General features: G+C 42.6%; 1 protein-coding gene across 1 annotated transcript; it reads left to right on the plus strand.

The window, feature by feature from the left end:
* Positions 1–33,276: 33,276 nt before the first annotated feature.
* On the plus strand, positions 33,277–51,835 carry LOC143414271 (uncharacterized). The gene is made up of 3 exons (XM_076878376.1): positions 33,277–33,535; positions 49,206–49,315; positions 49,987–51,835. The coding sequence occupies exons 2-3, from the start codon at positions 49,298–49,300 to the stop codon at positions 50,983–50,985; spliced, it is 1,017 nt and encodes a 338-aa protein (XP_076734491.1). The 5' UTR covers positions 33,277–33,535; positions 49,206–49,297; the 3' UTR covers positions 50,986–51,835.
* The last annotated feature ends 20,254 nt before the right edge of the window (positions 51,836–72,089 follow it).

Consider the following 72,089-nt stretch of genomic DNA (forward strand, 5'->3'; position numbering starts at 1 on the left):
ACCTTTTGATAAACAAAATTCTAATGAAAGTGAGAACATGTATACTGTTACATCTTTCGGAAAATGTTTTGAAATTGTGGTGCACAGTTCAGAATAAATGTTTTTCAAAAACCATTGTGTCTTTTTAGTAAATGTTTATTTCCAAGAGAAATTTCTAGAAGTTCAGAACAGTAAAATTCCCGCTTTTTAGAATGAATTAGAAGATAACTCTTACGTAGTTAAACTAAAATACTCTTTGAGAGTTAATATACAGGGCTCTAGAGTGCGACCAATTTGGTCGCAAATGCGACCAAATTTCTCCATGGTGCGACTAATAAAAAATACTTGGTTGCACCGGTGCGACCAAGTAAAAAAAATACTTGGTCGCACCGGTGCAACCAAGTATTTTCTCGGAAAAAAAGTTTCAGCAACCCTGAAAGTCTCCGTGTGTTCAACAACAGGCACACATTATGCCCATGTCGTGTTCTAAACCAATCAGAGATACTCAGAGGCGGGGACCTCTGTGATTGGCCGTGGTCCAGATATTCCTGCAGACCTACTTGTGTTTACGTTTGAAAGTGCGGGCAGATAGAGAAGGGTGAGTAGCCCAGGTCAGAAGTGTATGAAGTTGGTATTGAGAAAATATGAAAAGAACAATTGATAACTTTTTCGTTAAGTTAAGGCCTGATCAGTCCAAAATTCTGAGCCAGCGCTCTGACACGGAGCCATCAACCTCTCCGTTTTTGTCAAACACTGGTCCGGAGACGGCATCAGAAAATGAGCCACATACGATCGACTCCCAGCCGGAGTCCACTGAAAGTAAAAGTCAGAAAATGTATAGATTTCGAATCGAGTGGCTTGACCAGTTTCCCTGGCTAAGATACAGCCAAGCTGACAATATGATGCACTGCATTTATTGTCGCGAGTGTGGAAAGACCATGGCCGGCAACACAGCATTTGTCACTGGTGCTAATACGTTTCGAATTGAAACGCTGAAAAAGCATACAGCATCGAGAAGACACATTATATGCCGCGATAAATGCTCTGCCAAAATGTCCCCGCTCCCCACTGCCTTTCAGCGGCAGGCAGGAGTAAACGGGTCATCGGAGGAGGCCGAGATGATCATTAAGTTTAACATCGCCTACAATATTGCAAAAGAAGAAGTTCCGTTTACTAAGTTCAAGTCAGAAATAACTCTTCACAGGAAAAATGGCTTGGACATAAACCCCACATACAGCAATGATGTTGCGTGCGCCCAGTTTATAGGCGTAATCGCTGACACACTGAAAAAAAAGACGTCAGTGGAAATTGCGAACAGTACATACATGGCCTTCCTGATCGATGGAGACACAGACATCGCCACAAAAGAATGTGTCATTGTGTACACTCGTCTCTTGCAAAAAGGAAGACCAGCGAATATACTGATTGGACACATTGAGGTCCAGCATGCCCATGCCCAAGGTAAGCCATGTCATGTCACGTAGCCTATGTATATGATTAATAATATTACGTCGTGTTACTGAATTAACCATATCTAGCATGTTCTTATCATTGAAAATTAAACATAGCAATAATACATGAATATAGAAACTCAAACTGAAAAAGACTGCATTGTAAACTCTTGATCTGATAAGTAAATGGTATTTTTTTTTAAATTTGTTTAGGAATTTATGCTGCCTCAAAGAAAGCATTTGCTGCTCTTGGGGACCAGTGCAGTAACTGGTTGGATAAAATCATTGCTATGGGGGCTGATGGAGCTGCTGTTAATTTGGGCAGCAAAGGGGGTGTCAAGTTAATCATTTTGAAAGGTTGTTAGTTAATCATTTACAAATCAAAAAAAACGTGAACATGTAAAACTGCGGTGTTAAGTAATGCAGTTTAAAAATTTGGGTACGCCTAACTTTTGTGCTTGTACGCCTAAATTTTGTGCTGGTGCGCCTAAATTTTATTTTTAGGCGCACCAGTGCAACCATGGCAAAAAGTTAGTCTAGAGCCCTGATATATAAACTCTTAACACCAAGTGTTAAATTATCAACGCCAGACAGATTTGGTGTTTAACACTAAATCAAAGTTAACGTACCAACTCTCCAAAAAGAGTTAAATTAACACTCTCTGGTGTGGACCCATATAGACACTTTAATAGTGTTGAAATCAAATCCGACAGTGTTAATTTGGACATGCTGGATTTGCTGTGTAGTTTGCCTCCACCAGTGTGTGAATGGGTGGATGACTGGGTGTGTAAAGCGCTTTGGGGTCCCTAGGGGGGACTACTAAAAAGCGTTATACAAATACAGGCCATTTACCATTTATGGCAGAAACATATTTAATAACAGTCATGACCAGAGATGGGCAGCAACGCGTTACAAGTAACGTGTTACTGTAATCCATTTACTTTTTTTCAAGTAATGAGTAAAGTAAGGGATTAATATAGCAAAAAGGGTAATTAGATTACTGTTACTGTCCCGTAAACACGCTGCGTTACCGCGTTACTAAAACCGTGATTTTTTTTGTGAGAGTGTCTCATGACAGTGACGTAAGCGAGTGCGACGTTTGTGGCAACAACTGTGTGCAGATCAACAATGGATAATATATCGAGTGCAGGAGAGAGTATGAGCGTGCAGCATTTAAAGCATGGAAGTACTGACCTTATTTTGAGGTTGTTTCCGTAAAAAGTGACAATTAGGGCTGGGTATCGTCACTGATTTCTAGAATCGATTCAATTCCGATTCACAAGGTCCCGAATCGATTCGATCCACGATTCGATTTAATTCGATTCGATTCGATTTAAATCTGGGAAATTTTGACAGTCAGAAATATTATAATTCAGATAAGTACATTTACATATTTTTGTATCAATAAAAAGGAAGCTGAGACATGCAAGACTTTATCAAAGGTGTGAGCATCACAGCAGATGCCTTTGTGTCAAAGTAGCTGAAGATAAAACACAGAAAAACATGTAGGTGATTTTCCTGGCCTGGGATTTTATAAAAATATTCTGCAGTACATCAAAAACGAAAGAAAACCATTAATTAATAAACATTACCTCTGACGTTACAGCGGTTTTATTAGAGACACAGCTAAGCATTTTGCATTTTGAATAATTTTAAAAAGTTTAAATTTGTTCAGTATTGAACAGCAGAAATGAGGTTTTCTTTTCGGAAGAATGTAAAAGGGAAAAAAACAGCGGCCGACAGCGCTGTAAACAACAGTAGACTTGTGCGTAACAAGCAAGCGAATAATGAAGAAAGGGAAACTGTTCGAGAGAGACAGAGAGGGGGGGGGGGGGGGGGGGGGGGAGAGAGAGAGCTGCGCATTGCAATGGATGCAAAACAGTAAAAGAGTGAATTCATGACGATGTTTATGTGAAGCGTTTGGATCTTCTTTTGCTGCTGGTTCGGTCAATATTGTTTGGAGAGACATTAAACTAACAGCTTTAGAATCAGCGCATAAAGGGCGTGAACACAAAGCGCGGACCCGCCGACAGATCAGAATCAGCGAGCTGTCGGCTTTCAGCCCCGACTGTGAGAAAGGCGACATCTCACTGATTCTGATCCGCAAGTCGCGCTGTGTGTTTAAGTCTATGTGCAGAATCCGTGTTCCTGCTCTCATTTACTGTCTTAACTGTTTGGTGGTTCTTGAAATTTTGTGAGATGTCACCAGAGATTCTGGCATTTCGGGCAAAATAAATTTATATTAAAAAATCGATTCAGGATTTTAATGAATCGATTTTACGTCATCCAAGCCAGAATCGATTTTAATCGATGAATCGATTATAAAAACCCACCCCTAGTGACAATAACATTAGTGGCCGGTGTTCACTGCGTGTAGGGTAAAAACATAGTAGCAGTAGTGTAAAGACGCAAAGTGCAAATTCAAATTCAAATTCCTTGGTAACAGTTTAATCAAAAGGCATTTCTGTAAGGTTTATAGTGTTGGATTGTCATTTATGCTTAGAAGTCTATAATTGTTTGTACACAGCAAAATCTCCAGTGTTAAATTAACAATAGAGAGTGTCTATATGGGTCCACACCTCTGAGTGTTAAATACAACACTGTTGAGTGTTAAATGAACACTTTTGACAGTGTTATATGCTTAAAAGTAACCTAGTCAGTTTTGAAGATTAACAAAGACTAACACTGAGCAGTGCTGATTTTCTAACACTGGAATATTTCTAACATTTTGAGTTATTTTCCAGTGTTAGAAAATCAGCTCACCCATATGTAGCCAGATGGGCTACTCGCCTCCCTTTTTTTTCTTCTCTCTCACTCTCTCTCCTGCGCTCGTTCTTTTCGCCACACAACTTGGTTAATTGGAAACCCACCTGCACATTGATTGCAGGGTGGCGCTAGCCCGTATAAAGCTAAGCCGGTGTTTTGTTGGACTATTTCCTCCCTTGCATTTAGCTCAAAACAGCAGTAAATGCTGGCATACTGCGACGGACTGATCAGCAAGAGCCGATTATATGACAGCTACAGCGCTGTCATGTTCATAACCCCGCCGACCACTTGGTCACACATACAACAAACATCAACAACTAGGAAGCAGCTTCACCTCTGATCACACACACACTCAACTCTACTCACTCACCTGGAGGAACAACATGAAGGTAGATGATGCTGATTGGTTCCGTGCTGATGTCTCTCCTCCTGCGCTTTGTTCCACTAACAAGACGACACTCGTATGTTCCACTATCAGCAGTGTTCACATCCTTCAGAATCAAAGACACGTCTCCATCCTTCATCTGCCTGTCCTGCAGATCCACCCGGTTCTTAAAAGATGGATGCTGGTACTCTGGAACAAACTGTGCTTTTTGGTAAAAAAGCACATATTCATCTTTCAGGTCTTCTCTGCTCCAAACTATAACTATGATCTTCTTGTTTGGAGCTCGACATGTCAGAGTGACGTCCTCTCCAGACTCAGCTGTGATGGTTTTGTCTGAAAGAGGAAATCGACAACACAGAGCAGAGAGGTTAAAGGTCAAAGTACAATTATGATCAGAATGATTGACTTTAAATATTTTGTTTATTTGCTTTGACATTTGAGTTTTTAGTCATGTTGGATTTAATTAATGAACTTCTGAACATCCAGCAGCTATTTAAATGTTTTAAAGTCGAGTTTTCATAGTTGAACATGTTCTGTTGTCCAGCTTTCTACAGCGTCTGCTGGATGTTCACCATCATTTATTTGTCTTTCTTTGTGTTTGTTCATCTGACTCACATTCATGCTGAAGATGCTCTGCTACATGTGGATCAGCAGGATTCAGATTACAGCCTCTGTAGATCAGGATACCAACAGCAGCTGCTACAAGAAGAAGAAGTACTGCAGAAACTGTCAGACCAACTATTAGTCCAACATATCCGTCCTCCTTCCCTCCATCCTCTGTGTCTCCTCCTGTGTGACCTGCAGGTGAGAAACAGGTGTGAGGTGTCAGCTGTCAGGTAGGTGATGATGAAGAACAGAACAGAATCCATTTGCTCTTCAAACTGCTGTCAGACATTATCTACTGCACTCTGATCACATCACTCAGACCAGCTGCTTTCTACAAAGTCTCATCAACAACATCTTTAGAAAAAAACATCAACAACCAGGAAGCAGCTTCACCTCTGATCACACACACACTCAACTCTACTCACTCACCTGGAGGAACAACATGAAGGTAGATGATGCTGATGCGCTTCAAATACTTTGTTCCTATCTGGACGATACCACACTCGTATGTTCCAGCATCATTAATCGTCACATTGTTCAGAATCAAAGACACGTCTCCATCCTTCATCTGTCTGTCCTGCAGATCCACCCGGTTCTGAAAAGATGGATGCTGGCTTGTTTGATCAAACTGCTCATCTCGGTACAAAAGCACATATTTATCTCCCAGGTCAGCTCTGCTCCACTTCACAGCTCTGATGGGTTTGCCTTGTGGAGCTCGACATGTCAGAGTGACGTTCTGTCCAGACTCAGCTGTGATGTTTTTCTGGTCTGAAAGAGGAAACAACACAGAGCAGAGAGGTTAAAGGTCAAAGTACAACTGTTCATTTCTAAGGCAGCCAATCAGAGCGCATAGGAGAGACTAAACTACATTTATTTATCATGTAACTACTCAATCATTTGCTTCATTCACCCATGCACTTTTTTCTATGCCAGTCATAAGCCAACACAGGAGAATGAAAGTGCTCGTACATGTAAGGTTGCAGAAGAGTATGTCAATTTCTTCTCTTATCACTCCACCCCAAAAGCCATGACACTTCGCGAGATAAAAACAGAGACTCTGAAAGACCAGGTTCTGCAGAAAGTCATCGGTCACATCAGGAACAACACGTGGCATCTAACAGATAAATCCCAGCATGCTGACATTTTGAAATCATTCAAACATGTTCAAAGTGAACTAACAATAGCCGACTCATCTGACTTCATCCTCAGAGGCACGAGGATAGTCATTCCAACTGTCCTACAAGAAAGAGCAATACAACTGGCACACGAAGGGCACCAGGGTATCGTCAAGACCAAAGCGCTGCTACGTACCAAAGTATGGTTTCCAGAGATCGATCAGAAAGCAGAATCTGCAGTTCAAAACTGTCTGCCATGCCAAGCTAGCACACCTGTCACACACACTGACCCTCTGCAGATGTCACCATTACCCGAAACGCCCTGGCACAGTGTCAGTGCAGACTTTTATGGACCACTCCCTACAGGGGAATATCTGCTCGTCATCACAGACGAGTATTCTTGCTATCCAGTCGTTGAAAGTGTACGCTCAACATCAGCATCTTCTGTTATCCCAGTCATTGACAAAGTGTTCTCCATGTTTGGAATCCCAAGGACAGTAAAAACTGACAATGGTCCTCCTTTTAACAGTGAGGCTTTCTCACAGTTTGCAGACTACCTAGGATTTCATCATCGCAAAATCACACCTTTTTGGCCTCAGGCGAATGCCATTGCTGAGAGATTTATGAGAACCCTAGGCAAAGCACTGAGAGATGCCGAGACGCAAGGCACACCATGGAAACAGCAACTAAACATCTTTCTTCGTGAGTACAGATCTACACCTCATAGCACAACAGCGAGCTCACCAGCTGAAATACTGTTTCAACGCCAGCTATACACCAAGCTCCCTTTCGTTAACACCACTCCACGCAAGTGTTCAAATGCTGAAGTGAGAGCAAGGGATGATAGTGCAAAGATCAAGATGAAGGTGATCGCAGATGCAAATTATCCACACCATACAATGCAAAACCCTACAAAGTGACTAAGGTTAAGGGTTCTGAAATTACAGCTACAAGGGATGGACACTCGATTGTCAGGAATGCCTCATTCTTCAAGAAAATCAGACATGGTCTTGAAGCTGCCCCACCTGGACGGCATGTCGACCCCGCCTTAACAGACAAGCCCAGATACCCCGTCAGATCAAACAGACGCGTACCTATGCATCTGTCTGATTACATCAGATCTAAGACTTGAATATCTGAGTGACCAGTTAAAGGTTATGCTGCGTGTAACATGTTTGTTGTTCCTGAATCTAACACTGTAACCAGTATTATAGTGTTGAATGTTGATAGTGTTTAGTCAGAGATCTGCGCAAATGCAGTGCTGTTTAAGTGATGTTTAGGTGTGGAGAAACTCAAGTAATAAGAATGTTCAGTAATTTTATTAGGTGTCGTTGTCATAGGTTCAGATTAATAATTCACCTCGCTGAATACCTAAGTTTGTTAAAAGAAAAAAAAAGGAGGTGATTGTGATGTTTACAGAACTTTTATTTTGAAAGGTCGAATGTAAGGCGGAAGGAGGATATAAAAAAAGGAGACAACAGAAAACGGTAGATGAACAAGTTAGTGCTGCAGACTGTGTTGCCACTGCAAGCCTGAGAATTAAAGAATGGAACTGAGAAATACGGAAGGTGTCATCATTGATGTTTGAGGCATGCAAACATCACAGTACTCAATTACTCTATGTTATCATCAGAATCAGAATCAGAATACTTTATTGATCCCTGGGGGAAATTATTTTTTGTTACAGTGCTCCATTTTAAACCAACATTAAGACAAGACAGACAATACGCTAACTAAGAATAGTACAATATATACATATATATACATACATACATACATAAGTCACTTATAAATAAATATTTGGAAAAGAAACATGTGTAGTTGTAGCAGCAAACAGTGTGTTAAGTGGATGCGTTGTACAGGGAGATGGCCACAGGCAGGAATGATTTCCTGTGTCGTTCAGTGGTGCTTTTCGGTAATCTCAGTCTCTCACTGAACGAGCTCCTGTGACTGACCAACATGTCATGGAGTGGGTGGGAGGTGTTATCCAACATTGTCTTTATCTTGGACAGCATCCGCCTCTCCGACACCACCTTGAGGGAGTCCAGCTCCATCCCCACAACATTGCTGGCCTTACGGATCAGTTTATTAAGTCTGTTGGCATCTGCGACCCTCAGCCTGTTACCGTGTTTTACTTACACTTTTCAGTTGTAGCTGCTGACAATAAATAATATTGTTTGAATAATTAATGATTTTAGTACAAGATACTGGTCAGTATAGATACCTATTTCTCAAATATTTTAATTCAATTTTAAATAAAAATATTAAGTATATTTAAAGAAGGTATTCTGTGAACCACATACTGAATTTTTTGTCTGAGATAAATGTAAATAAATACCTTAATATAACACAAAAACATACGTTAATATTTTAGATATTTATTTCAACTTATCAAATTCAATAATTACTAAAATGATATTCATAGTTTTTATCATGCTTATCTAACTTATATTTATAGTGATATCTACTAAGCCTCTGAATTACTTTTTAGAGTGTAGCTACCAGCAATAAAGCTGAGTTTTTTCTGTTCATTTTTGCCTCCACGAGTCTGCATTTGGGGTCCTTTCTACCAGCTGCATACAGCAAACATGACGAAAGAACATGACCATAACGTGACACAGACTCTCCCTCCTTGGAGTACAACGCCATTGTTGCTGTTGTTTCTCTGCTGTGTCTTTCCCCCCCTTCTTTTCTTCTGTCCTTCCATTTTTCAACTTTCTCCCCAACGTCTCTTTCTTTCTTCTTTTTCTGCTTCGTCCCCCCCGGTTATGCCCGTTGCGATTGTATTGACTCAAAATAAAAAATCCTAACACACACACATTACACTTCTTTGTCTCTGTCACAGCTGGATTAAAATCCACACAGACTCATGCAGCCTGATGTCTCCTTTACACGCACACTGGACCAATATGAAAAGAGTTGTTTGGCTTTAAACATATAAACCAGCTGAATTTTATTCGCCTTTATCACAAAGACAAACTGTTTAAATCCAAGTTAAGCCTCACCTGCCGAAACAAACAGAGACACAGACAAGCATCAAAGTGCAGCAGGGTGACAGTTACAGCAGACATTTCCGTGTGCTGTAGTTCTGCTGATCTGGCTCTTAGTTTCTTCTAAATGCCTCAGTCTGTTGGTTTTGTGAAGTGTGGTTTACAGCACAGCGATCACGTGATCATGGAGTGCCGACAGATAGCCCACCTGCTGCTTGTGCAGGCAGGTGAACCGCGAGGATTCCCACCTGAATTAATCTTTTACTATCAAGGCTCCTATGACTCATTGGTCAGAGGGCGAGAGATCGGCACACTGCAGACTAAATTCATTCAAGTTCAAGTTTTCCCAACATAAAACGTCCATGTCCTTAAGCACAAAAACAAAAACAGGCTGAAGAAGTAATAACTCTGATCTCATTTTTTTTATACTTTTGACATAAAATATTGTTAGTTGGTCTGTTTGACTCCATCCACACTCTGACCCGCACGCAGGCAGAAGCTGAAGGCCGTGGACTCAGGCTGATGTCCTCCACAGCAGAACAGAGAGTTTCTTCATCCTCTGAACCATTGCATGTCTGCTCCTGGTTTATGATATAAATTGGGTTAATTCTGCTTCATAAAAAAACAAACTTACAGAAAGTGCAGTTAAATGTATATCATCAGTTTCTGTGTGAAAGCAGCACAGCCCTTAAGACTCACAGGCTGAGTGTGAAGACTTCTCCCACCTTGGAACTGAGCCAGATGAGCTTTCTTATGAAAACCTGACAACTTTCCAGGTAACTTGTAAGGAATTTAGCATTCGGGAGTTATTAGTTCGCAGCCATTGGAGGACTCTGGTCAAGCCCACCAACCGTCTCTCTCTCTCTGACTGTTAAGTGTGGAGTTACAGACCTGCGCTCTCATTCGGGGACTTTCAGCTTCATCTGAAATTCAAAGCTCATCTCATATAGTCTCGTCTGAAGCTCCAATTTGATTTAATACAGAAGCACAGACATGTCTGCTGGACCTGGATCACTCTACTCCACCTTGCTGTTTTTCAGCATCCTTGTGTTTGTCTCTGCAGGTGAGATTTACTGTTAGAAACTGAAGATGAATGAAGAGTATCAGCCTGTTTACATGTTAATAATATTTCTATAAGAGTTATCTTCAGATTGATTCAGTTTGTCTGTGCGGACTGAACATCTGGGGCTGTGATCCAGATGTGACAGAGACAAAGGAGTATGTGTGTGTCCAGGGGTGCTGTCAGGGATTTCTTTCTATCACTCTGGGCCTCATCACTTTAATATTACATGGATCCAGGTTTATTCAGATGTGGATCAATGTTCTGCTTCAAGAAATAGATTTTTTTTTTATTTCATGGAAGATTGCTACTGCTTCTACATATTTATTTAAAATATTAGTATTAGCAAGTTACAAAATCCTTTGGACATGCATTTTCAAACAGAGTATATTCTGTCTGTCCTGAGACTGAGTGGATCTCAAATTTCAATGTGCTTTAGCTCAATAAAAGCTCTCCTCATGTTTAGCATGAGGCTAAAATTCCCTCTCAGTGGGTCACTGGTGACCTGCTGGATGTTCAGAGGTTCATTAAATCCAACATGACTAAAAACTCAAATGTCAAAGGAAATAAACAAAAATATTTAAAGTCAATCATTCTGATCATAATTGTACTTTGACCTTTAACCTCTCTGCTCTTTATGATTGCTTCTTTCAGATCAAAAGACTGTCTTAGCTGTGCCTGGACAGGACGTCCCTCTGACATGTCAAGCTCCAGATAACAAACCTGTTACAGGTGTAAAGTGGAGCAGAGAAGACATCAGAGATAAAAATGTATTTTTGTACCACAAGGAGCGTTTTGATACCACCAATCAGCATCCATTTTTTAAGAACCGTGTGGATCTGAAGGACATACAGATGAAGAATGGAGACGTGTCTTTGATTCTGAAGAATGTGATAGATGCTTGTAATGGAAAATACGAGTGTCACGTCTTCATCGAAAAAACACACTCATGGAAATCCATTAGAACCATCAGACTGGGTGTTGTTCCTCCAGGTGAGTGAGTTGAGTTGAGTGTGTGTGTGATCAGAGGTGAAGCTGCTTCCTGGTTGTTGATGTTTGTTTGTTGTATGGATGAGCTGGTGGATGTCAGAGGCAGACAGATGTTTCTCCAGCTGTTGTCTTTGTGGCTGGTAGTCTAGAGTTTTAATTCAATTGAATTGAATTCAATTTTCTTTATATAGCACCAAATCACAACAACAGTCACCTCATGGCCCTTTATATTGTACAGTAGATCGTACAATAAGAGATACAGAGAAAAACCCAACAATCATATGGCTCCCTATGAGCAGCACTTTGGCGACAGTGGGAAGGAAAAACTCCCTTTTAACAGGAAGAAACCTCCGGCAGAACCAGGCTCAGGGAGGAGCAGATAGCTGCCCCTCCCTAAGCTCTAACCTTACCTAGCAACATTGTTTGGGTAAGGTTAGAGCATAAACTAATTATTACAAATGTCACTAATATCAGAGATGAGTATAAAACATCTCTGCAGTTCCAGTCAGATCATGTTTCCTGCTTTTTAAGCGAACAAGAACAGAAAAATTCACCAGCATTCAAACTGCCACACGTTATTCCCACTTTTAACTTTTTCTGTTACACCTGTTTCTCTCCTGCAGGAAAACTGGGGAAAATTATCGGCGGGGTAGTTGGTTTGGTAGTTGCTGTTGCGGTTGCTGGTTGTGGTTATCTGATGTGCAAAAAAGATAAAACACAAGAAACCCCGAATCCAGAGTAACCTCTTGCAGGCCAGCAGCAGACTGAAATGGCTCAGAGCTCCTGACAGCTCGACTCCAAGTCTCCTGCTGCTGCTCCATAATCCTGCGTTGATGCCAACCATGGAGAAAGACACGCTGATCATCATCTTTAGACTTCAGACCAACAGTGTGTGTCTGTGCTGTCTGTCAGTGACTCTGAGCCTGAGTCTGTCAATACACAAATCTTTACTTTAATTACTGTAATTAAACTGTAACAGCTGATCTCTACATGAGGACGTTTGTATGGTTCAAAAATTAAAAAAAAAAAACACACTCATAAGATCATGTTTATTTGTAACACAGTTTGACTTTATGTCAGATATCTCTCTGGTGTGAACCGTGAAGCATGTTTCTCATTTATCAGTTTCTGGCAGGTAATTCAAATAATGTAAAGTTCTTTATCATCGTCTCTATTAATAAAGATTTGCATTCATGAATTTTGACATTTTCAGTGTTTTTGTCGTGTACAGAGTGTTTGATTTATTTATTCATTTATTTTTTGTAACAAACTTGCTGTGATCGAACCATTTCTGCATCTGTACCTGTAATAACCAGTGCTAGCATTATTACACAACAAATGCAATGTGTTACACATTACTCGTTACTTTTCTTACAAGTGATGTGGTACCTTAGTTAATTAAATGCTGACGAAAGTAATTTGTTACAGTACATTACATTACTTTTTCATTAGTCTGTGAAAGAACCTGAAACACTACTAACAACACAAGCTTTAGGCTAATGCGTCACATAGGGTTGCCAACTCCCTGAAAAATAAATAAGGGACACCTCGTGGCCAGGGCCGGGCAACCCAGTTCACCCTTCCCAGTGTGGTGAATTTTGTAGCTCTTTTTTTGTGTGTGAAATTATTTTTTAACCATTTGACTTGAATTTGATTTAAGCAGATGCATATTCTTTGTGATATGACCATATGGGAAACAAATGATCATTTAGCCATTTATTTTTAGCTCAAAATGACAACATTAACACAGTAAAACAGGTCTCTTTCTTAAACAGAAGCCTGTCATGCTTAACTTTTGAGAATATAAGTAAATCTTTCTTTAAAAAGAACTCTGTCCTGCTTAACTTAAAATTATATAAATTAATAGAAAACAATAGAACGAAAAATATTCTTGTAACAGTGCACATATAGTGCATTTAGTACAACTGGCTTCAGTTGAGGTATTATTTCAGCTTTTCTAATGCTAATCAGCTGCTCCTGTTTGTAAACCCGCTTGTTCCCATGATTACACATCATAACTCATCATCATTATTCATCTATGTATTACGTTTATGTATTAGTGATCTATTTGTTGTAATCATCTATCCTTGCAGTTGTTTATTACACAAAATAAATTATATTATCACACTTCTGGCCAGATAGCGCTGATATTAACTGCACATGCCCATATTAACCTTAACCAGAGGGTTTAAAAAAAAACAAACCAGTGTTTACATACCATATCTGCTTCTGCCGGCCTAGTGGACAAAAAATTGGTTAAGGGTTCCCCGAGCTTTCACGCCCCTCATGTTCTTCATGTGCCCACCACTAGAAGCATGCCTATGGAAAAAGTGCGCCGGCACACAGTGCAGTGCGCGTTATAGGTGTTATCGTGCATTTTCCCAGCCAGGTGTTTCCCTTTTCCCATTCCTCCCTGTACTTTTGCAGCCTTTTTTTCTTTCTCTGAGCGAACAAACATTGCTGCTCTAATGCTGGGCTTACACTGTGTGATTTTTGGTCCATTTTGAGCCGATTTTTGAGTTGTGCGACCGATTTGGTGATTGGCCCGATTTTGGCCTTCATCGTGCATCGTGTAGTATACGTGGGGTAACGAGAAGCGATTAACACCTCACGACCAGCTCCCGGTCATCAATCGCTCGTGAGGGTCTCACCACAGCCGCTCACACTGCTCACGCGCAAACACGTAAACGTTGGTGAAAAAGATGGAGCAGCACGGCTGTGCAGCGTGTGATCTGGACACAAGCGATGGAGGCACAACTTGTAGAACTTTGGAAAGCTCATCCGAGCCTTTTCGATGTGGCATCACAAAATTATCACGACCACAACAACCGTGAAAATAGTTGGATCGACACTGCTGCTCAATCACAGCTGCCTGATCAATGTTTTTCATTAGCAATTTAGCAAAGTTGATGGTGGCGGTGTGTCTGTGTGAGTGAAAGACAGAGAGAGCGAGCGACAGATTTTCTGTTATAACCTTAATTTTATGGAGGCACAGTGGGAGCACTCAGGTCGCATCAGAGCATCGGGCCGTATAGTGTGAGACCTGCATCGTGACCTACCAACTTCTAACCCCTGCGAGTCAATCGTGCAGTTTGAGCAGGAGCTGAATAACGTGACTGAAAAAATCGCACAGTGTCTGCCCAGCTTTAGGTGTACTGTCATCCGAGACTTGCACCGCAGTGTCGGCGTTTGTTTCCCTGTTGGCCATGCTTCTTGTTGTGGTCATCTGTTGTCTTCCGGTATTTTCTCCGTAAGCGACCTTTCCTCGACCAATGAGATGAGCGGTAATCTGAATTGTCATACTTGAATTGTCATAAGTGTGCTGTCAGCTCATTGGTCACAAAGCAGGAGAGGGGCTGGGAATTATGTTTTCAAACAAAGCGTTAATTCCATAAACATTTATAGACTACTTTTGATTCTCACTGTATTACGGGACAAAGTGCATCCCTTATTAGCTCAATACAGGACGTGTACTTTTGTTTCTATATACGGGACGATTCCGTTTTTTAAGGGACGGTTGGCAACCCTAGCGCCACACACCAAAACAAATCAACACCAACAGACACGATCTCTCTTTTAGTGTTTAGGTATGAACACAAAGCCAATGGCACAAAGAAAAGATGAAAACCAGCACAGCGATTTCAAACTGATTGCTCATCACTGCTGTAGTCAGCTGTTAAATTTCCGACCTGGCTGCTGGTCACATTCGCTCAGTTTTAACATAACTCTGGGTTCTTGGCTAGCTTAGCGTTAGCTGTCTGTGCCTGTGATTGCAAAGAGCCAAAGTTGCATTAGCAGCATAATCCAGCTGTTTCTGTCCTGGATGCAGTTTACACTTTACCGTTACACTCATTTTCGAGCGAAAGAAACCCCAAAACCAAGTAACTGATACTGCAATGCATTATATTAATGTGATTACTGTCAACTATGTGGCTGTCTGTAAAAAAAAATATTGCCCCTGTTGTTAAATCATGAGTCTTCCACCGTTAAACACATTTTTGGAAATTGTTTCAGTTTCACTCAGAAGTGTAGATTAAAGAAATCACTAAAATATAACCAGTTTGATGTAGTGCCAGGTAAGACTGAATCATCCCCCCCTCAAAGGAGCCCAGAGGGATTGATCAAATGTGATGGAAGAGGCTGTATCAAGACTAATGAGATCTATTAGATGGTTTTTAAATGGACTTTTATATTGGTTAGAATTAAGATTATTTTTATTTTTCCAGTTAATGAGGACCGTTTTCTTGGCAATGCATACGGCCGTAAAAACAATGTGGGCTGTGTTTATTTCTGTAGTGACCTCATCCAAGTTGCCCAGCAAGCATACTAAAAGGGATTAAATGTTACATTTCAGGCACTTTGATAATTCTTTACATATCTCGCCCCAAAACTTCTGATTTGGTGGACAGAACCAAAGAGCATGGATATAATTGTCCGGTGTATTTGCTTGACAGTGTGAGCAGTTGTTGGAAGACGTATAGCCCATTTTATAGATCCTATGACCAGTATCATGCACGCTATGTAATATTTTATATTGAATTAATTGAAGACTGGGATTTCTGATTAGATGAAAGGTTTTTAAGCAAATCTGAGACCAGAAGTTTTGGTCTAAGCTGATCGATAAATCCGCTTCCCATTTTGCAATAGGAAGTGATATTGATTCATCTATTTTAGAGAGTGTTCTGTATATTTTAGACAATAATTGGGGGGTTTGGGGTTAAAAAATTGGTGGTGTTTGTAATTCAGCTTCACTGGGATTGAATTTCTTTTTTTACTGTGGATTTGATTTGATCTGACAGGACTCTTTAAAGCATTCCTGACTCACGCTGTTGCACATCCAGTCGAAATGTCACAGCCGTCTTGAGTGGGTGTAATGTGCTCCGGGCTGTTCGAATACAATACAGACATACCCACAGATAGCCTTATATATAATTACATATAATTACATTTCAGATCCTGACTTGAGATTTCTACATAAGCCAGAGACTTCCTTGGAAATCCTAAGTGTGACATTTACCATAAGAATGTTTCCATGATCGAGCCAATAACGTATTCTTGACAGAACATTGTATTCACGTATTTTATATTGTAGGATTTACATGTGAATTGAGGGTGAAATTGAATTAATTGAAAGTGGTGTCAGTGGAAAATTTTGATTTCATTTCTTTTTTCTTTTTGTAAAAACGACAACCATAAAGGGCAGCACGGTGGCATGGTGGTTAGCACTGTTGCCGCACAGCAAGAAGGTCCTGACTTCAATTCCACCATCAGGCCGGGGTCTTTCTGTGTGGAGTTTGCATGTTCTCCCCGTGTTTGCGTGGGTTCTCTCCGGGTACTCCGGCTTCCTCCCACCGTCCAAAGACATGCAGCTTGTGGGGATAGGTTAATTGGATAATCCAAATTGCCACTAGGTGTGAATGTGAGTGTGAATGGTTGTCTGTCCTTGTGTGTTGGCCCTGCGACAGACTGGCGAACTGTCCAGGGTGTACCCTGCCTCTCGCCCTATGACAGCTGGGATAGGCTCCAGCACCCCCCGCGACCCAGAAAAGGATAAGCGGAAGCGAATGGATGGATGGACAACCATAAAGAGGTTAAATCAGTGTTTGTGTTAAATCAGATTGTTTGTGTAATGATCTTAGATCAGATAAGAGTTGCATCAACTGTGTCTAAAAGATCAACAGAGCATTTTGTCTTTATCTACACATGTATATACTTGATGTACCATGGTCTGCCTGAAGTATTTATGTCATGAATCACAGTCATTGTGTAAGATTCTGGATCAGAAATAAACTGATAGAATTGTTTCAAGTTGTGGCCTCACCAGAGCCATTACAAAACATATACCAAACAACATATTATATCCTCCCCGTTACCTGTATACAGAGTGTCAGTCAAGGAAGCTGCACAGGACTGGAAACCTGAGACGAGGGAACACTAAGCAGACGTGTTCCGTTTGCTTTCATTCAATATATTGAATTAAATCTATCCCAAAAAAGTCAATGTGAATTGTTACCTCAGATTTATTGGGTAAATTCTATAGATTACTTCTCTACAGTGTACTTAGACCTTCAGTTATGTTTTCTTTTCTCATTATTCATCACAATTTAACATTTAAAAAGTTTTAACAGATCTAATTTCATTTTCTTCTTCTCTATTATAAAAAATGTGTACGTATTTAAGAATGTTACCTGTATGAGAGGCAGTGTGAGTAAAGATCCAACAGGTGGCAGCAGAGAAGTTAACTCATCCTCCACCAAAACAATGTTTCCACATATTTTTTTATGTGTAATGTGTTTACCTATGTGGTATAAGTACTTATAGACTGTAGTATAGTACTGTAGAACTAATATTTTTATAAAAGACAAATATTACCAGTGTTCTAAGTATATTTATGACTTTGGTTGTACCTGCATTAACTCAGTCCTTTTTGGCCACTTAAAAATGTCTTTATGGTTACATTTATGTCATTTCTATGCCATTGGGCAGATCACTCTTTAAAAATGCAGTTTTGATGCCAATAAGACTTTTTTAAAAACTATATAAGTAAAGGAATCCGAGCTTTAGGCGGGGACGCTCTATACTGACTGCTCGACATCGGCGGACAGATGGACTGTAATTGAACAACAACAATTGAACCCGTGTGTATGTTCACATCTTCAGTTTGTTTATGTTACTTTACAGTAAACATATCAATTTACAGTCTATTTAGTTTAGATTTCACGTATTTCCAAATATCAAGGAATGTATCGAATTTTTCCTTTGATGGTTTATGATATAAGTTCTCTTAGGCAACTTCAGCAGAAAGGGTTAGGGTTTTTAAATTGATTTAAAGATTTAAATTGATGAAATCCCAGTCTGCAATTAATACAATACAAAATACTGCATAGAGTGCACTATACAGGTCATCGGATGTTCAAGATGGGCTTTACATCTTCCAACAACTGCTCACACTGTCAAGACAATACACCAGACAATTACATCCACGCTCTTTGGTTCTGTCCACCAGTGCAGAAGTTTTGGAGCGGGATATGTGAAGACTTATCAAAGTGTCTGAAATGTAAAATTCCAACCTCCCCTTTAGTGTAGTTGTTGGGCAAATTGGATGAGGTCACTACAGAAACTGATACAGTCCACATGGTTTTTACTGTCCTTTGCATTGCCAATCTCCAACTGAGTAACGGAGGGCAAAACGGCTGGACACTGAGCCTGCTGAAGTGAAGTTGGGACACAAGTCCCAGGCAACACAACCTCTGCCAAGCTGGAGCTCATCTCATACTGTCGAGAGAGAGCATCAGCATTCCTATTACTGCGGCCTGAGCGATACTTGATCTCAAAATTGAATGCCGCCAGCTGGGAGGCCCACCTCTGCTCAGTGGCACCCAGCTTAGCTGAAGAGAGGTAACTAAGTGGATTGTTATCGGTGTAAACCACACACTTCTGCCCCAGCAGGTACTCCCGGAACTTCTTGGCCATGGCCCACTTGAGCGCAAGAAACTTCAGCTTCATGGAGCTGTAATTGTCCATATTGCGCTCATGTGGCCGAAGACCTCGACTAGCATAAGCCACTGGCCTAACAACACCTTCTACATCTTGGGAGAGAGCTGCACCCAAACCACTGTGGCTGGCGTCAATCTCCAAGATAAATGGGCGCGTAAAGTCAGCATATGCTAGCACAGGTGCAGATACAAGCTTTGCTATCAGGGCCTCAAAGCTCTCCTCACACCGAGGGGTCCAAATAGCACTCAAACTCTGTCCCGAGCCCTTCTTTGTATTTGTGCCAGCCGATTTAGCCACCACTTGATGCAGGGGAGCCGCCAACGCAGCAAACCCCTCCACAAAGCGCCGGTAATAGCTGGCGAAACCCAAAAAGCTCGCAACTCTGACACGGAACGAGTACACTGCCATTTGGCTACTGCGTCAACCTTGGCTGGATCAGTAGAGACACCCTCACAGGAGATTATATGGCCCAAGTAGTTAACCTTCTGCTGGAAAAAGGCACACTTTTCCAACTTAGCCTTGAGCCCCTGTTGCTGCAGCCTTGCCATCACCATCTCTAGCCGTTGCAGGTGCTGAGAGACAGACGAGGAGAACACAATGATGTTGTCTAGGTACAGCAGTAATGACTGGCACTGCTGATCCCCGAACATCCTCTGCATTGGGCGCTGGAAGGTACCAGGAGCATTGCACAGCCCGAATGGCATACGATTCCACTCGAACAGGCCAAACGGCATGCAAAAAGCGGTCTTGGGCTTATCCTACTCAGAAACTGGCACCTGGTTGTACCCGCTGGCCAGGTTGATGGTAGAAAACCAGCGTGCGCCACCTAGGGCATCCAGACTTTCCTCGATGCGAGGTAAGGGGAAGGCGTCCTTCCTCGTTTTGCTATTCAGCAAACGATAGTCAACGCACAGACGGAGGCTTCCATCCTCCTTGTGGACCAACACGATGGGAGAGCCATAAGATGGTAAATGGTAAATGGCCTGTATTTATATAGCGCTTTACTAGTCCCTAAGGACCCCAAAGCGCTTTACATATCCAGTCATCCACCCATTCACACACACATTCACACACTGGTGATGGCAAGCTACATTGTAGCCACAGCCACCCTGGGGCGCACTGACATAAGGACTGCTACTTTCCCTAATTACCTGGGCCTCCAGTAGCTGGTTGATATGGGCCCTGACAGCCTCATAATCAGAAGGAGGAATTCGCCTGTACCTCTGCCGAACAGGTGCGTCATCGAGCAGCGGTATGTCGTGCGAAATGAGGTTTGTGCAGTCCAAGTCTCCCTCATAAGTGGAGAAAACAGAGCGGTACTTCTGCAAAAGTAACCGTACCTCATGTTGCTCTGACTCAGCGAGAGCAGACAGGTCAATCGTATCCACCATCTCTTGAGCAGGACTGCTGGTTGTATGGGAGGAAACGGTAACGGGAAAAGAGTGTTCCTCGCTAACACCGGCAGGGAGGCTAACAACAGTAGCTTTGCTTATCACTCCCAAACGGGTCCACGGGTGGAGAACAGCTTCTGCTGTCCCCACATTGGTGACTGGGATGTAGGCAACGCCCTTATCCACCTGGACCAAACAAGGAGAGGCCAGCAACCCAACTGGCAACCCGGACTCAGAAGGCTCAAAAAGCACAGCCTGACCTGACAACTGCTGAAAACAGGTAGTGGCCACAAGTTGCATGACACCACCAGGTATCCGCGCGGCCCGCGGGCCCTGTACCTTAACGGTACCGACAGGGTCCTCTGGGGCTTGGGCTGCAGACTGGTGACACTGATGTAAGGCCTCCAAAACTGGTCTCGGTGCCTGTGACACAGAAGGAGAATTAAACAAGGAGCCACCGAAAGCCCCAAACAGTTCTTGATAACAGCGGCGGATTACGTTCATTCCTAAGATGCCAGGGACAGAGGGCGTAGCCCCAGGAGGGTCCTTCACTATAAGGATTCCACAAAAGGGCATTTCCTTGCCACACAGGAGTACACTGAGCTCCAAATAGCCAATGTAAGGGATGGCAAGCCCATTGGCAGCCCGAAGCTGTAGCCAATGGCATGACTGAAGGCGTTCTTGTCCCCAAGGGGCAAAATGTGCCAAAAAGAAACTTTCTGTGATGGTGGAAACCATGGACCCAGTATCCACCAAACAAGGGACAGTTACCCCACTAATCAGCACATCCATCTTTGGACACAATTAAATTAGCCTGCCAATCCTATCTTTCTGTGAGCCAGTGAACTCCCCACCTGAACTGTGACTCTGGAGCTCAGAGGACGCTAGTTTTCCGACTGGGTAGCGGGAAGATGATTGCCAACTGCGGCATAAGGAGGGCCTGAATCAGAACCTGCTCTAGGGCGGCGTGAAGCCCGCTCCCCAGTGCACTCCCTAGCAAAGTGTCCTGGCTGCTGACACCGGCATCAAATCACCGAGCCAGCCCGTGAAGGCCGAACACTTCTTCGGGGGTTCTGTAAAGAAACCACTGTCTCAGTGAGCTGATTTAACTGCTCTTGTTGGCACTTTAGGAGTTCCTTTAGCTCACAGCACTCGGACTCGGGTGTACCAACAGGAGCGAACCTAGGGCTAGTGTGCACTCCACACTGGAAACCATATGCCGATGGTTGAGAATAGCCACGGTCGCGAACAACGCCTGAAAATCTTTCTCTTTCCCATCTAATTGCTTCCCCGCGAAGGTGGCAGTAGGCACACGGCGAACGTATTGTTTAAGCTCTCTGCAGAGAGCACTATCAACAACATATTCTACAAATTGGTCTCGGAGCAACACCTCTGCGTTACGCATACCATCAGGTGCACTTTGCTTTACTTGCTCCATCAGAGCCATTAGCGCTAAGGAAAACTCCTGCAAAGTCTCTCCCTCCCGCTGTCTCCTCGAAAAGAAAGCCTGCTGCAGAGTGACATAGGACTGTGCATTGCCATACAGTTCCTTTAAAATGGTCAACACCCGAGCAGGATCCCCTCGCTCTAAATTAGGGCGAAATTTGATCTCCTCCCTTGCTTCTCCCTCTAAATGGTCAAAACTAAAGAAAGCTTGATCAGCAACAGACAGGTGCGGGGCACGCATGCATGCTTGAACCTCTTCGACCCATTCAGCTATATTGATGCCCGTTCTACCATTGAACATGGGACATTTACGGTCCCTAAGCACCACCACCACACGCTCTGTAACGGCGGGCTGGCTACCAACATTTGGTATGCAACCAGCTGGTACGAAAGAGGACGACGCGGCCCTACCACCAGACTCGAGCACAGCGCCCCCATCCCGGCGCAATTGCTCATTATCTGCCCTTAACTGCGCTACCAAGTCTCTAAGTTGCTGCAATTCTTCCTCCATAATAAATTTTGACCCAAAAAAAAGAGAAAATTAAATCAGCAAGGTGCTAAAATCCTACTACTCTTCCTTCTACCTGGATACTGCTGTCTTGTCTATAATCACACTCTAAAACAAATAGAGCCTTCAAACAGGTGAACTAGGATCTTTGCAAAAAAAAAATAAAACAATTTACAAGACCAAACATCTACCTCAAATGTGCACTCTGTCGACAACGCCAAGTATGTGACCAAGTGGTCGGCGGGGTTATGAACAAAATAATAAACTTGACAACGCCACCTAGGGGAATTGCACCCCAGGAAATATATTTAAGAAAAATAGATAAAAGGAATAAAAGGAGTCCGCACAGATTCAAGGATGCACACTGAGGCAGGTTGGCTTCCGATATTAAAACAGTTTTATTTATAGAAAAATGAAATAAAATATTAAAAATCAAGATGTAGCGTGATTGTTGACAGTGTCCTACAGTAAAAATAAAACAATCGTGGAACTTGGACTTACCAGCAGCCGTGGAACCAAAAGAAAATCACACAAAAAGAATCACTGCAGCCCACCCAGTGCTGTACAAAAGAAAGTGTGAAAACGACCCACCACCTGAGGTCCCAGGGCCACTGGCTCGTCCTCCGTTCACTGAAATAAAACACAGAAAAATATGTTAAAAGAACAAAAGGACACTGAGCGTCAGGCTTGCTACAGATCATAAAAAAACTAAAACACACTTTAATAACTTTAATAAAAGAAATCACACACACACGCACACACAGGAAAGGCTTATACCCCACGGGTCAAACTACCACTCATGCTGGTAATAATTATTCTCAGGCATAGGCCGGTCTGGCTCCCCACCGGCTGAGACCGGCAACCCAGGTGATTTAGAGTCCCAGCACGACACTCGGGCAGAGAGTCACTTCAGCCCGATCACAGAAGCATGGGTACGAGCAACAGTCCAAAATAAAATAGAAGAACACCAGGTGAACCAAAAAAAAGGGTAAGCCTACTTAATAAAAACAAGATAAGACAAGACAGCAGCTAGGCAGGCGTCTCGACTCTTTGCTTAAAAATCAGGCAGTTGGTTCCTGAGAAGGTGCGGCAGCAATCAAACCCTACAAACAAAAAAGGCAAAGATAACCTTAATCGTCTCTAATTTAGAAATACTAGCAGCTATAATATAAGCGGGCTTACCCCAAGACTGGAGGCGCTATACTGTACGGTGAACGCAACTCACGCAACTCACGCAACTCACGCGTCTCTCCACCACAGCTGGAGTAACGAAAGAGAAACAGCCGCGCTATAGCGGGCCGCAGAATTATGACTACCAGTTACTGACTTTTGAGAGAAAGAGGTCGAAAGGAGGCCTACCTGTAGCAGTCACATAATCCGATTGTATCGGTAAATTAACCAATAGGCCAGCATTTACTGCTGTATCGCACCAGAAGCTCGGGAGGAATGATCCAACAAAAAACCGGCTTCCCTTTATACAGGTAAACACCACCCTGTAATCAATATGCAGGTGGGTTCCTAATTAACCCAATCACATGATACATGGAGCGAGTGCAGCGGAAAGAGAGCGAGGGTGGTAGAGCGAGCGAGAGAGAGAGAAAAAGAAGGGCGAGTAGCCCATCCGGCTACATCATGAACTGGAAAAATAAAAATAATCGTAACTCTAGCCAATACAGAAACCATCTAATAGATCACATTAGTCTCGAGACAGCCTCTACCGCCACATTACATCAATCCCTCTGGGCTACTTTGATCGGCTCCATCACCTAGCGGGGGTGGGGGGTCGATGTTTGGTCCCGCCTTCGCCATTGTGGTTGATGTGGAGGTAGGGACAGGCTTAGGTCGTCTGGAGAATCCCTAGGGACGTAATCACTGGATGGCTTAACCCAGGGGTTGTGGTCATAACCTGGTTAGTGACTCTGGTTGCTCTTGCGGCTGTGTGCAGCAGGGCTGGGGGAGGGTCTGTGCTGGCGGACGTAGGTTACTGGCCTTGTAGTCTGGCTGCCGCTGAGTGGATCCGGGGCAGGCGTGGGGGCTTGGGGTTCGGGGGTGCTTCGCCTCCATGCTAGGGCTCTGGCTGGGTCTTGGGGGCTTAGGTCCTTGTTGGTGCATCGCTGAGGTTGTGGGCCGGTGGGTGCACAGGGGCACAGCAGGGGGCCTCCGGCGCATCGGCCTAACTAGGGGACTCTTCAACTGACAGGGAGTTTGTTCCATCCTTGCAGGAGTCCACTCTGCAGTTGGGGGAGAGTCACAGGAGAGGTGGAGAATAAACTTAAGCTGGGTGTCTGCTGTCTTGTGCAGTCTGGGAGATGACTGAATGTTAAGGTGGGTACAGTTTCCTCTGCGGTGGGGTCGGGTGGGCTGCCCCGGGTCCTGTTGCCGTAGGATAGGCCTGGGCTCCCTTGCCTTGGTGTTGCCAAAGGACGGGGGTTGCCTACTGGGGTCAGTGGGGGAGCTGGCCCCAGGGAGGGGTATCTTGCTCCTCCCATCTTTTCCTCCCCATCCCCGGCTGCCTCCCTCTTCCTGCACCATCACACCCACCCACACAAGTAGGGCTTGGGGTGCGGGTGTGTCACCAGTAGGGATGGTTCCCGGTATCCGGTGCCATCATGGCACCGGTTCTGACATAAACGGTAGTAACCAGACCGAAAAGTAGCGCACATTTCGGTGCTTTATTTCGGTGCTTTTTTTTCCTGAGCTGTGATACACTTCTAGCCAATCATTTTACGTTTCCGAGGATAGTAGGCAGGTCCAGGTACGTACGTTCTTTTAGAGCAGAGCTATAGATTAAAAATGACCAAGGCGAAGCTGTCAAAGTCTGGCTGTACTTCACAGCAAAATATGCAAACTCTGCAGCCTGCAACAAGTGCTTTAAGGTGATACTGTGATACTGTGCAAAGGAGCTAACACCTCAAATCTGATGAAACACCTGGCGACATATAGCGTTTTTTTTAAAAGCCGAAAAATCCGCAGCATTTGATAGCTTGCTGCGAGACCTCACACCGAGCACATCTACTGTGGGTGTGGTGCCTGTTATCGGACCCGGAGTTAGCAACTGTTAAGGTTCAGATATTGAGGAAGGAGAGTACAAACAACCATGGTCCAGAAGATCTTGGTCAAACAATGATTTTAATGAATACACACGTGTGGGAAGAACAACTCTGTACGCAGACAGCAATTGATCTTCGACTTAATCAAAGCATACACAGATTTTTATAGCATCAGGGTTTGATTTAATGACGCCCCTTCATACGTCCCAGACAGGATATATACATACGTCAAATCAAAACCACAATGACTTTTAACACAGTTCGAAAGAACATCGTCTTCTATTTTCATGGCCGGTACTTCCTGTCTACCTTTCAGTTCTTGTCTTGAAGTGAATTGTTCCTCTTTCTTGCCGAGACAACAAGGAACGGTTCCTCGTTTACAGAGACACTTTCGCAGTTACAACCAGACATGACTAACCTCTTTCCTATAAATAAATCTAACTCATGTGTGTGTGTGGGTGTATGTCACGACCTCACTCAGCCTCTATGTCACCTCTCACTTACTGTCTTGTCCTTAAATGCTCTTTCTCAATTCACCTGTTGCACTTCTGACCTTTCACCAGAACAGAGGCTCATCCTTATGTGTAACAACCTAACTGAGACTATGTATATGTCATCTACTAAATAAATGTTTTAATCAAGAACCTCTACTAAGAGCTTAATAAAAGAATATAAAAGTATAACAGACAATTTGAATAACCTAGTAATTCAAATAGCCTCGTCTAACCTGGTTCTCAGAATACTTAGACTCTGCTTTCACTTCTGCTTTCTCTTCTGCAAACTCTCTGCAACTTCCTGTCAGCCTGCTGCACTTAGTCTTTCTAAAAGACACACACTGTTTAAACCTCTGAATACAATATCAATGCTGCAGATTCTATTATTAATGCAATAGTAATGATGATGATTATTTAACAATAGCAGTAAAATAATTTCCCTGCTCCACACTCCCTCTCTCGACCTCTGGAACACCAGAGGTCGCAATACATTGTGTGCTGGCTCAGCAAATCAGACAACCTCATGTCATCTAATTGGTCCAGTAATAAACACCAGCTCCCATTCGAGAACACTCCATGTGTAAGCTTAGGTTTTCTCGGTCCCTCTCTTGTCTCGGGCCTCCAGGATCCTCACCCCCTGTGGTCACCGAGATCTTCTGCAAAGGAAACAAAACACCTTTTCCTGCATCTGCAGTCTGGTGTTGCCTACATCTTCCTATTCAGAAGGCAGAATTTCCGAGTTCTGAGTACAATCAAAGCACCACGACGTCAGTTTTTGTGTTGGATGTAAAAGGCGCACATGACGCTGTGACGTAGGCTAGAATCATGGCAGCAGTCAATGACGGTCCAGGCGTGGGATTTCTCTCGTGGAAATATGCACATTATCTTTTCCTGTCTATTGGTGGGTGGCACAGTGCACTTGTGGCAAGTAAGCAAGCTAGAAGACTGGCAAAGTTATGGAAGAAACACATTAACAAGAGAATTCTGAGTAAAACCAAAGTTACTTTCCCTAGTAGCTAGTTACTTTGAAAGTAACGAGTAACTTGAAGTAACTGAGTTACTTTTGAGAGAAGTAACTAGTAATGTAACTAAGTTACTATTTTAAAGTAACTTACCCAACACTGGCTGTACCAGGGTGGCTGTAGCTCAAGTGGCAGAGCAGGTCAGCCACTAATCAGTCGGTGGTTCGATCCCAGGCTGCATGCCAAATATCCTTGGGCAAGATACTAACCCCATGTTTACCTACTGGTGGTGGTCAGAGGGCCCGGTGGCGCCTGTGTCCGGCAGCCTCGCCTCTGTCAGTGCGCCCCAGGGCAGCTGTGGCTACAATGTAGCTTGCTATCGCCAGTGTGTGAATGTGTGTGTGAATGGGTGAATGACTGAATGTAGTGTAAAGCGCTTTGGGGTCCTATGGACTAGAAAAGCGCTATACAAATGCAGGCCATTTACCAAATCAAATCAAATCAAATCACTTTTATAGTCACATCACATGTGCAGGTACATTGGTACAGCACATGTGAGTGAAATTCTTGTGTGCGAGCTTCACAAGCAACAGAGGTGTGCAAAATACAATAATGTAAACAGCAAAATACAAGAATGGCTACATCTGAAACTAATAAATATATGTACAATATATAATAGTATATGCATTTCTGGATGTGTATACTAAATATTTTCCTGTGTGTGTGTGTGTGTGTGTGTGTGTGTGTGTGTGTGTGTGTGTGTGTGTGTGTGTGTGTGTGTGTGTACACATATTTTACAAATTAAATAGAGTAAACAATAATAAATATATATAAAATATACAGAGTTGAGACATGTGCAAAACAGTGGCATTACTGTACGGTATGTAGTGCATAATGTTGAAGTTCCAGTAGTGAAGGTGAGGTGTCTATGACGTGTTCAGCAGTCTGATGGCCTGATGGAAGAAGCTGTCTCTCAGTCTGCTGGTACGGGACCGGATGCTGCAGAACCTCCTTCCTGATGGAAGTAGTCTGAACAGTTTATGGCTGGGTTGACTGGAATCCTTGATGATCCTCCCCGCTTTCCTCAGGCACCGCTTCCTGTAGATGTCTTGGAGGGAGGGAAGCTCACCTCCAATTATCCGTTCAGAGCACCGCACTACTCGCTGGAGAGCTTTGCAGTTGTAGGCGGTGCTGTTGCCCAGTGTACCTGCACATGTGATGTGACAATAAAAGTGAATTGTTCACGTGAATTGTTCAAGTTCACTGCTGTAATAACTAATAATGATTAATATAATAACTATAATATTGGCAATATTATATTTACACTGACTTTAGTCTCATGAACAACATAATTTTTATTTACTAGCTAATCTTAAAATGACTGTTCAGTACAGAAATGAAGCCCAACAATCATGTTTTACAGTCATGTGGTCTCAGCCTCAGATACTTATTAAATCACACAAAGCTCGTGTAGAAACAAACGAACAAATGAACAAAATATGTTCTCCTTCATTTCTCTCAAACAAAGCTGTATGTGTAGCATGTTGACCTATGTTTGTATCAGCCACTAGATGGCACTGTGTCGCTGCAATGTGTGTAATTCACTGGCGAGCAAGAAGCTTCAGGGCAAGGAAAAAAGAATGAGAAATAAAGTGGAAGCGGAGCAGAGATCAGTGTGTGCGTGCAGTTAATAAGAAGCTCGGTATACATACAAAAACAACACATGGTGTCAGAGTAGCGGATTCTACGCAATCCCTCGCCGTCGGACAGCACAGACATGGAGGCTTACGGCGTTCCCACACCGCGTATGGATTGGGACTCCAGCAACCTGCCCGAGGCATGGCGGCGTTTCAAGCAGCACGCCGAGCTAATGTTCGCTGGTCCTCTTCGGGGGAAGGAGGAGGCAGACAAATGCAGCTACCTTCTTCTATGGGTCGGTGAGAAAGGACGGGACATCTACAACACGTGGACGCTCACCGCAGACGACTCCCGAAAGCTTCAGACGTACTACGATAAGTACACTGATTACATCATACCGAAAGCTAACCCAATCTACGCCCGATATAAGTTTCATGAAAAGATGCAGGGTGAAAATGAGACATTTGAACAGTTTATTACGGAACTGAAACTACTTGCTAAAGACTGTGGGTACCCAAATACAGATGAAATGGTCAGGGATCGCATTGTATTTGCCACTAACTCGCCACACGTCCGAGAAAAGCTACTCAGCCAAGGCGCAGAGCTCACACTAGAGAAAGCTATAGATATAGCACGATCACACGAGCTAGCAAAGCAACAGCTAAAAACTATGGGTCACTCCAGGGGCCAAGAAACTGTGCACGCCATCGGCAGGAAATCGCACAGACAAGAATATCAAACAAGAAGCGTGAGACCAAAAGAACACGCTAATGCAACACTAAAAACGTGCAGCTATTGTGCCGGACAACACAGTAATAAAGACATCTGCCCAGCAAAAGGGAAGCAATGTGCAAAATGCAAGAAAATGAACCATTTTGCAAGAGCATGCAGGTCAAGACTCCCTTCGCAGACAAAAGCCCACCTCAAATCAGTACACACTGTGAGAGAGAACATAGAAATGTCAACTATGGACACAGATGAGGACCAAGACTGTTTCTACATTGATAGCATCACCATAGAAAATGAAGGAAGAAAGGATGAGCAAGCATATGCAGACATGCAGCTTGGTTCCCCCCCACAGACAGTGAGGTTTAAAGTTGACACTGGGGCGCAAGCAAACACAATTCCAGCTAACATGTTCCAGACACTCTTCCCACACGTGACACTGAAGCCTGTCACACACAAGCTCACAGATTATGGGGGACACTCACTCAGCGTGGAAGGAAAATGCCAGTTAAAATGCAAACACAAAGACAAGACCTGCACGTTGGAATTCCATGTTGTTAACACAAGCGCCCCACCTGTATTAGCAATGAAAGCTTGCCGTGACCTTAACCTGGTAAGGATTGTGATGGCAGTGACGGAAGAAAGAGGCAAGACAACCAACAGTTCACAGGCAATACTAGACGAATATGCAGACGTATTCAAAGGGATAGGAGAATTTTCTGGTGAATGCAGTTTCCATGTAAATCCAGACGTTGCACCCACAGTCAGCCCACCTCGTCGGATTCCCATTGCTCTGCGAGCCCGACTCAAAGACGAGCTCGACAACATGGAAAGGAACCAAATCATATGCAAGGTCACAGATCCTACGGACTGGGTGAATGCACTTGTTGTCGTGGAAAAACCCAAGACAGGCAGACTCAGAGTATGTCTGGACCCCAGACCCCTCAACAAGGCTATACAAAGACCCCATTACCCTCTACCCACCTTAGAGGATGTCACCACAAAACTTGCTGGGGCCAAGTATTTCAGTGTTTTGGACGCCAGATCAGGCTACTGGGCCATTAAGCTAAGCCACGAATCATCTCTGTTAACCACATTTAATACTGTGTTTGGCAGGTACCGCTTCCTCAGGTTGCCATTCGGCATAATCTCAGCTCAGGATGAGTTCCAGCGACGCGTGGACGAGACCTACGAGGGCCTGAGGGGCGTGGCAGCCATTGTGGACGACGTACTGGTCTTCGGAGAAACCAAACAGGAGCATGACGACAACCTGAGGGCCATGCTGCAGCGCAGCAGAGAGAGAGGTGTAAAACTGAACCCTGACAAGTGCACCATCTGCGTCAAAGAGGTCAGTTACTTCGGTCACACATTGTCACACGAAGGGCTGAAACCAGATCCACAAAAAGTAAAAGCAGTCCAAGACATGGTGCCCCCACAGAACAGGGCGGAATTGGAAACAGTGCTGGGGATGGTTAATTATCTAGCAAGATTTGCCCCACACCTGTCAGAGATAAATGCTCCGCTCCGCCAGCTGTTAAAGCAGGACAGTGAGTTTGTATGGGACAAGAACCATGACAGAGCCTTTCAACGAATGAAGGAGCTGATCACTAAAGAACCAGGCCCAGTTCTCTCCTTCTTCGACCCCAAGAAAGCGCTACGACTCCAGGTCGATGCATCCAAAAGTGGCCTCGGTGCTGTGATGCTGCAGGACGGCAAGCCAGTTGCCTACGCATCCAAGTCACTTAACAGCACTGAGCAGAACTATGCCCAAATAGAAAAAGAGCTGTATGCTGTTCTCTTTGGTTGCAAGCGGTTCCACGAGTACATGTACAGTCGACATGTGACCATTGAGTCGGACCACAAGCCACTCGAGTCCATACTCAAAAAACCACTAGCATCAGCACCACCACGGCTACAGAGGATGATAATACAGCTGCAAAAGTACGACATCAGCATCATCCACAAGCCAGGGAAAGACATCCCGGTAGCCGACACGCTCTCCCGGAAATCCATAGAGTTTCACGACAAATCACTATGTGACGGGATGGATGCGCAGATCCACTCAGTCCTCAGCAACATGCCTGTCAGTGATCAGAGACTCTCAGAGATAAGAAACGAAACAGCCCAAGATCCTCAGCTCAACAGCCTGAGACGGACCACATTGAGTGGATGGCCAGATAAAAGGTCTCAATGCCCGCCTGACATTCAGGAGTTTTGGAACCACAGGGATGAGATCTCACTGATAGACGGGATCATGTTTAAAGGAGAGAAAATGATCATCCCAAAAAGGCTCAGAAAGGACATGATAGATCGGATTCATTCCAGCCATATGGGTATAGAAAAGAGCAAAAACAGAGCCAGAGACCTTCTGTTTTGGCCAGGCATGGGAAAGCAGATTGAGGAAGCAGTCGGAGCCTGCAGCACATGCCAGGAGAGACAAGCTGCTAACCCCAAGGAACCCCTGTTGTCACATGCAATACCAGAACGACCGTGGCAGGTCATAGCCACCGATCTGTTCACTTGGAACTCGGAAGACTACATCATCATGGTAGATTACTACAGTAGATTCTTCGAGTTGGAAAGACTGCGCAGCTGCACTGCAGAAGCAGTGATCCACAAACTAAAGTCAGCCATGGCTAGGCATGGTATTCCAGAGTCGGTGATTAGTGATAACGGTCCGTGCTATGCTTCCAGTAAGTTTCAACAGTTCGCAAAGTCATGGAGTTTCACCCACACCACTACTAGTCCCCATTACCCACAGAGCAATGGTCTAGCCGAGAAAACAGTCCAGACAGCAAAGAAACTTCTGGACAAGGCCAAAGCGGAACATAAGGATCCCTACTTGAGCCTATTAGAATACCGGAACACCCCTGTGGACAACTTAAAGTCGCCTGCACAACTACTCATGAGCCGGAGACTTCGCTCCATCCTCCCTGCAACACCAAAACAGCTGGCACCCCAAGTAGTTTGCCAGCAAACAGTGCGTGAGAGGAGAGAGGTCTGCCAGCAGCGCCAGCAGACTTATTTCAACAAAGCCGCCCGACCTCTGCCTCAACTATGTCCTGGCACACCGGTCCGGTTCCGGCAACAAGACGGTTCCTGGAAGCCAGCTGTGGTCACAAGTTGTGCCGACACGTCCAGAAGCTACAACATAACCACAGATACAGGACAAGTTTACCGGCGTAACCGCCGACACCTCCGCAGAAGCAGGAACAGCGTAGGAGGTGAGGAGTTCATTCAACCAACAGGCATCAGCGATGACAGCCCTGTGGTATCTCAGCCCCCGCCTGTGGAGCCCCCTGGTGAAGACATTACAACACCTGGATACACGACTCGATATGGGCGTGTTACCAAACCAAGACAGGTCTTGGACCTGTAATATTGTAAAGGGTGCAGGCGGATCGCTGCCCTAAAAAAAACAAACAAACAAAAAAACAAAAAAACAAAAAAAACAAAAGCTGTTTACATGTTTGTTGTTCCAATGATGTCACCAAATGCATCTGTTTATTATGTTTGTGATATAGCCAGTATTGAGTCGAATGCTATGTTATCAATGGATGTGCTCAGGATGTTATTCCTGTAATTTCAGTTGCCTTAGAAATTTTACAAGCCTGAGTTGTGTTTTTTTTTAAGAAGGGAGATGTAGCATGTTGACCTATGTTTGTATCAGCCACTAGATGGCACTGTGTCGCTGCAATGTGTGTAATTCACTGGCGAGCAAGAAGCTTCAGGGAAAGGAAAAAAGAATGAGAAATAAAGTGGAAGCGGAGCAGAGATCAGTGTGTGCGTGCAGTTAATAAGAAGCTCGGTATACATACAAAAACAACACAGTATGAAACGTTTCCAGCGGTTAGTATCATGGTTGCTAGGCAACCTGGGCAGCGCGACGGAGCTCGACCGGCATTTCACAAGCCTCGCACTTCCGGCCTTAGCGGTCTTTGAGTACGCGGCCCTTGTGGACCGTTAAGGCTGCGTACTTTAAGGCTGCAGAACCTGAATTGGGATACAGCCTAAGGCTGTTCCAATTCTCAGCACCGGTCCTCTCTTTCCCTGAGTCCTTAGCAAATCTCCTTCCCACGATGACGTTTCCATCGAGGGCAAGAAAAAGAGCTTAGGAAAAGGAGATAGGCGCTACTTTTGAAATAACACCCCACGTGGTTACGTTGGTCTGCTTAGTCACGTGACCGCACAGCAACAAATCACAGCAGAGCCGGACAAGGAGGCGGAGCAAAGTGTGTGTGCAGGAGAGGAGTCGAGCAGAGAGAGCTGCTTTTTCATGAAACGGGAGTAAAGTAGTAAACTTACAGGAACATATACAACTGCCAACGTTGGGATTAATTTCTGCATCGATCTGCACACCCTTGTCTCCTGGATCGTAGCCGAGATCAGCGTGAACCACGTGGGTCTCTGCTCCCTCATCTGTTTCTTAAGACTTCCAGCTTCATCACGGAGTTTCTCTCGGTTTGTGGGCTCATATAAAGGTAATCACCGAGCCAACTTTAATGTGGGTTCAGTTTATGTTGTTGCTGTTAAGAATAATAGATTGCTTGGTATACACTGGAGTTAGACAGACTGTAGAGTTTGTGATTGTCTGCAACATTATAATCTGGCGGTTGCTATGGGATAAGAATACATACAGAAAAATAGTCTTTGAATATGAACAAAGGGTGCAGGGCAGGAGAAGAGCCAACCCTTAGGACAGGAAGCCACAGGTACAAGCGTGGGGGAGGGCAATCAGCCTTTAGAATCCGGTTGTTCAGTCTGACGTCACTAGCCGTGTCTGACTGCGGTCAAGTGAGCCCTCACTTACGAAGTCGCAGTCAAGCTAGCCGCCCCACCAGCCGCACCTAAAATGTTGTTGCACTACTCTTACGGTATAGGTGCCGACTGGCTTAGAAACGCAGTGTTTTCTGTCCTGACACTATTTTACTTCACAATCCACTCCCAGTTTTGGTTAATCTCCACTTTCCCCCCTGTGATCCACAGCCCAAATTACTGTATGATTCAGAGAAAATTAACAATAAAATTTACCCAATTTACTCAACTATACTTTTAATGTCCTCATCTTTGAGCTCAGATTACAGGAAAACTGAAAGAGGTGACGCAGATATCTCACTGGATTCTGACTCTGGGTGACCCCCACTCTGCATGCTGTGATCCACAGCCAAAATTATTGTACAGTTTTTGAGAAAATTGATAGTAAAATCTTCCCATTTTGCTTTACTGTACTCTACATATTGACATCTTTGATCTCAGATTACAGGAAAACTATAAGAGGTGACACAGATATCTCACTGGATTCTGACTCTGGGGGACCCCCACTCTGCACCCTGTGATCCACAGCCAAAATTACTGTACGGATTTTGAGAAAATTGATAGTAAACTTTGCACAATTTACTCTACTGTACTCTATATATTCTCATCTTTGAGCTTAGATTACAGGAAAACTGTAAGAGGTGACGCAGATATCTCACTGGATTATGACTCTGGGTGACCCCCACTCTGCACCCTGTGATCCACAGCCAAAATTACTGTACAGTTTTTGAGAAAATTGATAGTAAAATCTTCCCATTTTGCTTTACTGTACTCTACATATTGACATCTTTGAGCTCTGATTACAGGAAAACTGTAAGAGGTGACGCAGATATTTCACTGGATTATGAATCTAGGCCATATCCACTCTTCACCCTGTGATCCACAGCCAAAATTACTGTACGGATTTTGAGAAAATTGATAGTAAACGTTGCACAATTTACTCTACTGTACTCTATATATTCTCATCTTTGAGCTTAGATTACAGGAAAACTGTAAGAGGTGACACAGATATCTCACTGGATTATGACTCTGGGTGACCCCCACTCTGCACCCTGTGATCCACAGCAAAAATTACTGTATGGATTTTGAGAAAATTCATAGCAAAATCTTCCCATTTTGCTTTACTGTACTCTACATATTGACATCTTTGGCCTCAGATTACAGGAAAACTATAAGAGGTGACGCAGATATCTCACTGGATTCTGACTCTAGGCTGTCGCCACTCTTCACCCTGTGATCCACAGCCAAAATTACTGTACGGTTTTTGAGAAAATTGATAGTAAACTTTGCACAATTTACTCTACTGTACTTTTAATATCCTCGTCTTTAACCTCAGATTACAGGAAAACTGTAAGAGGTGACGCAGATATTTCACTGGATTATGAATCTAGGCCATCTCCACTCTGCACCCTGTGATCCACAGCAAAAATTACTGTATGGATTTTGAGAAAATTGATAGTAAAATCTTCCCATTTTGCTTCACTGTACTCTACATATTGACATCTTTGAGTTCCGATTACAGGAAAACTGTAAGAGGTGACGCAGATATTTCACTGGATTATAAATCTAGGCCATCTCCACTCTGCACCCTGTCATCCACAGCCAAAATTACTGTACAGTTTTGAGAAAATTGATAGTAAAATCTTCCCATTTTGCTTTACTGTACTCTACATATTGACATCTTTGAGTTCCGATTACAAGAAAACTGTAAGAGGTGACGCAGATATTTCACTGGATTCTGACTCTAGGCTGTCGCCACTCTTCACCCTGTGATCCACAGCAAAAATTACTGTACGGTTTTTGAGAAAATTGATAGTAAACTTTGCACAATTTACTCTACTGTACTCTATATATTCTCATCTTTGAGCTCAGATTACAGGAAAACTATAAGAGGTGACGCAGATATTTCACTGGATTCTGAATCTAGGCTGTCGCCACTCTTCACCCTGTCATCCACAGCCAAAATTACTGTACAGTTTTTGAGAAAATTCATGGTAAAATCTTCCCATTTTGCTTTACTGTACTCTACATATTGAGATCTTTGAGCTCCGATTACAGGAAAACTGTAAGAGGTGACGCAGATATTTCACTGGATTCTGAATCTAGGCAATCTCCACTCTTCACCCTGTGATCCACAGCCAAAATTACTGTACGGTTTTTGAGAAAATTGATAGTAAACTTTGCACAATTTACTCTACTGTACTTTTAATATCCTCGTCTTTAACCTCAGATTACAGGAAAACTGTAAGAGGTGACGCAGATATCTCACTGGATTATGACTCTGGGTGACCCCCACTCTGCACCCTGTGATCCACAGCAAAAATTACTGTATGGATTTTGAGAAAATTCATAGCAAAATCTTCCCATTTTGCTTTACTGTACTCTACATATTGACATCTTTGGCCTCAGATTACAGGAAAACTATAAGAGGTGACGCAGATATCTCACTGTATTCTGACTCTAGGCTGTCGCCACTCTTCACCCTGTGATCCACAGCCAAAATTACTGTACGGTTTTTGAGAAAATTGATAGTAAACTTTGCACAATTTACTCTACTGTACTTTTAATATCCTCGTCTTTAACCTCAGATTACAGGAAAACTGTAAGAGGTGACGCAGATATTTCACTGGATTATGACTCTGGGTGACCCCCACTCTGCACCCTGTGATCCACAGCAAAAATTACTGTACGGATTTTGAGAAAATTGATAGTAAACTTTGCACAATTTACTGTACTATACTCTATATATTCTCATCTTTGAGCTCAGATTACAGGAAAACTGTAAGAGGTGACGCAGATATTTCACTGGATTATGAATCTAGGCCATCTCCACTCTGCACCCTGTGATCCACAGCAAAAATTACTGTACGGATTTTGAGAAAATTGATATTAAAATCTTCCCATTTTGCTTCACTGTACTCTACATATTGACATCTTTGAGCTCCGATTACAGGAAAACTGTAAGAGGTGACGCAGATATTTCACTGGATTCTGACTCTAGGCTGTCGCCACTCTTCACCCTGTGATCCACAGCCAAAATTACTGTACGGTTTTTGAGAAAATTGATAGTAAACTTTGCACAATTTACTCTACTGTACTCTATATATTCTCATCTTTGAGCTTAGATTACAGGAAAACTGTAAGAGGTGACACAGATATCTCACTGGATTATGACTCTGGGTGACCCCCACTCTTCACCCTGTTATCCACAGCCCAAATTACTGTACGGATTTTTAGAAAATTGATAGTAAACTTTGCACAATTTACTGTACTATACTCTATATATTGACATCTTTGAGCTCAGATTACAGGAAAACTGTAAGAGGTGACGCAGATATCTCACTGGATTATGACTCTAGGCTGTCGCCACTCTTCACCCTGTGATCCACAGAAAAAATTACTGTACGGATTTTGAGAAAATTGATAGTAAACTTTGCACAATTTACTCTACTGTACTTTTAATATTCTCATCTTTGACCTCAGATTACAGGAAAACTATAAGAGGTGACGCAGATATCTCACTGGATTATGACTCTGGGTGACCCCCACTCTGCATGCTGTGATCCACAGCCAAAATTACTGTACGGATTTCTGATAAAATTAAATCCTATTCCATTACCAAACAAAATGAGTTCATTGAAGTATTTGCTTAACTACAAGAAATGTCTTTCCACACACAATTTAAATTTTTCAAAATGTCATTCACACACCACCTCAAGTATCAACTTCAGTTTTAGACATTATTTATTCAGTGCTTAATCACAACAATAGTCAACTTAAGGCACTTACATAATAAGTTAAACCTTACAATAATACATACAGAGAAAAACCCAACAATCATATGACCCCCTATGAGCAACAGTGGGAAGGAAAAACTCCCTTTTAACAGGAAGAAACCTCCGGCAGAACCAGGCTCAGGGAGGGGCGGCCATCTGCCTCAACCGGTCAGGGTGAGAAATTACATTTCTCAGATTACTGATTTCTCATATTACTACTACACAGTTTAGATACACTCAACAAAAATATAAACGCAACACCTTTGTTACTGCTCCCATTCCCCATGGGATGGACGTAGAGACCGAAAATTCATTCCAGATACACAATATAACCATCCCTCCCAAACAGTGGTCACAAATCAGTCCAAATGTGTGGTAGTGGGCACATCTGCCATATTGAGATAATCCATCCCACCTCACAGGTGTGCCACATCAGGATACTGATCTGACATCATGAGTAGTGCACAGGTGTACCTCAGACTGCCCACAACAAAAGGCCACCCTGGAATGTGCAGTTTTTTGCGCTATTGGGGGTCTGGGGACCCAGAACCGGTCAGTATCTGGTGTGACCACCATTTGCCTCATGCAGTGCAACACATCGTCGCATGGAGTCTATCAGATTGTCAATTGTGGCCTGTGGAATGTTGGTCCACTCCACTTCAATGGCTGTGCGAGGTTGTTGGATATTCGTGGGAACTGGTACACGCTGTCGTATACGCTGGTCAAGCACATCCCGAACATGCTCAATGGGTGACATGTCCGGTGAGTATGCTGGCCATGCAAGAACTGGGACATTCTCAGCTGCCATCTGCCCTGAACAATGTGAACCATGATTCATCCGTGAAGCGCACACCTCTCCAACGTGCCAGATGCCATCGAATGTGAGCATTTGCCCACACAAGTCTGTTACGGCGACGAGCTGGAGTCAGGTCAAGACCCCGATGAGGACGACGGGCATGCAGTTGAGCTTCCCTGAGACGGTTTCTGACAGTTTGTGCAGAAATTGTTTGGTTGTGCAAACCAATTGTTCCAGCAGCTGTCTGGGTGGCTGGTCTCAGACGATCTTGGAGGTGAACCTGCTGGATGTGGAGGTCCTGGGCTGGTGTGGTTACACGAGGTCTGCGGTTGTGAGGCCGGTTGGATGTGCTGCCATATTCTCTGAAACGCCTGTGGAGACGGCTTATGGTTGAGAAATGAACATTCAATGCACGGGCGACAGATCTGGTTGACATTCCTGCTGTCAGCATGCCAATTGCACGCTCCCTCATTGCTTGTGGCATCTGTGGCATTTTGCTGTGAGACAAAACTGCACATTCCAGGGTGGCCTTTTGTTGTGGGCAGTCTGAGGTACACCTGTGCACTACTCATGATGTCAGATCAGCATCCTGATGTGGCACACCTGTGAGGTGGGATGGATTATCTCAATATGGCAGATGTGCCCACTACCACACATTTGGACTGATTTGTGACCACTGTTTGGGAGGGATGGTTATATTGTGTATCTGGAATGAATTTTCGGTCTCTATGTCCATCCCATGGGGAATGGGAGCAGTAACAAAGGTGTTGCGTTTATATTTTTGTTGAGTGTATCTAAACTGTGTAGTAGTAATATGAGAAATCAGTAATCTGAGAAATGTAATTTCTCACCCTGACCGGTTGAGGCAGATGGCCGCCCCTCCCTGAGCCTGGTTCTGCCGGAGGTTTCTTCCTGTTAAAAGGGAGTTTTTCCTTCCCACTGTTGCTCATAGGGGGTCATATGATTGTTGGGTTTTTCTCTGTATGTATTATTGTAAGGTTTAACTTATTATGTAAGTGCCTTAAGTTGACTATTGTTGTGATTAAGCACTGAATAAATAATGTCTAAAACTGAAGTTGATACTTGAGGTGGTGTGTGAATGACATTTTGAAAAATTTAAATTGTGTGTGGAAAGACATTTCTTGTAGTTAAGCAAATACTTCAATGAACTCATTTTGTTTGGTAATGGAATAGGATTTAATTTCATCAGAAATCCGTACAGTAATTTTGGCTGTGGATCACAGGGTGCAGAGTGGGGGTCACCCAGAGTCATAATCCAGTGAGATATCTGCGTCACCTCTTACAGTTTTCCTGTAATCTAAGATCAAAGATGAGAATATTAAAAGTACAGTAGAGTAAATTGTGCAAAGTTTACTATCAATTTTCTCAAAATCCGTACAGTAATTTTGGCTGTGGATCACAGGGTGCAGAGTGGGGGTCACCCAGAGTCATAATCCAGTGAAATATCTGCGTCACCTCTTACAGTTTTCCTGTAATCTGAGGTTAAAGACGAGGATATTAAAAGTACAGTAGAGTAAATTGTGCAAAGTTTACTATCAATTTTCTCAAAAACCGTACAGTAATTTTGGCTGTGGATCACAGGGTGAAGAGTGGCGACAGCCTAGAGTCAGAATACAGTGAGATATCTGCGTCACCTCTTACAGTTTTCCTGTAATCTGAGCTCAAAGATGTCAATATGTAGAGTACAGTAAAGCAAAATGGGAAGATTTTACCATGAATTTTCTCAAAAACTGTACAGTAATTTTGGCTGTGGATCACAGGGTGAAGAGTGGCGACAGCCTAGATTCAGAATCCAGTGAAATATCTGCGTCACCTCTTACAGTTTTCCTGTAATCGGAGCTCAAAGATGTCAATATGTAGAGTACAGTAAAGCAAAATGGGAAGATTTTACTATCAATTTTCTCAAAAACTGTACAGTAATTTTGGCTGTGGATCACAGCATGCAGAGTGGGGGTCACCCAGAGTCATAATCCAGTGAGATATCTGCGTCACCTCTTATAGTTTTCCTGTAATCTAAGCTCAAAGATGAGAATATATAGAGTACAGTAGAGTAAATTGTGCAAAGTTTACTATCAATTTTCTCAAAATTCGTACAGTAATTTTGGCTGTGGATCACAGGGTGAAGAGTGGCGACAGCCTAGAGTCAGAATCCAGTGAGATATCTGCGTCACCTCTTATAGTTTTCCTGTAATCTGAGGCCAAAAATGTCAATATGTAGAGTACAGTAAAGCAAAATGGGAAGATTTTGCTATGAATTTTCTCAAAATCCATACAGTAATTTTTGCTGTGGATCACAGGGTGCAGAGTGGCGACAGCCTAGATTCATAATCCAGTGAAATATCTGCGTCACCTCTTATGGTTTTCCTGTAATCTGAGCTCAAAAATGAGAATATATAGAGTATAGTACAGTAAATTGTGCAAAGTTTACTATCAATTTTCTCAAAATCCGTACAGTAATTTTTGCTGTGGATCACAGGGTGCAGAGTGGGGGTCACCCAGAGTCATAATCCAGTGAAATATCTGCGTCACCTCTTACAGTTTTCCTGTAATCTGAGGTTAAAGACGAGGATATTAAAAGTACAGTAGAGTAAATTGTGCATATTTACTATGGATTTTCCCAAAAACCGTACAGTAATTTTGGCTGTGGATCACAGGGTGCAGAGTGGAGATGGCCTAGATTCATAATCCAGTGAAATATCTGCATCACCTCTTACAGTTTTTCTGTAATCTGAGCTTAAAGATGAGAATATATAGAGTATAGTACAGTAAATTGTGCAAAGTTTACTATCAATTTTCTCAAAATCCGTACAGTAATTTTTGCTGTGGATCACAGGGTGCAGAGTGGCGACAGCCTAGATTCATAACCCAGTGAAATATCTGCGTCACCTCTTACAGTTTTCCTGTAATCGGAGCTCAAAGATGTCAATGTATAAAGTACAGTAAAGCAAAATGGGAAGATTTTGCTATGAATTTTCTCAAAATCCATACAGTAATTTTTGCTGTGGATCACAGGGTGCAGAGTGGGGGTCACCCAGAGTCATAATCCAGTGAGATATCTGCGTCACCTCTTACAGTTTTCCTTTAATCTAAGCTCAAAGATGAGAATATATAGAGTACAGTAGAGTAAATTGTGCAAAGTTTACTATCAATTTTCTCAAAAACCGTACAGTAATTTTTGCTGTGGATCACAGGGTGCAGAGTGGGGGTCCCCCAGAGTCAGAATCCAGTGAAATATCTGTGTCACCTCTTACAGTTTTCCTGTAATCAGAGCTCAAAGATGTCAATATGTGGAGTACAGTAAAGCATAATGGGAAGATTTTGCTATGAATTTTCTCAAAATCCATACAGTAATTTTTGCTGTGGATCACAGGGTGAAGAGTGGCGACAGCCTAGAGTCAGAATCCAGTGAAATATCTGCGTCACCTCTTACAATTTTCCTGTAATCGGAGCTCAAAGATGTTAATATGTGGAGTACAGTAAAGCACAATGGGAAGATTTTGCTATGAATTTTCTCAAAATCCGTACAGTAATTTTGGCTGTGGATCACAGGGTGCAGAGTGGGGGTCACCCAGAGTCATAATCCAGTGAAATATCTGCGTCACCTCTTACAGTTTTCCTGTAATCTGAGGTCAAAGATGAGGACATTAAAAGTGTAGTTGAGTAAATTGGGTAAATTTTATTGTTAATTTTCTCTGAATCATACAGTAATTTGGGCTGTGGATCACGGGGGGAAAGTGGAGATACACTAAAAATGGGAGTGGATTGTGAAGTAAAATAGTGTCAGGACACAAAACACTGCGTTTCTAAGCCGGTTTTCATCCATACCGTAATATACGTAAGAGTAGTGCAACCACATTTTCGGTGCGGCTGGCGGGGCGGCTAGCTTGACTGCGACTTCGTAAGTGAGGGCTCACTTGACCGCAGTCGTGTACTGGGTCTAAACTCTGCTGCAGGTCCATATATAAAACGATCACTATGGCATTACTGAGAGTTGAAAAACTGTCTAAAGTCTTTCATCTTTAATAAAATGATCAGCGTTCTGCTCTACCAGGTGTAACAATTGAGTTTAACATCCAGGCATCCATGAAAACGGAATTTATGACATTTAACGGAGTTAGAAGTTAGCAGGGAGTTAGCTCGCTAGCTTCTATCTAAATACAATATAGCATGTCCTGACTGCGGGGTTTTGGAAACAAATTAAAACGTACAGCTCTGCTATCACTTCCAGCATAAATGAAGACAGAAAACTAAACAGCAGTGACGTTTGTAGGGTTACTGAAGTTGGGCTAGCTGGTATATAATGATGTGCTACGTGACCGCTAGCGACACAGCTATGTTAGCATAATATAAACAAGCTAACTTTTTTTCCACTCGAAAAAAGTTAATGTGAGTGTTCTCAGTGGTCAGGAACAAATGTAATCGCATGGCAGGATGCTGTAAAAGGACCAAACTTCAGCCAGGAGAACAACTGAGATAATCCATCCACAATACGAGGTTAGTCATTCATATACTGCTGCATGGGCTGGGCTGTAGTTACATCCTAAGGTTTTAAAAACTGAGCTTAAATAAATGATTAGCGGTAATAAAAGCCGAGGGAGGTCAACAGTGATCGCTGACTGTTTTAGGAGCTTTTTGAGATCAAATAGAAAAAAATACATAACATTAAACATGTTAACAACACAAAAGCTATATTAAACGCAGACTACTTTAGACCCGGAAGTAGGATTCGTCGCGTCATCACTGAACAACCCGATAGGACTTCATAGGGCTTTGGAGTTGACGTCATGCCGCAATTTTTGAGCTCACATTACAGGAAAACTGTCAGAGGTGACGCAGATATCTCACTGGATTATGACTCTAGGCTGTCGCCACTCTTCACCCTGTGATCCACAGAAAAAATTACTGTACGGAGATGGACTTACACACTTGCTTTACTTCTCTCGGGATAACTTTGTCGGAGATGAAATGCCAGGTTACTAGCGAAGCTCCAAATGCTATTCAGACCACCAACAGGTCCCGCATGCCACAGCTGCTCTATCACGTGATGCATACTGCTCCGACGTGCTAACGTTCTGAGGTGAGTTACAGCGTGTTGCAAGTTTTGTGAGTTGCTTTCGTGATATTTAATGGATCGGATTACATTTTTTATTTTTCTCCGATATCCGATCCAGTAATTTAGGTCAGTATCGGACCGATACGTAATATCGGATCGGTCCATCTCTAATATATATATGTGTGTGTGTGTATATATGTATATATATATATATGTATGTATATATATATATGTGTATATATATATATATATATACACACACATATATACACACATATATACACACACACATATATATATATATATATATATATATATATTAGAGATGGCACGATACCACTTTTTTATGTCCGATACCGATACCGATATCATAAATTTGGATATCTGCCGATACCGATATGAATCCGATATAGTGTTTTTTAATCAACAAAACTGTTTTTTAAAATATCTTGCTGCATTTTGCAAGTCTGCAAGTTCATACTCAAGTTTAAAACAACAACTACACTAAAGCTATTCTGTTATACCTGTATACAAAAAAAATATTTCATAGTTCAGCAATACTGATCAATCTAATAAACTTAGACCTACACCATCCTCCCTATTCTGGTATTTTAAAGAGTACTTAGCGTAAATATTAAGCAACCTAACTAATAGGGTTCCAACTCCCAGCAACAACAAAATTAAATAAATAAAAAATAGGGAACCACCCCTCACGCGCCACCTCATGATGCTTAATCGACGTAATCAACCTTAATTTGATGCAGTGTGAAAAAAAATGCACAGAAATCAATTATTTTTCAAGAAATATTAAATAGATTCAACATCTTTCTTCAACAAAATTGCAGACTACACAGATGGTACCTTCCCAAAGTAAAAAGTACTATAGCTTACTAGGGTATATATATTAGACTTAATAGTCACTATGTACAGTAATTGACTTCTATTCATTTTACATCAAATTAAAACTTTGGGTGTCAGATAATTATTTATTAAAAGCTAGACATTTTAAATGAGAATAAGAAAGAAAAGTATGTCTTTGTGCCCCCTTTTCCCAGTTAATGCCCTATCGGCCCCCCTGGCTAAACTTTGCTAGATCCGCCCCTGCACAGTTACCAGCCGTCAGCTACGTAGAAAAAGATCCTGGTGTAGAAATTAATATTAAATAAATTCTAACAACAGCTTATCAAGCTTAAACGTGCTGCTGTTGTTCAGCCGCTGGTTTCCTCTTTCTGGCGCAAAGTGGACCAAAAACAAACGAGAGACAGACTCGCGACAGAAAAGCCGATCAGCTGATTTAAGCAGTTTCACGATTGAAGTAGCAGCCGGAGAGCGAGAGGCAGTCGCTTGTTAAGCTTAACGTGGGAATGCTTTACAAACATTCAGAGATGGACTTACACACTTGCTTTACTTCTCTCGGGGATAACTTTGTCGGAGATGAAATGCCAGGTTGCTAGCGAAGCTCCACATGCTATCCAGACCACCGACAGGTCCTGCATGCCACAGCTGCTCTATCACGTGATGCATACGTTCTGAGGTGAGTTACGGCGTGTTGCAAGTTTTGTGAGGTGCTTTCGTGATATTTAATGGATCGGATTACATTTTTTATTTTTCTCCGATATCCGATCCAGTAATTTAGGTCAGTATCGGACCGATACCGATACGTAATATCGGATTGGTCCATCTCTAATATATATATATATATATATATATATATATATATACATGTATATATATATATATATATACATATATATATATATATACATATATACATATATATATATATATATATACATGTATGTGTATATACATATATATATACATGTATGTATGTGTGTGTATATATATATATATATATATATATATATATACATATATATATACATGTATGTATGTGTATATATATATATATATATATATATATATATATATATATATATATATGTATATATATATGTATGTATATATATATGTATGTATATATATATATGTATGTATATATATATATATATGTATATATATATATATATATATATATATATATATATATATATATATATATATATGTATGTATATATATATGTATGTATATATATATGTATGTATATATATATGTATATATATATATATATATATGTATATATATATATATGTATATACATATATATATATATATATATATACATATATATATATATGTATATATATATACGTATATATGTATATATATATATATATATATATATATATATGTATATTAGGGGTGCAACGATACACAAAATTCACGGTTCGGTTCGATACTTTGGTGTCACGGTTCGATATTTTTTCGATACAAAACAATGTTCATGCATTTTTAATTTGTCATTTATTAAAATTATAAATATATATTTTAACTCAAAAGTACAGTTTTTAAATTTAACCCTAACCCTTGTGCGTGTTTTTTATTTTGACAGCGAATGCGCACCTGTGGACCACTTATGTGCAGCCCTGGTTATTTAGCTCATCATATTGCAGCCACAGAAATTCTTTTGTCCATATAAACCATAAAGCTGCACTTTCTTTTTGCCTTATAGTCTGATTTGTCATAACTTCTCTGTTTTGTGGTAAGCTTTTCTTTGGCTGTCACTTCTTCACCCTGACCTGTCTTATTTGGCTCAGCAGAACTGAAATGCTTTTACACACTCACTCACATAAGCTCAGCGATTCTCTGCGCGATCAACCTCTCACATGTTTAAGCTTGCTGCGGGAGATTTCACTTGTCATGTTTGCATAGTAAGCTAACGATTAATAAGACGGTGTCAGAGGAATTGGTGCACAAATTATCATCACTCACAGATCAGTGCTGTGGCTCTCTATACACAGTTCGCACGATTGCAAAGTGAAAGCAAAAAAACAAGCGCAAATTCAAACGCGACTTCAATATGTCACATATTGACAGTGGCTCACCGATGCCAATGACATAATTACCCAGCTACATTTCTGAAAGAATGCAAAAGCAGTGACATATATTTTTCCTACAATAGCCCGACGGGCAGGGAAGAGATAGATTTTGGTAGGCCGACTGAAAAAATCGCTAGCTCCGGGACGTCGGGCTAGCGATATTGCAAGCCCTGTATCTGATTGAGGAATCACTCATCTTTGGAAAAGAGAGTTTATTACAGAGAAATGGCTCTTTCCAAAATAAAAGCTATACTATCCGCTTCTTCTGGGCTATATTCTCAGCCGCATATTAAACATATAAGGAGAATCATGTGCTAACAGCTGTCTAAATGACTCGGCTAAAGTTCGTAGCATGCTTGCTTTTTTTTGTCTGCTTCCACTTGTCTTTGCACTAGGATGATGTCGGCGTAAATGTGCAGTCATATTCGTTGTGTTCCCACTAGTGCTTTCAGGTTAATCTCGATGAAATGACCTTAACGCCACAATACGGCAAATCTCCGTTAACGAGCTACCGCCGATCGCTCCGTGCATGGGGCTAGACGGCCAACACGTTAACGAGCTAACTGCGCTAACACACTAGTTCCCACCCATGTAATTGAGCATTGCATGGCACATCCAACATACTGTTTTACTTTAGTCCATGACTCGCTTACCTTCAGGGTCATACGTCACATGAAAACCAAAATAATTCCAAATGCCAGATCTGAATGAGAGTGGGGGAGGTCCATGTTGCGAGGAGAGCTTAACTTTCTGTCTCGCTAACTTGCCCTGCGCTCTTCCTTCTGATGATGCTGTCTGTGTTGAGCGCTCAGTGGATCTGCGCTGGACAGTGCAGCCTAGGCGGAGTATTCGAACGCAGATTCACTGAGCGCTCAACACAGACAGCATTGTCAGAAGGAAAGTTGATAAAATTTTAATAATACAATTTTATCAACAATAATATTGTTCGATACATATGCGTACTGAACCGAAAGCACTGTATCGAACGGTTCAATATCGATACGAATATCGTTGCACCCCTAATATGTATATATATATATATATATATATATATATATATACAGTGGGGCAAAAAAGTATTTAGTCAGCCACCGATTGTGCAAGTTCCCCCACCTAAAATGATGACAGAGGTCAGTAATTTGCACCAGAGGTACACTTCAACTGTGAGAGACAAAATGTGAAAAAAAAATCCATGAATTCACATGGTAGGATTTGTAAAGAATTTATTCGTAAATCAGGGTGGAAAATAAGTATTTGGTCAATAACAAAAATACAACTCAATTCTTTGTAACATAACCTTTGTTGGCAATAACAGAGGTCAAACGTTTACTATAGGTCTTTACCAGGTTTGCACACACAGTAGCTGGTATTTTGGCCCATTCCTCCATGCAGATCTTCTCGAGAGCAGTGATGTTTTGGGGCTGTCGCCGAGCAACACGGACTTTCAACTCCCGCCACAGATTTTCTATGGGGTTGAGGTCTGGAGACTGGCTAGGCCACTCCAGGACTTTCAAATGCTTCTTACGGAGCCACTCCTTTGTTGTCCGGGCGGTGTGTTTTGGATCATTGTCATGTTGGAAGACCCAGCCTCGTTTCATCTTCAAAGTTCTCACTGATGGAAGGAGGTTTTGGCTCAAAATCTCACGATACATGGCCCCATTCATTCTGTCCTTAACACGGATCAGTCGTCTTGTCCCCTTGGCAGAAAAACAGCCCCATAGCATGATGTTTCCACCCCCATGCTTCACAGTAGGTATGGTGTTCTTGGGATGCAACTCAGTATTCTTCGTCCTCCAAACACGACGAGTTGAGTTTATACCAAAAAGTTCTACTTTGGTTTCATCTGACCACATGACATTCTCCCAATCCTCTGCTTTATCATCCATGTGCTCTCTGGCAAACTTCAGACGGGCCTGGACATGCACTGGCTTCAGCAGCGGAACACGTCTGGCACTGCGGGATTTGATTCCCTGCCGTTGTAGTGTGTTACTGATGGTGACCTTTGTTACTTTGGTCCCAACTCTCTGCAGGTCATTCACCAGGTCCCCCCGTGTGGTTCTGGGATCTTTGCTCACCGTTCTCATGATCATTTTGACCCCACGGGATGAGATCTTGCGTGGAGCCCCAGATCGAGGGAGATTATCAGTGGTCTTGTATGTCTTCCATTTTCTGATGATTGCTCCCACAGTTGATTTCTTCACACCAAGCTGCTTGCCTATTGTAGATTCACTCTTCCCAGTCTGGTGCAGGTCTACAATACTTTTCCTGGTGTCCTTCGAAAGCTCTTTGGTCTTGGCCATGGCGGAGTTTGGAGTCTGACTGTTTGAGGCTGTGGACAGGTGTCTTTTATACAGATGATGAGTTCAAACAGGTGCCATTCATACAGGTAACGAGTGGGGGACAGAAAAGCGTCTTACAGAAGACGTTACAGGTCTGTGAGAGCCAGAGATTTTCCTTGTTTGAGGTGACCAAATACTTATTTTCCACTCTGATTTACGAATAAATTCTTTACAAATCCTACCATGTGAATTCATGGATTTTTTTTTCACATTCTGTCTCTCACAGTTGAAGTGTACCTCTGGTGCAAATTACTGACCTCTGTCATCATTTTAGGTGGGGGAACTTGCACAATCGGTGGCTGACTAAATACTTTTTTGCCCCACTGTATTTGTGTACATGACAGCATTGCTGTCCAGCATTGTGTTTATCAAAACTCTTTTTACAAATCCTGCTGTGTGTGTGTCCCCCAGGTGATTAACAGGAGGAGAAGAGTCTGGTGGTGCAACGGAGGAACAATTTCATCCATTTGGACTCAGCTCAGCCACTACAGAGGAAACAATCAATGACTTCAACACAAAAGGTGAGAAAAATATCACAGTTACAATTAGGGATGCACCGATACTGGTATCGGGGCCGATACTGTAAAATGTGTGTGTACTCATACTCGTAAAAGTTAAGCGATACCATGAACCGATAATAATGTAGCCCGGATGGGAATTTGGGAGTAGATACTCATAATTCCCATGAACTTAAACGCCACTGTAACATAAGGTGTTCACAGTTGATGTTATGTGATGTAACTGTACCCAGAATGTAATTTGCCCTGTAATATGTCACAAGGTAAATACAGGTAATTAGAGCAATCAAACTGTTATGTTAATCATAAAGTATTATTTTATGGTATGTAACTCTGAATGGAGTTTAAATATTGTTCAGAGTTCTAATTTCTTGTAACAGAAGTTACAAGAAAATACAAAGATCATATTTTATAAGCATACATTGAAACAACAATATCATCAGTTGAACTTGAAATTTCTTATGCGTGAAAGATTTTCTCTGCTGATCAATGTCATTTTCATTACAACTCTCATTGTAGCATATCATTGTAATGTGATACTGCCACCAGAAGGTGGTGGAAACACACCAACAATGTGTTTGTTGACATGTTTGATTCAACCAATGGAGGGAGTTTCAGTTTGTTCCACGACTGCATTTCACTCACTGCCTCTGTTTGTATCTCTGTCACTGCAGGACCAACATGGAGCGAAAAGTCAGCGCTCTCAGGAGGCTGACAAACCACACAGAAGAAAGGGAGAGAAAACCTACAGCTGTGATGAGTGTGGAAAGTCTTTTACCGGGGGTGGAAACTTAAAAAGACACCAACTCATCCACAGTGGATTTAAACCATACAGCTGTGACTTGTGTGGAAAGTCTTTTACCGGGGGTGGAAACTTAAAAAGACACCAAGTCATCCACAGTGGAGTTAAACCTTACAGCTGTGACTTCTGTGGAAAGTCTTTTACCCAGGCTGGAGACTTAAAAAGACACCAAGTCATCCACAGTGGAGTTAAACCTTACAGCTGTGACTTGTGTGGAAAGTCTTTTACCCTGGCTGGACACTTGAAAAAACACCAACTCATCCACAGTGGATTTAAACCTTACAGCTGTGACTTCTGTGGAAAGTCTTTTACCCAGGCTGTAAGCTTAAAAAGACACCAACTCATCCACAGTGGAGTTAAACCGTACAGCTGTGACTTGTGTGGAAAGTCTTTTACCGGGGGTGGAAACTTAAAAACACACCAACTCATCCACAGTGGATTTAAACCTTACAGCTGTGAGTTGTGTGGAAAGTCTTTTACCCAGGCTGTAAACTTAAAAACACACCAACTCATCCACAGTGGAGTTAAACCGTACAGCTGTGACTTGTGTGGAAAGTCTTTTACCGGGGGTGGAAACTTAAAAACACACCAACTCATCCACAGTGGAGTTAAAGCGTACAGCTGTGACTTGTGTGGAAAGTCTTTTACCGACGGTGGAAACTTAAAAAGACACCAACTCATCCACAGTGGATTTAAACCTTACAACTGTGAGTTGTGTGGAAAGTATTTTACCCAGGCTGGAAGCTTAAAAAAACACCAACTCATCCACAGTGGATTTAAAGCACACAACTGTGAGTTGTGTGGTAAGGCTTTTGCTCTAAATAGCGACTTACAGAGGCATCTAGTTACCCACTCTGGAATTAAGGCGTAGAGGTGCGACTTTTGTGGAAAAAGTTTCAGTGACAAACAGTACCGAAATATTCACCTACGGATTCACACTGGAATTGATGTTTCCTGCTGTGACCAGTGTGGGAAACTGTTTACAACAGATGCACAGTTACAACAACACACTGAGGAGAGACCTTATAAATGTGACCTGTGTGAGAAGACTTTTAAAGCTCCACATCAGCTGAAAAAGCACCAACAGATCCACACCAGAAAGTAACTCTAGAAGTGCAGTTACTGTGAGGATGTATTTATGTTTTATCTTGTAATTTTAACCTGATTGTTTGGAAAAAGTCTGATCAGTAAACTTATGGAGTTATACTGAATGAACTGTTTGGAAAAATGAAGAAGTAACCTGAGTTTTATAGTGTAAACAGTAAAATTTAATTGGACGTTGGCAGAGATGCTTTTTATTTCAGGCGACGTTCAGGATAAAAACGTTGAAGGAATTCCCTGACATACAATGTCTTTGTTTAGAAGTGGAGAGAAGCACACTGATCCATTTCTCAACCCTGTCGTCACTGTGGTGGTGGGAAAGCGTTTCTCTTTAACTTTTGTGGAAAAACCTCCAATCACGAACGGGACCTAAAACCACATCAACGTAGCCACACTGGAGACAAAATGAACTACTGCAAAGAATGTGGGAGGGGCTTCCACACACCAAGTACATTAAAAATATGTCTGTGAAGGTTCTCAGTCATCCAGGTCATCGTAGTCAAAGGAGCTTGCAAAGAAAAGCGTCTGGACTTCTTTAAGTTGCTTGAAGACGTTTCACCTCTCATCCGAGAAGCTTCTTCAGTTCTAAGGTCAAATGGTGGAGAGTCCCAGATAAAAACCTAGTGGGAGTGACCCCCACAGAGGGACAAAAGGATCCCCTGATGATCCTCTAATCACCTGAGCCAAGGTGTGAAATTGGGTGTGGGACCCAATCAGCCAGAGTTTCGGGTGTGTTCATTGTGAAACCTGGCCCCACCTTGTCATGCGAATTCCTGAGGTCAGATGGCCCAGGATGTGAGTGGGCGTTAAGGCGTCTGGGAAGGGATCTCAAAACTGGATTATAGATGGCAGAGAGTTGGTGTCGTAAACCCCCGCCTCTGTTCAAAGATGGTCGCTCACAGTGGACGTAGATGGCTTCTTTCACTCCTCTTTCAAACCATCTGTCCTCTCTGTCCAAAATGTGAACATTGGCATCCTTGAAAGAGTGTCCTTTATCCTTAAGATGCAGATGGACTGCTGAGTCTTGTCCTGTGTAGCAGGACAAGACTAACAATGAACACACCCGAAACTCTGGCTGATTGGGTCCCACACCCAATTTCACACCTTGGCTCAGGTGATTAGAGGATCATCAGGGGATCCTTTTGTCCCTCTGTGGGGGTCACTCCCACTAGGTTTTTATCTGGGACTCTCCACCATTTGACCTTAGAACTGAAGAAGCTTCTCAGATGAGAGGTGAAACGTCTTCAAGCAGCTTAAAGAAGTCCAGACGCTTTTCTTTGCAAGCTCCTTTGACTACATTAAAAATACATGACCTCTTCCACAGTGTGGTCAAAAAGCACATCTGTGACCAGTGTGGGTCATCCTTCACCACTGCAGGAGGGACACCATACAAGTGCAGACACTGTGACAAAAGCTTCTCACAATCAGGTCATCGTAACAAACATGAACATACACACATGGAAGTGAACTTCAGCTGTGACCAGTGTGACAAGAGTTTCAGGAATCTCAGTTCATACTCCGAACACAAACGATCTCACACTGTAAATAAACTTTCACTGTTACCAATGTGCAAAAACATTCACTTCATTATCTGCTCTGTGCAAACATCAGCCTGATCATGCAGGACTGAAATCACTGGATCACAATGAATCTGAAGAGAGAGAAAGATCCTCTTCTGGTTTCAGGCTCAGACTTAAAAACCTTGAGATCAGGCTCCACAGAGTTCAGATGGAATCTCCTGTAAAGAGTGTCAGCTGATGCCACACTTGGATCTGATGAGGTAGCTCTGATTTCTGGAGCTGCAGTGAATAATCCTGAATGTTACATTTAGGAAGCTGCATGTATAGATATGCATATCAAGTTTATTTTTTTTCCTTTGAGGGATTTTAATTCTCTAAAATGTTTTCCTTGTTATATTTTGATCTTTGTTCCCTTAGGACACAGTAGTGTTTAGTAGTTGTACTTGTTACTGTATTATTAAAGTTATAGGAATGTCTTTTTTACCAAACTAATAATGTATCAGAATTGCAGATATTGATATATATTTCAATTTCTTTCATTTGAACTTTCTTAGTGTTTCCAAAATTAACTTTTTTTTAATGTATTCATTTAATGTGTTACCTCTGTTAAATTTCAATTCTTCATTCATATTTAATCTTTTGCTGAGGTAAAATCTTCTCTTAAATCATTTTCTCCCAAAACTACAAATGTTTTCACAGCAGTTGCTCTTAAAACCTCCAAAAATGAACTAAATCTGTCCACCAGCTTTGAAACAACACCTGCTGTGACTTTATGTCCAGAAAAAAAGAAACTCAAGCTGAACTGGTTTTGGGCTGTACTTCCATGTAATGCCAGTTTGTACCAGAAGATGGAGCAGTGAGTCAGTGTAACCTTTATTCAATTAGGCAAAGAACACAATCTTATTCACAGTGGCAGCAAAGAAATGTTGAAAGTTAAAAACAGCAGCACACATCAGAACCATTTTAAAGATCACAGGTGACTACTTTTACTTAATTCAAATTCTGTTAAACCTCTATTTTTTGCTCCTCCTTTCACTTTAATGTATTTAGTCCTTGAAGTCCACATGTTGTTTTTTTAATGAATTTTGATCCACATGTTCTGCAGCTGTTTTCTTGTTGATTTGAAGTTTGTATTATGAAATCCTGATAATGTTAAAGTGTTAGTTATATTTGATGAAGTCTGTGTAGAGTTTATCTTATTAAACAGTTTGGTGTGAAAAATAAAGAAATGGTCTCAGAACAAGTAGTTTGACCCATTATTTCCGATTCAAACTAATTTAACTGTTTTCAGTGGTACATGTGGAGGTTTATCACAGGAGGCGACTTGGCTGTTCTCCACTCACACTGAAGAAGGATCCTGCAGCTAATTAAAAACTCTAAAATGATCTTGAAGGAAAATTTGTTTGATTTTTCTTAAAAACATGCTGTTGGCGGTTTGCAGTTGCAATGCAGGATCGTGCTGCTGCTCGTCTACAGGACTCTCATGGAGCACCACTTTGAAACTTTGTAACTCTCTCTGCAAAATACAATATATAAAGACCAATGCTGGGCAATTAATTATATAGTTACTTCTTCAAAAAGTTTCTGAGTATTGCAAACAACAAAGATTTTGCAGCTGTTTATCTAAAAATGCTGCTAAGGGATTTTTTTTTAAACAAACATAAAATATTTACAGAACAATCAGGTGTTCTGCATCAAATCTGATGCCACACAAATTATTTGTGCCTCTCCAAAAAATAATTTCTGTCCACTATGAGATAAAGGAGAACATCAAAAGCCTGATACCTGCAGGCCTGACAACAGGAGATGTATCACTCCTGTAACATTTAGCAGCCGCCTCATTGTTCTGACACACACAACAAAACTATTGACTACACTACACACTAACTATACAAGATTTGCGCTAAACGTTGCAAATCTCACATCTCAAAACACTGCCGTCACTCCTAAATTTTCCTCTTCTTAACGACTTCCGTTTCTTAACAACCAAATGCCATGTTTTGATTGGTCGGCATGGTACATTTTTTGACCAATGGGAAAGGGTGGGGTGTTTTGGTTTTGTCTTTGCTCACAGGCGGAGAGTGCTTTATAACGTTTTCTTTATAAAATGCCGTTTTTACCATTTCTTCCCCCAGTAAATATAAACAACAATATTCTGGAAGAAAACCAAACACTGGATTTTTTTTTAATCACAACTCTGTTTTTTATGTGGCCTATCAACACAATTTGAAAACTGGTATAAAGTCCACTCTTTTTACGTCACTTGTTCCATCTGTCCTGCTCACATCTCCAATGGTTGTACACGTTGTCATTAACGTGGCTTCACTCTACATTAGCCACGCCACTTTGCTAGCTAAAACACCGGTGTCGGCACATAAGGACGCTGTCATAGCCTGTCAACGACGTTGATTAGCTGCGCATATACAAATTTGAATCACGTGATTGGCTGGACTATGGGATGAGGTGCCATTGTTCTAATCCCATACTGGAGCAGCCAGTCACTTACTGACTAACACTGCAAAACAGAATTGTTAACGTATTTACTTTCATTTCAATTCCGGTTAGAATTTTATTTTATGTGCAACACGGATTTTTTCTGCACAGAGACCGTGCCAGCAGTGCGCAATTGAGCACACGCGCAGTTTAGAGGGAACATTGGTGATGATTATCAGAAAGTGAACAAGGTCTCATGGTTTGATGCTTGTCCAATGCCTGAGTTGACCTGGACTGGTTAAGCACTGCTTGTCTTATTTTATGATGCTGGATTTAACCAACGCTTACTGGCAGATTCCCTTGTCTGCAGAGTCCAAAGACAAAAACGGCCTTCTCCACTCTGTATGGTTCGTACCAATTCGTCACACTTCCGCTGAGTTTGCATCTTTTGCTGTGAAGTACAGCCAGACTTTTGACCGCTTCGCCTTGGGCATTTTTAATCTGTAGCTCTGATCTAAAAGAATGTACGTACCTGGGCCCGCCTACTATCCTCAGAAACGTAAAATGATTGGCTAGAATCTAAAGTGTATCACAGCTCAGGAAAAAAAAGCACCGAAATGTGCGCTGCTTTTCGGTCTGGTTACTACCGTTTATGTCAGAACCGGTGCCATGCCGGTATCCATCCCTAGTCACATATTTACTGTTTTGCTGTTTTTAATGGAGACCAGGGGTTCCATTATCTGGTTGGTATTGTTAATGATTAATTGTTGGATTGGGAATTTAAAATAGTGTAATAAAGAAAAAACACTTTAGTTCTTATGGAGTCTTTTATTGGGTTTATGTGACATACAACTAAAATGACAGCTTGTAAAGGTGAAGAGACAGTGGGACTGGCCATCCTACCTGTGTCACAGAAGAGCCAAGGTTAAAGCTGTTTACAGTTAATCATTTGTGAGTAACCTAAATAAGGTACTCACCTGTCCTGGTTGCTTCTTGCAGGATGTGGAGCATAAGAGTGAAAGCAGCTTAATCACCTGTTTAAGGGCTCTTGGAGCAGACCAGTGTGTCAGGTTAGGGAGTATGGATAAAGAGGGTTTTAATTTATATAGTAATGGGTGAAGCTTATGTTATTGGTTTGTTTATAGTACGTGTTGGAAATATGTATATGTTTGTGATGTGCTTTAATGTTATTGCATGTTTGTGTGTGTGGAGGGTTATGTTTTCATTTTGATTAGTTAACCCCCATACTTGGGCTATTCCGGAAGAGTATAAAAGTGGTAAATGGCCTGCATTTGTATAGCGCTTTTCTAGTCCATAGGACCCCAAAGTGCTTTACACTACAGTCAGTCATTCACCCATTCACACACACAGGCAATGGCAAGCTACATTGTAGCCACAGCTGCCCTGGGGCGCACTGACAGAGGCGAGGCTGCCGGACACTGGCGCCACCGGGCCCTCTGACCACCACCAGTAGGCAAACATGGGGTTAGTATCTTGCCCAAGGATATTTGGCATGCAGCCAGGAGGCAGCCTGGGATCGAACCACCGACCTTCTGATTAGTGGCTGACCTGCTCTGCCACCTGAGCTACAGCCACCCCAAAAGGAAGCCATTTTGTTTAGTTATAGTTAGTGTTCTTGTGCTCCTATCATGTTCCTTCATTAATAAAGTGCCAATCCATGGATGTCTTTTACTCCAGTCTTGCGTCATATTATTGGACAGAACCTATGACCGCCGGCCAAAACTGACAGTAAGACACTGTAGAAGACAATGTGATGTGTTTATTGATATGAGTAAGGAAAGTAACTGTTATGAAAGAAGATGTTAATTAGAGAAAATGAACCAGTAAAGAGAGTATATTTCACTGAGGATATAAGTAAATGTAATTGATGTGAATGAGGAACCTGCTGAATTATATATTGAAAGCTCATGGTAGTGTTTATATAGCATTTGTTTGTGTGAAATAAATCAGACTCAGACACAATCTGGAGGAATACAGAGACACATGCTGTCTTCCTTACTTACTAAAAATGACATCTGGGACCAGGACGGGAGCTGATGCGAGCTGAAAGTTGGAGCCGAGACTGATCCATGGTTGCTAAGACGGTGGGTCCAGCGGGCCTGGGTCAGCAAGAGGTCGACGCAGAGAAGGCTTCCCTGATGCAGAGATAGTTCGTGGAGCGCTCAGGATATTAAGGCCTGGAACTTTTAAAGATATGTTAATCAATAAAGACGATTTGACTGCACTTGAACTGAAGGGGTTTCTCCATGCCCACCTGAGAGAGAAAAATAGTACAGAACTCTTTCAAGAATTAATGTGTGCCAGAAAAGATGAAAGTGAGACACCACATCCAAAACATCCAAAACACACCGCCCGGGCAACAAAGGAGTGGCTCCGTAAGAAGCATTTGAAAGTCCTGGAGTGGCCTAGCCAGTCTCCAGACCTCAACCCCATAGAAAATCTGTGGCGGGAGTTGAAAGTCCGTGTTGCTCGGCGACAGCCCCAAAACATCACTGCTCTCGAGAAGATCTGCATGGAGGAATGGGCCAAAATACCAGCTACTGTGTGTGCAAACCTGGTAAAGACCTATAGTAAATGTTTGACCTCTGTTATTGCCAACAAAGGTTATGTTACAAAGTATTGAGTTGTATTTTTGTTATTGACCAAATACTTATTTTCCACCCTGATTTACGAATAAATTCTTTACAAATCCTACCATGTGAATTCATGGATTTTTTTTTCACATTCTGTCTCTCACAGTTGAAGTGTACCTCTGGTGCAAATTACTGACCTCTGTCATCATTTTAGGTGGGGGAACTTGCACAATCGGTGGCTGACTAAATACTTTTTTGCCCCACTGTATGCAAAATGCTGCACACAAACATCCCAATACTTAATTTTTATGAGGAGCCATTGATTACCATTGATTACTTAGAATGTGTTATAGGTCACCTAGAGGGCATTTATGTAGAGTTAAGGAATAAGGTCTAAAACGGTTTGGTTATGAAAACAATGTCTGTGCGTGATGTCTGTTTATGGCTCAAGGCCTTGACTGAATTCTTTGCTGTGCTTCACACAGCCCTGATGAGGAACAGTGGCACAGAGTGGAAAATGATGAATTAAAAGGGTAAGTTTTAGGTCGGAGTACGGCATTTTCTGTGATTGAGATTTAATTCAAGGAGGAACAAAAGGTGTTACGGCACCTGAGGTTCTCATTCCCACACAATATTGTCCCGGCAGGAAGCAAAACGTTCCTGTGAATTTCTGGTTGATTGTTTGGTTTTGTTTAGCGCTAGCTTGATTTTATCAGTGAGCTTTGGCTTGTGTTCTTTCTCGTAAGCGAGAGAGCGATAGTTTTATGCTTGGACATGTCTGCAACGGGCCCTAGTTTGTGTTATTGTTATTAGTGTTTTGTTGGTTACGTCTGTTTTCGTTTTTGTTACAGTGCACTGAGGAAAAAACATCTGAGAGGTGTGATCCACCGGTGGTGATATTTCATGATTTAACAATCAGCTCTTTAAACCAGTCCTGAAAGATTGAGATTTAAAGCGCTATAAAATATTATTACTGTATACAGTTGCAAAGTGTGCTTCTCCATGATTGTAATTGCCTTGGGAGAAATTCACTTATAGGGGACACTGATCACATGAGAAGTCCTGAGTCTAAAAGGATTGCAGCGAGTCAATCCGGTCCAAAAAAAAAAACAACAACAAGGAATTGTTTTCCTTTTAAAATGATGACGTCATCTTGCTGGGGATGGATTCTCGAATAGGTCACGCGGGAGACTCCATTATCAGCAACATCTGGTATGAATGTGTGTGAATGAATGCATGTGATTGGACTGTGATGGACGGACTAAAAGTTTTGACTGACTTGATACTGAGACAAAGACTGCACCAACTTTAGGATTAGTAAATGCCAGCAAACAATTCACCTAGAGAAGGGTGGATGCTTTGTTTTGTTTTGTTTTGTTTTTGCAGGAGCAGGACGATAAGAGAGACTGAAGAGGAGAATTTCTGATGCTTTTTTGAGATATGATGTCACTAACCTTTTCTTTTAAGTTTCTAGCTCCTGTGAATTGACACATGGGAGTGTGTCAAAAAAGGGGGAAGTGGAAGTTGAGTTTGAACATCTAACAATGGTGATATGAAAATTTCTATGAGTTTATTTTTGTGTTTAATAATTTAGCTATGGTAAAACTTAAGCTTATAATGTGTTAGACTTAGAGATGGTTCATTAATTTTTGATTTCTTTTACACACACATAGATTATGATTAGAATAAGTCCTGAACATAATATTTTAAACCAAATTTGAATCATTAGAAGAACAATGGATAACAATATTAGATTATCAAGGCTAGGGAGAGAGGTGTTTTGGTTTTCTGTCTCTTGCAGAGGAAGGAACAGACACCAGACGGGGACACAGAGATATGGGGACCCTTCACAGCAGAGACAGATGTAGGGACTGCCAAGACAGCAACTGGGGTCAAGTGTCATGACGGTTGGGCTCCTTGAGAAGATGGATCCCATAAACACAGCAATAACCATGAAGGGGTTGGTGAAAACCAGGAACACCAGACCAACAAGGTTCGAGAGGCTCTTGGCGAAAAAGGGGGACACGGCGGTGACCCCAAAACACACAGATCCTTGTTTGAAATCGGGGCAGAATAATCCCCAGAACTGTGCAACGACTAAAGGGTGGTCTAACCCCGGTCGAAGAAAGAAGCTGAGAATCACCCAACTGGAAGACACTGGTAGCTGCAGCAATAAAATTAAAGGTTAAAAGCTCTTTAGACAGAGGTTCTAGTCTAAGTACATTTGAAAGGTATAAGGTGGCATCAAAATGGGGGTGGAAAACTGGAGCACCAAAATAAAGCTGTGGGAGAATTGGGGAGTGATGGGAGTGTCATCTGTAACTGTTATGGTTGTAAATCTAACTTTTCTCGCATCTGAACTGCGTGAACACAGAGGTCATCCCACATATGGTTCACCCGTTAAAGGGGGACAGAGGGCCTCAGGACCAAGAAGAACTGGACCTTGCAACACTAGAGTGTATGTTGTAAGTGATCTCTTTGAAGAAAAGAGATCAAAGGGGGAATTGTGATATTATTCTGTTATCATATGTTACCTTATATATGTAATCAAAGTAGTTGAAGTATGATACTGCTGTAGATCATATTATACCCTTTATTATAGAGTGTGTGATCAGTATGTAGTATCAGTTTGCATTATACTTCTGACTTAAAAGAGTGTGAAAATCATTAGATCTATTGGATTGACCTGTATTACTCGACACTGTTGAATGTGTTACACTGTTTCTTGACATTTCATACTGCTGAATCATGAAGAGAATGTTGTGTGCAGAGGACCTTGTGCAGATAATAGAAGAAACAGACCACATTCCATACCCCCACCTTTCAGAAGAGAAAGACAGGGAGCCGAGGTCATAACTTAGGCGCCGTAAGAGAGAAAGAATGTAATGTTTAGGCTCTTACGACTAGGTGGGGGCCACTAGAGGGTATAAAAAGCTGAGTAACCCGTCACCATTTTGAGACTTGCTGTGACCCTCTGCAGGCAGGTCTCCCCATCATGATGGTTCTAATGCTCATAAGTATTGAATTGTATGGAAATAAATGATTGTTGATTGAGCATTTATACACCGAGTACTGTCCTTCCTTCAGCCCAAAGATTCAAAGAATTGGGAGATTTCAACAGAGACAAGGATCTGGAATTAATTGCAGGTACATTGGGAAAAGTGATAGAAAAGATCAAAAATGGATCAGGAAATTGAATTTCTAAAATGTTAATATTTGTCAGAGCAAAATCAAAAAATTCATCTAAGTGCTGCTCATATCTACCTGTAGCTGGAGGAGAGGTGACATTCACTGGCCCTGAAACAGTGTCCTGTTTTGAGTCAGGTATCTCTGCTGCACCATCCACTGTGTTAAATAAACTATGGCCTGCTGCAAGTCATATGAAAAGAACAACAATTATTACAAAACAAATGTCCCCTGACAAACAAAAAAGTGTTGATGAGGAGGATTTTTTTTGTCTAGGCTTTAAACCACATGTCTGTTCTTCTGAGCACTAATATACACACAAGAAATAGGCTTTTATCAAAACACTAAATCAAACACTGCTAACAGTGGGAATAAAGGAATTATTTTACTGCATTAATAATATAACTTTATCATTAAATTGCATTAAACTGTTTATCACAGCTACTGGCATCAGATTAACATTTTTATTGCATGTGCAGCCATAATCATTGTATACACACATTTGCATATTGTGCTTAGTGATCGGCAGATGAAGCTTCATGAAGCACTGAAGCGTTTCATCCAATTGGTTCATCCCAGCGCAAAGCTTCTTAAAGCTTCATTTGCTCTAGTAGGACACCTACTGGACATAAAAATATTAGTTGGCATGAATTTGAAGAGTGTGGCATTTTGCACACAGCCTGTAAATGTCAACAACAAAAGGAGTGTGTAAAACATGTATATTGTAGTGATGGCAGTATACTGTGTATATTTATACTGGCAGTATGGAAAATGATTATTTGGAAATGCTTAAAATGGAAATGATCATTTACTGTGAGGTGAGGTGTGGTTGGGGTGTGGACAGTAGTTGTGCTTTTGTAACGTTGAGGTATGGACAGCTACACACTGAGGCTTTGAGCCTCAGTCCTGCCTGTTCACATTTTATTCTGTAAAAACTAAATTTTCACTGCTTTTATAACCTTTAGTGGGGAGAACGTAGCTAGGATTTAATGATTTAACAAATCTTTTGAATCCTTTGTCCTCCACAATGCTAAATGGCTGGGAGTCCTCAATCACCATGCTAACCAGGTCTTCATCTATTTGAGATTGTTCTCCTGAGGAAAGACAATAAAGACAAAGCACAAATATAAATATCACACACGTAACTTATAATAGCTGTATAATATTGTTATATCATTTAGTAACATTACTGCATGCTATATTATTCTTCTGCCCTCAGCTGAATGTCTCTATCCAGCTTATGCAGTGAGCTAAACATAAAATGGCTTCAGTAAACACTCAGGAGACCGCGTGCCATTCTTCGGAGCTTTACTGATCCTTATTTTCCTTTTTTTGTAAAACTGTAATAACAGAAACAGAATACAGTGTATTCACTCTCCATACAAATACACAAAGATTACATTAAATATTGTTGACTTATATAAACAGTCACTACACAATCAAGAGATACAGAGATGGTAAGAGATACAGCTAACACCACATGCTGGTATGCTTCATGTTAGCAGGCTAAACAAAGGGCTAACAGCTAGCTTGTGCTAGTAATGTAACAAACTCGCTAAACACACAAGAAGCTCATTACTTTGCTGAACAAGGTACTAATAAGTGGGAACAATAAACCGTTTTGCCACACTTACAGATTATGCCTTTTCAAGGGCGTCAGATGCAGGAATTTACAGAGACACAGCCAAATGGACCTTCCCTGTCGAGCGCTGGGAGAAAACCACTGCTTGCGCTCTAACATGGTGCTACCCTGTCAACCCACTAGATGGCAGGCTTTGCCCAGACAAGATCAGGAATAAACATATTTTCTGACATGTTGCAACAGTTAATTACAGAACGAATGATTATGACCCGCCATATAACAAACTTATAAAAAACATGCCTTAGAAATAACAGGAGGGACAGAATACTCCCCGCCTGACGTCTGCAGGACGTCACACCAACTAAAGCTGAATCCCACTATTACAAAGGATATTAAGAGTCTTTCAGACTTAGCTCTTAGGTACCAACAAGACGACTTCACTGATGGGTCTCAGGTACACTCTACATTCGCCACTGCGGATGATCTTGACTTCAATCTTCCTTACTCTGCCATCTTGACTGGGGAAGGTCTTTGTGACTAGCCCTAGTGGCCAGTCAATCCTGTTTTCTTGTCCCTCTTTGAGCAGGACCACATCTCCAATTTGTAGATTGGGCTTTGATGCCCTCCACTTGCGACGACCCTGTAGTCCGCTGAGGTACTCTCTCCTCCATCGTCCCCAGAAGATGTTGGCTAGGTACTGTACACGTCTCCATTGCGCTCTAAACAGGTCCTGATCGTGGAACTGACCTGGTGGTACTGGGGGCGCACCAACCTTTTGTGTGAGTAGCATGGCAGGAGTGAGAATCTCAGGATGCTCTGAGTCAGCAGAAACTGTGGTAAGTGGCCTTGAGTTGACTATTGCAGTGACCTCCGACATGAATGTTACTAACACCTCATGTGTGAGCTTTGCATTTCCATGCTGCAGCAGCATTACGTCAAGGATCCGCCGACTGACGCCAATCATGCGCTCCCAAGATCCAGCCATGTGCGATGCATGTGGAGGGTTAAATTGCCACTCACAGCTTCTGTCTCCAAGATACTTGTTGATTTTGTCATTATGACAACCCTTCTTGTCGATTTGGAGTTCTCTGCAAGCACTCACAAAGTTTGTGCCGCAGTCGGATCTGAGTAGTTTAACAGCACCTCGCATGGCAACGAAACGGCGCAGAGCATTAATGAAAGATGAAGTGTCCATTGCTTCTATCACTTCGATATGTATGGCACGAGTGCTCATACACGTAAAGATCACTGCCCATCTCTTGGCCTCTGCTTGACCTCCTCGTGTCTTTCTGACTGTAACAGGCCACGGACCAAAAACATCTAGGCCCACACACGTGAAAGGAGGGTCTGTACACATTCTGTCTTCTGGTAGATCTGACATGATCTGCTCTTGTTGCTTGCCCCTTAATCTGCGGCATATGACACAGTTGAAGATGACACTACTGACGGCTCTTTTCCCACCCACAATCCAAAAACCTGCAGCTCTGATTGCACCTTCGGTGAAGTGTCTGCCCTGATGACATACTTGTGCGTGAAAGTGTCTGATTATGAGCTGGGTTATGTGGTGTTTACTGGGAATGAGCATGGGGTGTGTCTCATCTGTTGACAGTTGAGCTCTTGCGAGCCGGCCACCGACCCTAAGGACTGCATCAGCGTCTATGTAAGGACTCAGCTTGCTAAGTGGACTTTGTGTGCGAATGGACTCACTCTGCTCCATGCGCTTGATGTCATCCGCATACACCTCTTTTTGAACTGCACGAATGATAGTAACCTTGGCCTGCTGGAGCTGTTCTTCTGTAGCATAGTTGTTGCACTTGTGCCATCCACGACATGTGCTCTCTGTTTCACCTTTAAACGACTCGGCAATGTGCAGCAGTCTGGCAATAGTTTTTAGCAGACGACTCCAATTTGAGAATCTCTCGAACCTTGTGGTCCCGAGCTCTTTTTTTGACAGAAAGGTGGCACAGGATACGATATCTGGGCGCAGCTCAGTGTCGTTTTCAGGGCAAACAAGGTCAAAAGGTTCTTTCTGTATTTGTCGTTGGCCTGAATCTGTAAGGAAGGCAGGTCCGCTAAGCCATGTAGAGTGAGACAGATGCTCAGCGGGCAGTGCTCGTGTGGCATGGTCAGCTGGGTTTAGCTGTGTGGGTACGTAATGCCATTGGTGGGTCTGGGTAGAACGCCTAATGCGCTCCACACGGTTATGCACATACACATAAAAGCGTCTTTTTTCATTGAAAATATATCCAAGGACCACCTTCGAGTCGGTGTAGAAGTTCACCTCATCGATAGTAGTGTGAAGCTCCTGCTGGACCATTTCCGCCACTTCTACAACCAGCACAGCAGCACAAAGTTCCAGTCTTGGAATTGTGATGTCTGGTTTTGGAGCCAGCCTGGCCTTTCCAAGAAGAAACCCAACTTCACTGAGCCCATTGCCTGCTGTGAGTTTCAGGTAAGCGACGGCTCCAACAGCTTTTGTGGATGCATCACAAAAAACATGCATTTCTTTTCTCTGAGATTCAGATAGTGAGATGGATGTATACATGCGGGAGATCTTGAGCTGTTGTAAGTGCTTTAGGGAATCTTTCCATTGCTGCCACTTGTCCTGTTTCTCCCTCGGCAGCGGTGCATCCCATTCGCTAATGTCCATAGAGATCTCTCTCAGAATGGAGCGGCCTTCGATGCTGACTGGCACAGCGAAGCCGAGTGGGTCATACAAACTGTTGATGACTGACAATACACCACGTTTGGTGAAAGGCCTGTCATTGATTTCAACTTGAAATGACAATTGGTCTGTCGACAGGTCCCAGCCTAACCCAAGGCTGCGTTGCATGAGTGGGGCGTGTTGTCCACGTTGGAGTTCCTGCGGGCCTGTGGCTAGATCTTCACTTGGGAAGGCACTGACGACTACAGGGCTGTTGGATGAGATCTTGTGAAGGCGGATGTTAGACTGAGCCAGCATCCTTTGTGTTCTGTGAAGGACGTCAATCGCCTGGGTCTCAGAGGGAAATGACTTTAGCCCATCATCTACATAAAAATGGCGCTCAATAAATTCCCTTACATCACTGCCATATTCTTTCTCTCCTTCCACAGCAGTCTTCTTGAGTCCATAGATGGCAACTGAGGGGGACGGGCAATTCCCAAAAACATGGACTGTCATGTGAAACTCGTCCACTTCTCCATCGAGGTCGTGATCGCGGAACCACAGGAAACGCAGATAATCACGATGGTCCTCTCTGACCATGAAGTTGTGAAACATCTGCTCCACGTCAGCCATCACAGCATGTGGGTCACCTCGGAATCTGAGAAGCACGCCCACAAGGCTGTTATTGAGATCTGGGCCTTTACACAGTACTTGATTCAGAGACACATTTTCGAACTGGGTGCTTGAATCGAAGACTATTCTGATTTTTGCTGGCTTTTGGGGGTGGTAAACACCAAAGTGTGGGAGATACCAGCATTCTTGGTGGGGTTTGAGAGGGGGTGCCCTTTCTGCATGACCTTTGTCGAAGATCCTTTTCATAAACTCCACATAATGATCTTTCATCTCCGTCTTTCTCTTTAATGTCTTCCGTAGGGACATGAGGCGGTTGAGAGCCTGCTCTCTGTTGTTGGGTAAGCGACGTCGGGGATGACGAAAGGGCAGGGGGGCGACCCAGTTATTTGCATCATCTTTAGCAAACTCTTTGTGCATAATGTTCAGAAACGTCTTATCTTCTGCAGAGAGTGCCATTTTGTCATCATCAGTAGTTTGTTGAAAGATGTGTTTGCCCAGTTCATCTTTGACCTGTGTGCTCTCAAAAAGGGGGCATTCTTCTGTGATCTTCACTTTTGTGTAGATTCTGTTGCCACAGGGAGAGAGAAAACTGGGGCGGCCATTATCCAGTATGTTAGTCTTGTAGGAGTTCAATGTGGGTCTGTGAGCTCCCGAGAGGCAAACATCCCCAACAATTACCCATCCAAGATCAAGCTTTTGGGCATAAGGTGCTTCATTGGGCCCATTTGCCTGGCGTCGAACCTTGTGAGCCTGAATTACATCACGGCCTAAGAGGAGGAGAATATCTGCCTCTGGATCAAGAGGGGGTATTTGTGCAGCTATGTGAGCTAGGTGATGATGAGCAGCTGCAGCTTCTGGGGTGGGTATCTCACTCCTGTTGTCAGGAATCTGATTACACTCTGTCAGTGTTGGTAGTGGTATGGACACTTTTCCGTCCACACCCTCAATGACAAAGCCGTGAGCTCTACGGCCTGTTTTGTTCGTTGTGCCAGAGCATGTTTTCATTGTGTATGGAAAGGCTTCACCATGTACATTAAACATGTCAAAAAAGGGAGAACGAGCCAGTGACACATTACTTTGGTCGTCTAAAATTGCGTACATTTTCGTTTTCATTTGAGGGGCTGTGCTGTGATATACTTTCACCATGCAAATTTTAGAACAAGACCGTCCTTGTTGTCCCTGTCCACATACCTCAGTGCAGTTAGATGTAGTCACTGTGGAGCTCGGGATGTCTGGCTCCCCGCCGTGTGCCTCTGGTGTAGAATCAAAGCTCCCACTTCTCCAAGGGGGTGGCCCGGCATGCATGGCGGAGATGTGGGTATCGCTTTTGCACTCCAGACAACGAATATCAGCTTTACAGTCTTTGGCCCTGTGTTCTGTTGATGAGAGACACTTGTAACAGATCGAAAGCCCTTTGAGCAGACTTTTCCGCTCATCCAGTGTTTTCATCCTAAACCCTCTACATTTTGCAAGTGAATGGGGCTTCATGTGTACTGGACACCGTTTGTCGGGATCAAGAGAGTGAGTGTTAGATTTGTTGCTGGGTGTGCCAACCTGTGTTTTGTTTGCTGTTAGCGGGGCTCTAAAATGTGATTGTCTCACCAGTGGCCTTTCTATCCTCATGTGCCCAGTGCTGTAATTTTGTAGGATAAAGCTGGGGTCAGCTTTCATTTCAGCATTGCTATTTACGAACTGGACAAAGTAGGAGAAAGGCGGATAGTGCACTCTGTGTTCTTTCTTATACTTGGACCCCTGTTTGATCCATGACTCTTGCAGGGTATGTGGGAGTTTTTCCACAATTGGGTTTATGCCTCTTGGAGTGTCAAGAAAGCTGAGGCCTGGCAGATATCCTTCGTTTTTTGCTGCTTCAAGTTCCAGGAGGAGATCTGCAAGTTCCTGTAGAAGGTGATTGTCTCTCGGAGTAACTCTGGGAAAGCTCTCTAGGCGTTTGAACAGAGAAGCTTCAATAACTTCTGATGAGCCATAAATCCTGTCTAGCCTTTGCCATAAACGCTGAAGACCTGTTTCTGGATTGTTAACATGGACAGCCCTGATTCTCAGAGCATGCTGGAGAGACTCCCCACTAAGCCACTTAGTGAGCAGATCGAGTTCTTCACTGCACTTTAGGTTTAAATCTTCAGTGGCATTGTGAAACGTAGATCTCCATGCTAGATAAGTCTCTGGCTTGTTATCAAACACTGTCAGTCCTGCTGTCAGTAGGTCATGACGCGAGAGGAGGGCAGCGAGGTCTGATACATCTGCTTGTCGTTGTGGTTTGGCTGCTCCAACATAGTTGGACCAATGGGGAGGTGGAAGTTTGGGCTGCCAAACAGGTGGAGAACTGGGGGGGTACCCACGCGCAGCTGCTGCTGATATGTCCGGCCCTGTAGTGTGGGTGTTGTCTAAGTCACATTTTTGCTCTCTACTGTGTTTTGACTCACCTTCCATATTAGTGTTATTGTGGAAGTGGGTATCTACATACTCTTGAGTGCGGCTGACAGCCGCAGCTATTGTGGCAGGAATGTCTGGTGGCTTCACAGACTCTGCTTGGTCCAGAACTGCAGCCTCTAGGACCCTTGCAGCTGCAAGTGCTGCTTCGGCTTCTCCCTCCTGCTTCAGAGCATTTAGCGCTGCCTCCATCCGGGCCTTTTCGACCTCCATGTCTATTTGGCGTTTGGCATATTCTGCTCTTGCTCGAGCAGCTTCGGCTTCAGCTCGTGCTCGTGCTGCAGCAAGGCTTGCTGCTGAGCTGTTTGACCGGCGTGAAGCTGCTGAGCTGTTTGACCGGCGTGAAGCTGCTGATCTGCATTCCGACCTGACTTCCAGCTGTGAAAGCTGCGAGGTGTCCCCGTGGTTGGACATGATTGCTGTCGCTGGAGTGTCTCAGGATCCTGGCAGTGCACTTGATGCGTGGACAATCTTTTTACTCTTCTGCCCTCAGCTGAATGTCTCTATCCAGCTTATGCAGTGAGCTAAACATAAAATGGCTTCAGTAAACACTCAGGAGACCGCGTGCCATTCTTCGGAGCTTTACTGATCCTTATTTTCCTTTTTTTGTAAAACTGTAATAACAGAAACAGAATACAGTGTATTCACTCTCCATACAAATACACAAAGATTACATTAAATATTGTTGACTTATGTAAACAGTCACTACACAATCAAGAGATACAGAGATGGTAAGAGATACAGCTAACACCACATGCTGGTATGCTTCATGTTAGCAGGCTAAACAAAGGGCTAACAGCTAGCTTGTGCTAGTAATGTAACAAACTCGCTAAACACACAAGAAGCTCATTACTTTGCTGAACAAGGTACTAATAAGTGGGAACAATAAACCGTTTTGCCACACTTACAGATTATGCCTTTTCAAGGGCGTCAGATGCAGGAATTTACAGAGACACAGCCAAATGGACCTTCCCTGTCGAGCGCTGGGAGAAAACCACTGCTTGCGCTCTAACATGGTGCTACCCTGTCAACCCACTAGATGGCAGGCTTTGCCCAGACAAGATCAGGAATAAACATATTTTCTGACATGTTGCAACAGTTAATTACAGAACGAATGATTATGACCCGCCATATAACAAACTTATAAAAAACATGCCTTAGAAATAACAGGAGGGACAGAATAATTATCATGGCATTTGATGGCTCACCTGGTCTTGCTCCACAATCGGTGTTCTCCTTATTCTCATGCAAAGCTCTGTAGTGCCTAATCATGGATGAGGTGTTGTTGTTATATCCCAGCTCCCTGGCACATAGCAAACACTTCACCTTGTACAAAAGTAAAGCCGCTTAACATAAATTGTATTGCACCATCAGTATCATGAAAATACATCTTCTGTAGAAATTTACATACCTTGTTGGGAGGAATAAGATCAAAATGTTCCCACACAGGGGAGGACATCCTCCTCTTCTTAGCTGGCTCCATTCTCTCCTGACTTTCTCTCCTCACTCTCATAAACCTCCAAACTGTCTCCAAACTCTCACTAACCGCAACTCTCCATCAAACACCCACATTTTGAATGAAGTCTGAGGGGTTTATATCGCTGTCATATCTCGCGGCAAAGTTCGAACCACTTCATGAACCAGTCACGTGGTACAGCCGGGCAGCGAGGCTTTGGACGTCATCATTTTCAGCTCCTCCCATAAATGAAGCAAGCCTCGATACGCGCATCGCAGAAACGCCCCCTCCATTACTCGACACAAGCTTCGAAGCCTCGATAAAGAACGTCACATCAGTAGTTGTGCTCATAAGAGTTGATTCTCAGTCTATTGAAGGTTTCAAGCTTTGTGAAGCGCGATGTCTTCACAATCTATTGTGTAAGGTGATTTGGAGCAATGGAAGGTTAAAACAGCATTCACGCTTACAGACAAATATGATTTAAATGTAGACCTTTGTAAGCAAAGGCCTTGAATTCATTTAGCTTCTACCTGCAGTTGAGCTTGCCTAGTAAAAAGTGACAGAAGAAGAGTGAAGAAAGTGTAAAGTCCCCAGGGGCTATTCGGAGAATGAATTTAATTACGATGTATGGAAGAAAGTACTGGAAAGAGTAACATCTCTGTCTATTTTAGCTATTTTTAAGTGATGTGTGACACACGCTAGGCACAGATACACCCACACACAGGTCGTTATCATCAGATGCACGTTTATTGTGAGTGTCCACAGAATTACAGCAGAACACCGTTTGACAGCGGTCGGTTTCCCCAGCTTCCTTTCCCTCCGCTCCTCTCCGCCTCACTATATAAAGGGAAGGAAAACCACCATCAGTCCAAACCGCCATCAGCTGTTCTTACCAGCACCGCCCCGTTGAGCCCACTGCACCACTCCTCCCCTGCAGCCGCGTGCCGGACCACACCTCCGCCACACAATGATTTACTGTAACTTAAGCATAATTATGTACATTTGTGACGCAGAAGGGGCTGAACCCTGAGATGAATAAAACTATTCTGAATTGAGTTGTTTGGAGAAGATCTATGCTGATGAGTTGCAGTGTACATCTTCCCACACGTGTACTCAATAAATCTTCATTTGAGTGAACTCTTCTGGGCCAGTGTTGGTTTGTTCCTTGCCTCAATATTTCGAATCGGGACACTACCAATACAGATCATTCACAGCTGGGCTAAAATAGAAGGATCTCAGTGATTGTGAAAACAGAGCTATTTAGGAGCAATAAGGCAGCGCAGCTAAAAGAGCCGAAGATCTCAAACACACTGAACACTCCTCACTCACTTGGAGAACCAACTTTCAGACTGATGACGCTGATGAGCTTCAAAGGTTTTCCAGCTCTCTTGATGACATAACACTCGTATGTTCCAGCATCATCTTGTCTCACATTCTTCAGAATCAAAGACACGTCTCCATCAGCTATCTGTCTGTCCTTCAGATCCACCTGGTTCTCAAAAGATGGATGCTGGTAATCTGGAACAAGTCATCCATGCTGATATAAAAGGACAAGTTTTTCATCTTCCAGGTCAGTTCTGCTCCACTCTACAACTATGACGATGTGAGCTTGAGCTTGACATGTCAGAGTGACGTCCTGTCCAGACTCAGCTGTGATGATTTTGTGATCTGAAAAAGAGGAAACAACACCGCGCAGCGAGGTTAAAGGTCAAAGTAACACTGTTCACTTCTACAGCAGTCAATCAGAGTGATGATGAGACAGCACTAAACTGTACTTACACACAGAGAATTTTCAATAAACTTATCACAAAATTAATGTGTGCAGGCTCATGTTGCCTGCACACACACAGACCAACAGAATGAATATGAAATAATCCTACTCAATTTCTTTGTCTTTATCTATCATTGAAATGGCATTTATCTCCTGACAGGTAAAACTCACCTGCAGAGGTAAACATGCAGAGGCTGAATAACAACAAAGCTGAGCAGAGTGATGCAGTCACAGCAGACATTTCCTCTACCACAGATGGTCTTAGTTTGTTCTAAATGTCTGTATTTTCAGTGAATAACAGAACGTGAGTTTAAACCTGATTGCATCAGATTAAATTTAACGTTTACATAAAATTCAGTTTCCATAGAAATGATTCCAGGTTCAGATACTAATGCTGGATAATAATCACTAAGGCTTTTGAAATCTGTGAGCGAACTGGGTCCTCAGCAGTTCTGTGTGATTAGTAAGTATGTGTCTCTCAGCTTTCTACTCCAACTGGTCCTGTAATGATTTTTGCTGCGTGCGCATGTGTGTGTGTGTTTGTCTGAAACCATTTTTCCCCCTCTCTCTGTTCTTGTTTTTGCATGATCTGTTTGGTTGAGAAGTG

The sequence above is a fragment of the Maylandia zebra genome, linkage group LG3 (assembly GCF_041146795.1).
Source record: "Maylandia zebra isolate NMK-2024a linkage group LG3, Mzebra_GT3a, whole genome shotgun sequence".
NCBI lineage: Eukaryota > Metazoa > Chordata > Actinopteri > Cichliformes > Cichlidae > Maylandia > Maylandia zebra.